The following is a 72,089-nucleotide window of genomic DNA, read 5'->3' on the forward strand; positions in this document are numbered from 1 at the left end:
TTAGCCAGGACTGCCTCTCAGCAGGGTTGGATGGTCCCACCAGAGAATCTTCTGGTGTGCCCTGGCTTCTACATCAGGAGAGTTCATGATAGCACTAACTTTGCAGCTGCAATGGGGTTCTTGAGCGGGGGAGAAAGGTGAGACCTTAGAATCAAATCCTCTGGTGGGCACAATGTTTTTCAATCTGAAACAGCTTCACAGCCTATCTTTATAGGGCCTTTAGGAGGCCCTTACTATTCTTAAAAGGCCAGCAGTTGGTCCTCGCTTTTGTTAGAGAGCCATCAGCCGGCTATGCCAAAAATTCGGACGCAACCCAATACCCCTTTGAAGTGACATAGAGGAGGGTCTCAGTAAAAAAAATGTTCCCATTATAAAGGAGCGGGTCTCCTATAGTGGTAATGCCCATGCTGTGACTGCAAGGGCTGGAAAATTTGGGGAAAACTCCACTAACAATTTAAAGACACACAGAGCAGGGCCACAGTAACAAGTACAACATGTTCCTATTAGAAAGGAGAGGGTCTGCTATACAGTTATAGGGTATGCAGTGAGTCCAACGGCTGACCAACTTTAGGAAAAACCCCACTAACAATTTAAAGACACATAGAGCAGGGCCACAGTAACGACAAATTTCCATTAGAAAGGAGAGGGTCTCCGACAGTGTTGGCCTATGCAGTGAATTCAAGGGCTGCCAAAAATTGGGAGGCACTTCAATGCCCCTTGGAAGAGACTTAGAGGGCCTCATAAAAAATGTTCCCATTAGAAAGGAGCGGGTCTCCTATACTTGGAATGCCCATGCACTAAGTGTATGGGCTGACAAACATTTACCCCTGGAGGGTATACATGAAAATACTGTATAATTTTTTTTTTACGGGCATCATAAACACCCTGTAAAAAAATTATGTGGGCGTTGCATCACGGACCACGGTCACCCTGGTGATGTGGTGGTGGTGGATGAGCAGAAGGAGGAGGATAAAAGCAAATCAGGAAGCGTATACCCATGTGTGGGTGTGAAGAGGTGCATGGGAATACACCTCCCAAAAAAAGACACTGGATTTGAGTTTATGTTATGCTGCTATCATTCGGTGGTGTTGCGAAGTCTGGCCCAATCCAGCCCTTGTTCATTTTTATAAGAGTCAGCCTGTCAGCATTTTCAGTTGACAGGCGGATGAACTTATCAGTTATAATTCCACCAGCGGCAATACAAAGCCGCTCTGAAAAAACTCTAGCGGCAGGGCAGCCCAGGACCTCCAAGGCATAGAGAGCCAGTTCATTCCACGTATCCAGCTTGGATACCCAATAATTATAAGGCACAGAGGACTCAGGGAGGACATTGGTACGGTCGGCAAGGTACTCCCTCAGCATCTTCCCAATCTTTGCACTCCTTGTGAGAGTACCCCACACTTCAGGGCCTGTGCGATGGGAGGGGCTGAGAAAATTCTCCCAGAACTTTGACAGTGTTCCCCTGCTGCACTGAAGTTGTGTCTCTCTCGCCTGTACTCCTTGGTTGTCCAACGAACTGTGATCTCTACCGCCAGCGTTTTCAGATGGGAATTTTTTTAATAGTTCTGCAACAAGGGCCTTCTGGTACTGCCCCATTTTTGTAGACCTGTCCGTCTCAGTAATAAGAGATATAAAGTTCTCCTTGTAGCGTGGGTCTAGTAGTGTCACCAACCTGTAATGACTGTCACCCAAAATTTTGAGAATGCGAGGGTCATGGGAAAGGCAGCGTAACATAAACTCAGCCATGTGTGCCAGACTGCTAACAGGCAATACTTCCATGTCCTCACCAAGAGGATGACTGAACATGCTCTCCTCCTCCTCCTCTCTGTCCTCAGGCCATCCACGCTGAACAGACGGTATGACAGTTGTGCACGTGGTACCGTCTATAGCACATGAAACTAACTCCTGTTCTTCCTCCTCCTCCTCATTTTCACCCAATCCATTGTTGGGATGAGATGATGCTGGGCTGTGTGTAATCACCCTGTGTGGTTCCTTGCTCCATCTCATCGTGCTCCGCCTGCAATGCATCCTCTTTGATTGTGAGCAGAGAGCGTTTCAGAAGACAGAGAAGCGGGATGGTGATGCTAATTTTGGCGTCATCGCCGCTCACCATATAGGTGGAGTCCTCAAAGTTTTGGAGGATGGTACATATGTCTGACATCCATGTCCAGTCCTGAGGTTTTATGTGTGGAGTCTGAACTGAAAACCGACGGCCTGGTTGATGCTGGTACTCAACAACTGCTCTCTTCTGCTCACAAATCCTTCCCAACATCTGCAGTGTAGAGTTCCAACGCGTGGGGACATCACATACCAGAGTGTAAGCCGGAAGCTGCAAACGCTGCTGAAACACGGCAAGGGCGGCAGAAGCTGTAGGTGATTTTCTAAAATGGGCACACAGGCGGCGTACTTTAACAAGTAGATCCGGCAGCTCCGGGTAGGATTTGAGAAACCACTGAACCACGAGGTTAAGCACATGGGCCAGGCATGATACGTGAGCTCGCCTCGCCTCAGAGCCGCCACCAGGTTCCGGCCATTGTCACACACGACCATGCCTGGCTGTAGATTCAGCAGTGTGAGCCACAGATCAGCCTGCTCTTTCAGAGCTGTCCACAACTCTTCAGCATTGTGCAGTTTGTCACTTAAGCATATTAGCTTCAGCACAGCCTGTTGCCGCTTGGCCGAGGCAGTGCTGCAGTGCTTCCAGCTTGTGACTGATGTGGTCATTTCGGAGATGGAGGCTGAAGAGGAGGAGGCTGAGGTGCAGGAGCTGTAGACTCTGGGGGCAGCCCTGATTGACCTAGGGCCCGCAATCCTTGGCATCGGGAGGACGTGTTCCGTCCCAAGGTCCGACTGGGTCCCGGCTTCACTATGTTAACCCAGTGTGCCATCAGTGAGATGTACCGTCCCTGCCCACAAGCACATGTCCATGTGTCTGTGGTTAGGTGGACTTTCCCGGTAACTGCGTTGTTAAGAGCAAGGATAATGTTTTGGGACACGTGCTTGTGTAATGCGGGGACGGCACACCGGGAGAAATAGTGGCAGCTGGGGACCGAGTACCGAGGAACGGCCACCATCAGGTTGTGGAATGCTTCCGTCTTCATGAGCATAAAAGGCAACATTTCTAGCGCAAGCAGTCGCGAAATGTGGGAATTTAGTAGTGTGGCCTGTGGGGCTTTGGCTGCGTATTTGCGCTCGCGTTCCAAGGTTTGGGGTATGGACAACTGAACGCTGTGCTGGACAAGGACGTGCTTCCTGATGCTGCTACGTGAGAGTGTGCAATGACAGGTGCAAGGCAGGAGGCATCTTCACATGCACCATGGACAGGGGATTCGCTTGCATGCACAACAGCGGAAGAAGCAGTGGTGCCACCCGCAGACACTGTTCTTGGACCCTGGGGTTAGGCCCACAAAGTCGGGTGCTTTGCTGACATGTGCCTGATCATGCTGGTGGTGGTCAGGCTGGTCGTTTTGCCACCCCTGCTGATGCTGGCCTGGCAGGTGGTGCAAATGGCCTTTTTGGGGTTATCGGCAGAGTCTTTAAAAAACAACCAGACTCGGGAAGACCTAACAATTGTACTGGCAACTTCCTTCGTGTTGGTGTTACGGGTGTTCCTTCGTGTTGGTGTTTCTGCGGCCACCACACTGCTTCTTCCTGCCTGTTGGAGTGCTCTGCCTCCCCCAACCTGTGTGCTGCTGTCCTAGCTCTGCATGTCCTCCTGCCATGTTAGGTCAGTTACTATATCATCCACCACCTTGTTTTCCACTTCCGCACTCTTGTCCTCCTCCTGACTTTTTGACAATTGTGTCTTATCATCGTCCACTTCTTGTTACACCTTCCCACCATCGCCTTCGTGTGACCATGGCTGCTCAAATATTTGGGCATCGCTATATGCGATCTCCTCTTGCCCCGCTTCAAGTGGATCGGGCGAGAGGCCCCAATCTATAAATGGAAAAGTGAACAGCTCTTTGAAATGTCCAAGTGAGGGATCAGTTGTCTTTGGGCACTCGGCATGGTGGGAGGAAGGAGGTTCAGGGTGAGGAATATGCGGTCCAGACACACAGCTACTGAGACCGTGTGGAAGACAAGGCGGTGGTGGTGGTGGTGGCGGTGGCTAAGTGACTGGAAGCATTATCTGCTATCCAACCAATGAAATTTTGACACTGCTCTGAGTTCAATAGTGGTGTTCTGCGGTCCCCTATTACACTGTGTTCCAAATTATTATTCAAAAAGTGTTTAGGAGTGATAAGGTAAGAATTTTTTTGTTTGTCAGTTAAACTCATTGATCGTGATGTGTGTCAGGGCTCTTTATATCACTGTAAGCAATTGCAGACACCTGTGCTAATTAGTTTGGCAGGTGTGTCCAATGAAAGGCAAGACTACTTAAGAAGGCTGTCCCACATTATTAAGCAGCCTACATTTTCTGCCAAAATGGGAAAGAAAAAGGATGTGTCGACTGCTGAGAAGCAACAAATTGTGGAGTGTTTAGGTCACGGAATGACTACAATCAACATTGCCAAGACACTTCATCGTGATCATCGCACAATCAAGAAGTATGTAGCTGATTCACAGTACACACGTGTGCGTGCTGATAAGGGAAAATTGAGGACTCTTTCCTACAGGCAATTACGTCAGGTTAAAAGAGCAGCTGCAAAAAAGCCATGTCATAGCAGCAGACAAGTTTTTGAAGCTTCTGGTGCCTTCAACGTCCCCCGAACAACAAGATGCAGGGTCCTTCAGAGGTTTGCAGCTGTGCGGAAGCCATCCTGTCGACCTCCTCTATCCACTGCACACAAGCAGAAACGGCTCCAGTGGGCCAAACAATATATGAAGACTGACTTCAAAACTGTTTTGTTCACCGATGAGTGCCGTGCAACGTTCGATAGTCCAGATGGATGGAGTGGAGGATGGCTGGTTGATGGACACAAAAGAATGGTCTATTCTCATCAGATCTATATCCACAGGTGTGCACCACCAAAATAGTCATGTAAGATAGGGAAAGGGGAAAGTAGGAAAAGTGTGGATATAAAGAAATATAAAATGCATAAACTTTATTGATTAATTAAAATCCTATAGATGTAAAATTGCTCATGCATCTATAGATGCATATAAGGTAACCACCTACTGATAGAAAAAGTGGTACCAACTAATAGATCTGGCTGGATGTAGTGTAGGGCAAATTATGGGACACCTCAGTCAAGTCCCTCTAATGTAGGACCGAGGTTGTATATATATATGTGATATCCCCATATATTGGAATAGCCTAAATATGAATGTCAGGTGGAACAATTAAAGTTGAAAATATATATTGCTATGTAGCAAAATGTACATGTATAAGTCTGCCTTAGGGCATTACTATTCAGCACCTGAGGGACATATATATATATAGGCTTGCAAAAATCCAGTTGTTTTAAGTATTGTAACAGTGGGAGATATCAGACATCAGCACTCACTCTCTGCTCAATCACACAATTGCACAGTATATGTATTTAGACTGCTTATTAATGAGCCGGCACTGTTCAAAATCATTAGCAGGAGGAGATCACACTGTCAAGCGATCGTCTCCTCTGTTACACTGAGGAGCCGTCCGCTGCCCCGAGCGACTCCTCACATGTCAGAGGTTAATGATCACACTGTAATTCAGCCTGTCTAAGACATATATGTCCGTCAGGTGCTGAATAGTAATGCCCTAAGGCAGACTTATACATGTACATTTTGCTACATAGCAATATATATTTTCAACTTTAATTGTTCCACCTGACATTCATATTTAGGCTATTCCAATATATGGGGATATCACATATATATATATACAACCTCGGTCCTACATTAGAGGGACTTGACTGAGGTGTCCCATAATTTGCCCTACACTACATCCAGCCAGATCTATTAGTGGGTACCACTTTTTCTATCAGTAGGTGGTTACCTTATATGCATCTATAGATGCATGAGCAATTTTACATCTATAGGATTTTAATTAATCAATAAAGTTTATGCATTTTATATTTCTTTATATCCACACTTTTCCTACTTTCCCCTTTCCCTATCTTACATGGTTGATGGACACCCAATGCAAACACGGCTACAGCGCCAACAAGGAGGAGGTGGAGTAATGTTTTGGGCTGGAATCATGGGGAGAGAGATTGTCGGCCCCTTTAGGATCCCTGAAGGGGTAAAGATGAACTCCATAATGTATGTTGAGTTTCTCAAACAGCACTTCCTGCCATGGTTCAAGAAGAAGAACCGTGCATTCCGCAGCAAGATCATTTTCATGCATGATAATGCACCGTCTCATGCTGCACATAACACATCTGCATCTCTGGCTGCTATGGGCATAAAAGGGGACAAATTTATGGTGTGGCCCCCATGCTCCCCTGACCTCAACCCCATTGAGAACCTCTGGAGCATCATCAAAAGGAGTGTCTATGATGGCGGGAGGCAGTTCACATCTAAGCAACAGCTCTGGGAGGGTATTCTGTCCTCATTCAAAACAATTGAAGCAGAAACCATCCAAAACCTGCAAATTCAATGGACGAGAGAGTTCAGAAGCTCCTTTCGAACAAGGGGTCCTATGTGCAAATGTAACATCACCTAGAATAAAGTTTTGAGTTGAAAACTGTTTGATTTCAGTTTGTAATAACCTGCTAATGCTTATAACTTCAAAAATGACCATTTTTTGGATCTTTGTTAAAATGAAAAGGTTGAAAACTCTGCTGTGCATAATAATTTGGAACATGCATTTTGAGTGCAGTTTGAGTGTTTTATTTTTAAAAAAATATACTGTTATCATAGGCAGCTTGTACAAAAACCTTTCAATTGTACTCTAATAGTTATTTGACTGGAAAATTACAATGACAGCAATTCATATAGGTAATTTGGGAAAATCTGAGAAAATATTATTTGCATAATAATTTGGAACACAGTGTAATTGGGACAGGAAGGTAGAGCGAGAAGATGTGGGTGTTTGTTGTGGCACAATTTCAGCTTGCCCATGGACTCGGCCTCTGCATGCACCATCATGTCCAGTTCCCCGTCCCTTGCCACGTGCCTTGCCCATTTTAAATGGAGGACAATATCTTCCACGCTCACTACAAATGACTGAATTTGGAGCGAACTTATATGTGATCCGTGTGACGGACAAACCACAGTTTTAAATACCTGGCCTGTAGGTAACTATTTTGAACAGCAAACTGGTGTCAATTGCTTCACTGACACACTGAAACAAATTTTTAATGGAGGCCAGAAATGGCAGTATTTTCTGAAAACGTATATGTGATCCGTGTGACGGAGAAAACACGGATTTAAATACCTGGCCTGTAGGTAACTATTTTGAACAGCAAACTGGTGTCAATTGCTTCACTGACACACTGAAAAAATTTTTAATGGAGGCCAGAAATGGCAGTATTTTCAGCACAATTATATGTGATCCGTGTGACAGACAAGTTTTAAATAGCTGGATTTTTAGCGCTGTAATATGGAAAAGACCTGGCTGTATTCAGCAGTGCCAACAAGCAAATGACGCAGAAAAACTGTGTTCTCTGGATGGCTTTTTAAGCAAATAATGACGATGTTGTCCTTGGTGGGATTTGAACCCAGGACCCTAGCGCTGCAATGCTAATCACTGAGTGTGTACAAACCTATTCACACTTGGTTGCTGACCAATACTATATCTATTAGGCCACTGCCTAAAACCGTGATCATCAGACATGATCCTATATTACTGCAGTAATAATCCTGCATTTTTTGGAACGTGACAAACATTATACTCCATTTAAAGGGAATCTGTCATGTCCTGTCTACTATGTAAACCGCCCCCATTGCGTTGTTAGTGATGCAATGTCATGCTTTTTTCATTAAAATTGGCGCTAATATCATGAGTATGTAGCACTTTATACACTTATATCCTACCTGCTTGTTTAGTCATAAGGGTGTGATCCTCACATTCAGTCAGGGCTGGCACCGCCCACGCATTTGCATTCTGCTCCCGGTTTGCGCTGAAATAAATATGGGGCGCTTGCGCAGTATCACATAGCCAGCCAGCAAAGCTTGCAGCGCTGCGAGCCATGCATGCGCTGTGACAAGCGGCTCCGGCTGCACATAGTGAAGCTGGGAACTACACAGTTTCACTGCGCACACGCTGGGAACCGCTGATCACAGCGCATGCGCGGCTCCCAGGACTGAAAGCTTTGCTGGCTGGCTATGTCATACTGCACAAGCGCCCCATACTTCAGCGTGAACCAGGAGCAGAATGCAAAAGCGTGGGCAGTGCCAGCCCTGACTGAATGAGAGGATCGCACCCCTGTGACTAAACAAGCAGGACAGTGGCCGCAAGGGAAACATCCCACCACGGGTCCACGGGACCGAAACGGGTTTGATGGGGACGACGACATAATTATTGGATAATTATCATCGCCAAATATCTCCCTCTCCCAAGCGCCAAAGAAGAGGTTGGAGTACGAGGGTGCGCAGGCCGCCCCCATAGCCGTGCCACACTGCTGCAGATAGACTGTATCTTTAAATAAAAAATAATACTCATGATATTAGTGCCAATTTTAATGAAAAAAGCGTGTTAGTGATGCACATTGCATCACTAACAATGCAATGGGGGCAGTTTACATAGTAGACAGGACATGACAGGTTCCCTTTAAAGTCTCCCAGTTGTGTGTTCAAACCTATTCACACTTGGTCGCTGACCAATACCACATCTATTAGGCCACTGCCTAAAACCGTGGGCATCAGACATCATCCTATATTACTGTGGTAATAATCCTGACATTTTTGGGAACATGACAATTATTATATTCCATTTAAAATGGGCAAGGCAAGTGGCAAGGGACGAGGAACTGAACATGATGGTGATGGTGCACGCAGAGGCTGAGGCAGTGGTCAAGCTGAAATTGTGCCTGCTGAGAGAGCACAACAAGCATCCACATCATGTCGCTCTACCTTCCTGTCCCACTTTCTAGGGGGCTGCGGAACACCACTCTTGAAGCCAGACCAGTGTGAAAAGGTTGTTGGTTGGATAGCAGATAATGCTTTCATTCAGGTTGCCACCACCACCACCCTGCCTTCCACACGGTCCAATCTCAGTAGCCGTGAGTCTGGATCACATATTCCTCACCCTGATCCTCCTTCCTCCTACCATGCCGGGTGCCCGGAGACAAGTGATCCCACACTTGGACACTCCGAAAAGCTGTTCACTTTTTCAATTACAGATTCGGGCCTCTCGCCCAGCCAGCTTGAAGCGGGCATGAAAAGATAACATATACTGATGCCCAAATATTTCAGCAGCCACGGTCACACGAAGGCGACGGTGGGAAAGTGCAATTACTGTTGCAAGAGGTGGATGATGATGAAACACAATTGCCAGCAAGTCAGGAGTAGGCCCAGAGTGCATACACGGAAGACAAGGTGGTGGATGATGAAGTCACTGACCCAACCTGGGATGGTGACATGCATAGCGAGGACAGCAGTGCAGAGGGGTAGGGAGGAGTAGCACCACAACAGACAGGAACAAGCAGTGGGTGGCCACAGACACAAGGAGGGCAACTGTTCCCCCAACACCAACACGAGGGAAGTTGACAGTTTAACTGCTTGGTCTTCCCGTGTCTGGCTCTTTTTAAAAGACTGTCCAGTTCACCCCAAAAAGGCCATTTGCAACATCTGCCATGCCAGCATCATCAGGGGTAGCAAAACTGCCAGCCTGACCACCACCAGCATGCACATGCTCATGACAGCAAAGCACCCAACTAGTTGGGCATAACGCCAGAGTCCAGAAACAGTGTCTGTGGGTGACACCACTGCCTGCTCCACTGTTGTGCGTGCACGCCAGTCCCTTGTCCATGGCGCAGGTGAAGATGCCTCCCACCCTGCACCTGTCATTGCATACTTGCAACCACCACCATCAGCAACTACATCCACGTCCAAGAGCAGAGTTCAGTTGTCCCTACAACAGTCCTTTGAACGCAAGCGCAAATATGCAGCCAACCACCCACAGACCACAATACTAAACTGCCATATTTCTCGACTGCTTGCACTGGAAATCTTGCCTTTTAGGGTCGTGGAAACGGAAGCTTTTCGCAACCTCATGGTGGCGGCTGTCCCTCGGTCCTCAGCCACCACTATTTCACCCAGTGTGCAGTCCCCGCCTTACACAAGCACGTGTCCCAGAACATTACCCGTGCACTCACCAACACAGTTACTGGGAAGGTCCCCCAAACCACGTACACGTGGACAAGTGCTTGTGGCCAGGGAGGGTACATCTCACTGATGGCACACTGGGTTAATATTGTGGAAGCCGGGACCCAGTCAGCCCTGGGATGGAACACGTCCTCCTGACGCTGAGGATTACTGGCCCTGGGTCAATCAGGGTTGCCCTCACATTTTACAGCTCCTGCACCTCGTCCTCTTCAGCCTCCATCTCTGAAATGACCACATCGGTTGGAATCTTGAAGCACTGCCTTGGCCAAGCGGCAACAGGCTGTGCTGAAGCTAATATGCTTAGGTGACAAACTACACACCGTTACAGAGTTGTTGAAAGCTGTAACAGAGCAGGCAGATCTTTGGCTCTCACCGCTGAACCTACAGCCAGGCATGGTTGTATGTGACAATGGCCAGAACCTGGTGGCGGCTCTGAGGCTTGGCAACCTCGCACACGTACCATGCCTGGCCCATGTGCTCAACTTAGTGGTTCAGCGGTTTCTCAAAACCTACCCAGATCTCCCTGAGCTGCTTGTGAAAGTACGCCGCCTGTGTGCCTATTTCAGAAAATCACCTACAGCTTCCGCAACCCTTGCTGTGCTTCAGCAGCGTTCCAGCTTCCAGCTCACCGACTGGTGTGCGTTCACCACACGTTGGAACTCAATGTTACTTATGTTGGGAAGGATTTGTGAGCAGCAGAGGACAGTTGTTGAGTACCAACTTCAACACGCCCGTTGGAATTCAGGTCAGCCTCCGCACATAAAAGCTGATGAGTGGGCATGGATGTCTGACATCTGTCTCGTCCTCCAAAACTTTGAGGATTTGACCAAGATGGTGAGCGGTAATGACACCATAATTAGCATCACCATCCAGCTTCTCTGCCTACTGAAATGCTTGCTGCTCACAATTAAAGAGGAGGCTTTGCAGGTGGAGCATGATGAGATGGAGAAAGGAACTATTCAGGGTGATGCTACACAGCCAAGCCTCATATCTCTACATGGATTGGGTGATAATGAGGAGGAACAGGAGCTGGTTTCCTGCGCTACAGACAGTACTACCGACACAACATTCATACCGTCTGTTCAGCATGGATGGCCTGAGAGGGTGATGAGAGCATGGACAGTCGTCCTCTTGGTCAGGACAGGGAAGTCTTGGCTGTTAGCAGTCTGCCACACATGGCTGGCTTTATGTTCCGCTGCCTTTCCTGTGACCCTCGCGTTGTACGCATTTTTAGCGACAGTAATTACTGGTTAGTCACACTTCTACACCCAAGCTACAAGGAGAACTTTCTCTCTCTCCTTCCCATGACAGATAGGTCTAATAAAATGTTGCAGTCTCAGAAGGAGCTTGTTGAAGAATTATTAAAAAAAATTGCCATCTGAAAACGCTGGTGGCAGAGGTCACAGTTTGTTGGATAACCAAGGAGTACAGGTGAGGGAGACACAAATAAGATGCAGCAAAGGCAGGGGAACACTGTCAAAGGTCTGGGACAGTTTTCTCAGACTCTCCAGCGCCCAGGTCCTGATGCACGGGGTACTCTGACAGGGAGGGAAAAGTTTTGGAAGATGCTGAAGAAGGAGTACCTTGCCGACTGTACCAGCATCCTCCGTGATTCCTCTGTGCCTTACAACTATTGGAAATCCAAGCTGGACATGTGGCATGAACTGTCTCTCTAAGCCTTGGAGGTCCTGGCCTGCGCTGCCGCTAGCTTTTTATCAGAGCGGGCTTTTAGTGCCGCCGGCGGTATTCTAACTGATTGGCGCATCCGCCTGTCAAATGACTTATCAAAATGAACAAGAGCTGGATTAGGCCAGACTTCTCAACACCACCGGATGATAGCAGTGGAACATAAATTCAAATTCAGTGGTTTTTTTGGGGGGGGTCTATTCTCATGCAACCTTTCACACCCAGATATGGGTATACGCTCCATGATTTTGTCTATTTTACGTCACTCTCCTCCTTCTCCTCTACCACTGTATCAACAGGGTGACCATCATGCAACACCCACATAATTTTTTTAACGGTGCTTATGATGCCCGTTGGAAATTTTTTTAGAGGCCTACCTCTAACATTCTGTATGTTACACAGTATGTTCATGTATATTCCCCAGGGGTAACTGTTTTTCAGCCCATGCACTTAGTGCATGGGCATTACCAGTATAGGAGACACACTCCTTAATAATGGGAACAATTTTCTTAATGAGGCCCTCCTCTACATCTCTTCAAAGGGGTATTGGAGTGCTTACAAATTTTTGGCAGCCCTACCACTCACTGCATACGCAATAACAGTATAGGAGACCCACTCCTTTATAATGGAAACATTTTTTTTAATGTTGCCTTGCTCTGCATCTCTTTAAAGGGGTATTGGAGTGTGTCATAATTTTTGGCAGCCCTGCCACTCACTGCATATGCAATAACAGTATAGGAGACCCACTCCTTAATAATGTGAAGGCTAATTCAAATCTATTCTATATTCTACAATATTAACGCTTATCTGAAATTTGTGTATGGGTGAGATATTGCACTATGGACAGATTATTACACACAGCCAGACAGGGATTATTGCCTTATACTGCTTGATGCTGCAACCAAACAAAAAAAAAAAACTATTCTATTCCCTATTGATATCGCTGTTATAAGCATTTAGAATAGGAACAGGTTCTACGTATCATCAGCTGGAAAATGAGTGTTCATTCTGGTCATATACATATCTTCCGCATTGCATAACTTGTTATATTTTTTCCATGCAATTACTGACCGATTCATAATTTTTACAGTGATCTGTACTCTGAAATTTATCTTAATTGACAGAAATTTATCATAGCTGACAGAACTTCATTGAAGTTTGCTGAAATATTTCAAATTTGACAGAAATTAATCAAAGTTTCTCATCTGTCCCTCTAAAAGTAGTGGAGACTTCCTGCTGGCAATCTATAAATTGTGAGGGCCGCCTGCTGGACATCTAAATTTCAAACTTTATAGAATATATACAAAAAATAAAATTTGACATCCTGAGATGGATATATTATACTGCAGTAGCAATATACGCTTATGCAAAGCATAGCCGGCTGACAGCCCTCTAACAATAGTAAGGGCTGCCTGATGTCCTTGTAAAAATAGGCTTTGTGATTTTCAGATTCCCTCTTTCATAAATGAAACAGGATGTGTCTGATCATGTCTCACACACCACATGGCCAGATAAGGTAGTAAAATGTTAAAATTACATTTACTGGTGAATGTATTTTTCACCGTTGAAAGCAATGCAAAAGTGCAAAAATGCATAAAAAACGCTGCGTATGAACATATCCCAAGGTGTGGAGGAGCATTTTTATTTTTGGTTATTTATTTTGCCTTATATACAAGTCATTACCCTGGAAAGAATATTCCTTAAAGAGGTTGTCCACTACTATTAACATTGCCCCCATTGATTTAAATTGTGGCAACAAGTATTTTTGTAAATACGTTCTGAGTTCTTTATTGCCTGTGAGTGGCGCTATCGCTGGCCGCTCACCAGGCATCACGTGACCTAGCTGCAGCCGGCTCTGACATTCGCTGATGTCCCATCAAGTTCCGGCTGCAGCCGGGCGTGACCCAGTGATGCGTTCCCCGATTGATGAGCTGTGGGCGGGCTTTCACTACACATCACAGCCCAGCATCCACTGCACGCTTTCCCAACGAAAGAAGAGGAGAGGGAAACTGCGCGGTGGATGCTGGGCTGTGACAAGCAGTGAAACCCCACCCACAGCCCATCAATCAGGGGGGGCGCATCACTGAGTCACACACGGCTGCAGCCGGAACTTGATGTGACATCAGCAGATGTCAGAGCCGGCTGCAGCTAGGTCACGTGATGCCTGTGAGCGGCCAGTGATAGCGCCACTCACAGGCAATAAAGAACTCAGAACGTATTTACAAAAATACTTGTTGCCACAATTTAAATCCATGGGGGCAATGTTAATAGTAGTGGACAACCTCTTTTACATTTTTCCAAGGAAAATCCATTTTGGTTTCATTTTTGTATGTTTTATTGTGAGTCTGTAAAAGTGGTGTAATACTCTGATCACGTTGTTGACAGCAGTGATCTGGGGGTCAGAAATGCTTCCAGGGGTCTTCCCTATGCTGTTCCCATGTCATTTGAGCAATGTTCCCATCGATTTGGGCAATTTTTAGGCCCTCTGCAGACCGCCGGGTGGAGCCGCCTGATAAATGCTCGAGTTTCCCATAGACTTACACCACCAGAGTATTTCAATTTCTTCATCCCGGGTAACGTTTACCCGAGCATTTTAGTGCTCGCTCATCACTAATCACAGTGTTTTTTGGACATGCATTACATAATTTTGTGTTGGGGTCTGCATGGGTGAAATATTAAAGATACTATTGTGACATATCGGGTGAAAACCTGTACTGCTCTGTGTCATGAGGGTCTTATCCTGATTCTCTATCTTTGTTCTGACCCGAGTTATGAGGAGACATGTAAAGGCATGCAACACAGAAATTCCGTTTTTTAAAACTGAAAATTATTTAAAAAACCCCTAAAGTATCTAGAATGGTTTTCTTCACATTTTGCATTCTCTAACACACTAATACCAGAGAACACAATCTCAAAAAGAATTAAAAATCTAGAGGAAAATCGCGTAGGCTCGCTTGACATGAAATGAATATATCGATAGCACACAGAAAGAGATCTCCATCACTAGTCTCTAACGCTAATAAAAGCGCCATTGTGGGCGGCCGCATAAGGCAGGTACATGGCGGACCTTATGTATAATCAGTAATCCTCCAGCACGGGCAGACAACTATAGAAAGCCCCTCATAGTGCACCGTGCCCGCCCGTGTAGTGACGGGTCCCCCTCAATTCTGTCACATCCTGCTTTACAAAACCTAGTTACACAAGTAATGCACAGCCGCCGTCCGCCCTCACCCAATATGGCGGATAATCCACTTCCGGTAAATAACAGGCAGACTTCTCTACATATCTCCATGGAGACCGCGGTAAAACTAAGTAGCTGAACCGGAAATGTTCCTCCGCGCTCTGACGCCGCCCACATCCCAGGCTGCATTGCGTTTCGGTGATTTTCCTGCTGAATGTGCTACTAGCGGCTCAGTCATCGGTGGCTGCACAGGTAGGCGGCTGCTGAGTGCCGGCAGGGGGCAGACGCCGGGGGCCCTGGTCGTCCTATCATAGGCTTCCGTGTTATCAGCAGCACGTACTGTCCGCGCCATAGCCCGGGCACAGGGCTGTGCAGTGACATGTGTACCCCATGTGCGGGAGCAGTGCCCACACTGTGTGTTATTAGTATAGAGCATCTTTATTCCAGGGTGAAGTATCTATGACTAGTCTGCAACTTCCCCACTGTAATCACAATTCTACCTACACATAGGTGTACGGCAGGACCGGCCCCCCCTGTTACGTACGGTTGTACGGCAGGACCACTGCCCCCCCTACGTACGGGTGTACGGCAGGACCGCCCCCCCATTACGTACGGGTGTACGGCAGGACCGCTCTCCCCTCCCCGTTACTTACGGCAGGACCGGCCCCCCCTGTTACGTACGGTTGTACGGCAGGACCACTGCCCCCCCCCCCCCCGCTACGTACGGGTGTACGGCAGGACCGCTCCCCCCTCCCCATTACGTACAGCAGGACCGCCCCCCCGTTACGTACGGCGCAGGACCGGCCCCTCCACTTGTCTCCATTGTACATATGAGAAGAGTCAGTGCTGCAGAGCCGTGGAGTCGGTATAAAATGTACCGACTCTACAATATATAATAGATTGAGTACAGTAGTACAATGCAGGATGTGCTGTAAATGTTTTCATAAGAATTTGGAAAAGTTATGAAATGTCCTATAAATGTCTGTTCTGTTCCTGATCTAAGGATCTGGGCTTTTAGTTGAGATGAATCTGTGCTGCACTTTATGTACACGCTCAGTAGTGAGGGCCGGGCTGTGGAGTTGGGTGTCAGAGAAATTGAGGAGTCTGAGTCTTAGGTTTGGCTTACCGACTCCACAGCCCTGCTGTGCTGGTGTCTTAGGTTTTGTCAAATCTCATTTTACTCTACATCAGAGGTCTAGTTTTGTAATTAGCCCCAGTGTATACCTCCGATGTGTCCATATTCCCCATTCACCTAACATATGCAAAAATTGTTTCCTTTCAGCATACAATGTGCCGGTTTGTGTCAGCACAGATGTTTATTTCCACTGTATAGGAAATCTCTCCTGCCCATGGGTGACCCATGTCTATACAGTGGATGTATGACAGCCTTCCTTCTGAAGTATAAGGGTTTAGATCCTCCTGGCAGATACCTCCAGTTTAGGCCCGAAGTGCGATGTGAGCACACACACGTCAGTCACATTTGTGTTGCGGATGGGCAGAAGCTGATAACGTCATTTACCAGTTTTTCTGCATCGCACTGTTCACACTGCAGCTCTGGGTTTCAGGACTAATTTTAGCACTAAAATATTTTTATTGTTTTTATCATAAAATGAATAAGTTGTTGCCAAAGATTTTTTAAAACTTCACTTACTTTTTGAATGCAGTTTTCCTGCGCTGCTGCTCACATGGTCTCCGCTCTTTTGGGTTTAGTTTTTTGCAACGATGAAGTGCCATCTATGTACATGACCGCTGCAGCCAGTCACTTGACTCAGCGGTGGTGGTGTCTGCATGTATGGCGAGATTGGATGCTGCCGTGTTGTGCATAGATAGTATGTCACCATTGCAGGACACAGGGTAGTGTAGATCACAGGAGGGGCAGTGCCAAGGCTATAGGGATTTAATATCTGATTTATGTTAGGAAAAGGTTAAAAAAGTTCATAGCTCTTTGATTATAATTAAGAATATTGTCATTTATAAAAGCATTTTAGAGTTGGCTCCTTTTTTTCCCAAAGTTTGTGTCTTATTTTAGCTAAGACCAATTCACTTAAAGAAACACTACTAATATTTTTCTTCTTATAATTGCACCTCCACCTGATCTAATTGTCACAATCTACATTTCTGCTATACATGGTGTACTTACTTCTATATAATTGTCCTATTTTCTCCCCAGCATTTTTAGCTCCTATGCTGCATTTTATTTCTCAATTTGTGCTAAAATCCCATGATTCATCAGTACCGCATTGCATGACCAGCTAGAGCCAGTACCATCTCTGCCTGCTGGTATGTCTCTGATTATCCTTCCTTCTACATTCTCCTAAATAAGCAAAAATTCTATAAGTATACAGTAAGGGAGACTGAACTGTGATCTGCTACATCATAAAAATGTGACGGGGCTGTGCAGTCATCATTATTACCTATGATAGGAGCTTCTGTTCAGTACTCCTGTGGTACAGTCTGGGCAATTTCATCACATGAGAACTTCTGTTAACCAAGATTGTGTCCTCTTAAAGGGAACAAAATTACATGTAATTCCTGTGTAGGGGAAGGGGTGGAGTGTGTCAGCAAAAGATCATGACCTACAGTAATTGAAAAGAAGGGATCCATGAATTTGCAGATCGGAAGGAAGAACAAAATAGGGCAATACTAGCTGAGCTATGCGTATAGGGGTACTCGTATAGGATGAACAGAACACCCAAACAAACCTGTAGCGCTACTTTAAATGGACCTGAGCTGCAAATGCAGACACAACCTATGGACATGTGTAGTGCTGAATAAAACAATCATTGCTTTCCAGTCATAGAGCGACCTATGTAAGTGTGTTTTTGTAGCGACACTGAATGGATGTTTGGTTTGCTAGGATAACTAGCTTTATATGTGAATTTATTTCTTTTGCAGGACTGTCTATACTATGGCTGCTGCCACCATAGTGCATGATACATCTGAAGCTGTGGAACTATGTCATATGCATGGCCTTTACTTAAAGCCTATCTCAAAAATGATCATCAGCGTAGCGCTCCCTCAACTGAAGCAACCAGGAAAATCCATCTCAAACTGGGAAGTAATGGAACGTCTAAAGGGCATGGTGAATAACCATCAGTTCTCCACTCTGCGAATCTCCAAGAGCACCATGGACTTCATACGGTTCGAGGGAGAAGTAGAGAACAAGAGCTTGGTTAAAGCTTTTATAGCCGCATTGGAAGGGAAGAGCATAAAGCTAAGCGGCTTCTCTGATATTCTGAAAGTCCGAGCTGCCGAATATAAAATAGATTTTCCCACAAGACACGATTGGGACTCTTTCTTTCGAGATGCAGAAGACATGAATGAAAATTTACCGGGAGAGAGACCGGACACCATTCACTTAGAAGGTCTTCCTTGCAAGTGGTTTGCTTCAAAAGATTCTGGGACTGAAAAACCGAGTGAAGAAGTACTTGTAAAGGTGTTCAGTGTGTTTGGCGAGATTAGGAATGTGGATATCCCCATGCTTGACCCATATAGAGAAGAAATGACGGGCAGGAACTTCCATACTTTTAGTTTTGGTGGCCACTTGAACTTTGAAGCCTATGTACAATACAAGGAGTATGTCGGCTTTGTCAAGGCAATGAATGCTCTGCGTGGTATGAAGCTTATGCATAAGGGGGAAGATGGAAAAGCTGTGGCCTGTAATATAAAGGTTTGTAATTGTAGTGTTAAGAAGATCACTTCTTTTCTCCTATTACATTTCCCCAGAAACTGGAACAGAGCTAAAAACAAGGGTCTCAAGTGGTGCAATTAGCGTATTCCTTATCTGAAAATAATTGTAGCATTTCTCAAGGGACTGTTCAGACATAAGAAGAAGAAATAGTGATCTCAACCCTCACTGCCACTCTTTATAATAACACACAACAAAAAAGGAAAACTGCTGGGTGGATAGTAACAGAAAAAGAGTCAGTCAGAGGAATGTTAAGATCATTCATATCTTTAGCCTTTTTCAACTTATTAGAACGCACTAAATGTATCTGGTATATAAGAAACCTTACATGTCCTTCCAAAACATGATAATCCGGCCAGATAAATTACAGTACAATCCTAGTCCATATGCCTACCATAAAATCCCCATAGCCTCAAGTTTTTGGATATTTTCTGCAACCTTGTCAAAATGTCACCCAATGCTTTACATTCATGGGCGACTTTATGCAATTTAACATACCATTTAACTTTTTTGAGGCTAAAAGTCCTGATCCAAGCAGAGTCCATTAAAGGGGTTTTTCCACGAACGAAAGTTGATTTTAATCAATTGATCTTGGAATAATAAGTTCCACAATTGGATGTGTTTAAATATAATGTTCCTGTGCTGAGATAATCTTATAAATGTGCCCCTGCTGTGTACTGTGTAATGGCTGTCTGACCGTACAGGGACATGGTCTGATCATACCACATCTCCTGGGCAGGGGAGAAAGCAAAAAGAGGATACAGACATTACAGCATGGGAATCACAGCTGATTCTTTCTTTGAAGTAAAACATTGTTTAAAAACAGGCAGGGAAATGCTTTACCTCACAAAAAGAATCAGCTGTGATTCCCATGCTGTACTGTCTGTATACTCTTTTGCTTCCTCCCCTGCCCAGGAGATGTGGTATGATCAGACCATGTTCCTGTACGGTCAGACAAAACTATTACACAGTACACAGCAGGGGACATTTATAAGATTATCTCAGCACAGGAACATTTTATTTAAACACATCCAATTATGGAACATGCAGGAAGGTGCAGTGGGTGCGATCACCTGGATTGTCTAACTAGAATAAAAACCGTTAACTGCACACAATGCAGTCATGGAAAACTCAAAACTGCTTTGTTTCATATCATATGACACAATAAATCCTAGGAGAAGACATTACATTATAGCATTGACTATATACATAGGGAAAATGATGCATAAAGTGCAGATTGTGGTCAGGGACATTACCTAGTTATGGCCTAAACGGTACTACAGATCCAGACATAGACATTGCACTGTGTATAATGGGAATGCGGTAATCGGGTACAACCAGATTATCAATAATACTTATCCCAAAGTGTGAACGCTGCACCCTAATAGGGATATATATAATCTAGACAGAAAATACAGAGGAGTAAGAATATTACCAAATTAGAAAATTAACTTGGTAAGATCACTTCCATTGCAATAAAATATTCTATTTCATGGGCTTTATTACAATTCTTAGGTCTCATTTGACACAACCAAGCACCTGAGTGAGACCTCTATTAAGAAGCGACAACTGGAGCGTCAGAAGTTACAAGAACTAGAACAGAAGCGAGAGGATCAGAAGAGAAAAGAGAAAGAAGCTGAGGAGCGGCAAAAGGAGGAGGAACGGTAAGTCCACCTCCATCACTCATCTTGTTTTGCAGTGTGAATCGGCCACTGACATATCTTCAGTGTTCTAGGGGTTGTACCCTTTCAGACAATGTTTCGGCCTACATGCAGTTTGTTATAATATGACACACTGCGCTGTACTCCCATCCCCCACATTGGCTACCACGATGTCATGAGCTCCGAAGGGGGCGTTCCATTTCCATGAGCCGAGACACTGAGCTCACTGATTGGCTGTAGATGTGACGTCAGAGCCAATTCCAGACGCTGGAAACAGCGGCTTAGTCTCGCCGGTTGACCCAAGGAGGGGGGGCGGTTTGTTATTTTTTAACAAACTGCAAATGAGGCCAATCATTACTTGAAAGAAAATGATTCAATTTTTTTTTTTAGCATTTAAAGATAATCTACCAGCATATTTTGACGTATGGAAATATGTAATGGCTGTGTAAGTGCTTCCAATGAAAATGAGACTTTTCCAATAGAAATCAGTTATGCCCGTCATGAGAGATCTAATCTAGAAGCCATATGCAAATGAGTATGGAAGTGCAGCCTGATTTGCATATGATTTACATATCAGATTTCTCAAAAATTGCATAGCAGATCTCTCCATAAAAGGTACCATTTTCATTTTTAGGCTACATACACTTGCTATTTAGCACCATAAACGTGCTGTAACTACCAGGAAAGCTCTTGGCAGTAACATCCCTATAGGTTCCTGTTCACTCAAAAAGGTTGAAAGTGTCCATATGGCCTCCATTGATCCACGGTATGTTACCAATGCTGTGTTTTGTGGGTGTGGACTGCTTCCAGTAAAAAAAAGTTTCACAGTTACGTTTTTATACAGTAAGAGCTAGTGGAGATATACATCAGGAAATGATCCGGACATATACCTCCAATAAATTCTGTAAAACTCCGTGTGAGAAGATCTGAACCATAGGGGAACATAAGTGATTTTACTAACGTGAACTGGTTGTCTTTAAGGAAACAGAAGGAACTAGAAGAGTTGGAGAAGGAGAAAAAACGGAAGGATAAGATAAAACGGAAGGAGGAGAAGCAGCGAGAACGGGAAGCTCGCAAGAACAAGAAAAAATTACAAAAACTACAAGCCGAGGAACAAAAGAGATTGCAGGAGAAAATCCGATTTGAGGAGAGAAAGCTTTTACTGGCTCAGAGGAATTTACAGTCCATCAGGTTAATTGTGGAGCTTCTGAGCAGAGTGAAGGTGAGAGCTGGCTGCATGGATGAGCGTCCAGCGTGGTATCACGTAACTTCTTTCTGCTGATTACACAGAGAATTAGTAAGTGTAGATGATTTTTTTGTGTTGATTACAACAATTCTGTGCACTTTTTTTTCACCCTATTTTTTGTCATGTAATTTTTAGTCTTTCTGCACAGAACATGCCTCGCACAACTACATCTTATATACAGCCTAAGATAAAAGGGGACGTATGGGCAATGCTTGTTAGCGCTATCAGCTTGCATCGTGTCTGCCCCATTAGGGAAATGCCTGGGGCTGCAAAGGAAATGCAGTATTACATAGCGACCAATCAGGTGAACGCCTCTAAAATGTTTACCCTCTTAATGACATCTGCCGTACGTGTACGGTGCTGCGGGGGTTGCGTTCCCACAAACCGCTGTACATGTACGGCGTGACTATCGTGCGGGCTCATTACGAGCGCCTGCGCGATCAAAAGCAGATGTCAGTGCTATATGAGAGCCGACACCCTGCAGTAATGCCCACAATCGGTGGTAGCGCCGATCGTGGACGTTTAACCTCTCTGATGCCACTGTCAATAGCGACAGCAACATCAATCGGCAGAGGCAGCTCCCTCCTGCTTCGATAGGCACAAAGCGATTGCAATCACGTTGAGCCGATGGTCACCATGGTGACCCCGGGCTGAAATATGGCCGCGGGGTCACCCAGGTACTGTCGCCTCTAAGCTCAGACCAGGAGCTGACACTCCTCCTCACTGCGAACGATGCACTGAGCTCATGCCCTGCAATGCAAAAGCATTGCAAACTATTAGATCAGAGCAGGGAAAGTTGATGACCCATCCTGAGACATGGTAAAAAAAAAAAAAAAGTTTTTAAAAACTGAAAAAAATATATCACAATAAAGAACAAAAAAAAAATGAAAAAATATGAATCCAATAAATACATATATTTAAGTAAAAATAAAGTACACATTTGGCCCACCAGTTAACTCCTTCAGTGAACACTTTAAAAAATGTGACAAAAAACAATGCTTTTTTCTTCATATTGCTGAACGAAAAGTGGAATAAAACGCAATCAAAAAGTCCAATGTAAATAAAAATAGTATCGCTGAAAACATCATCTTTTCCTGTCGTACAGCTCCATCAGCGGAAAAATAAAAAAAGTTCTAGCTTTAAGAATAGAGCGATGCAAAAACAATTCTTTTTTTCTATAAAATAGTGTCTCGAAGCATGAGCTGGGCACTACAATAGCAGATTTGCAATTTTCACTCAGCAACATCCATTGTAATTTCGAAAATAAGGTCACGTGAGGGGGAAATCTGCAATTCTGGCACTTGGGGGCTCTGTATATGGAGTCCGCAAACTATTCTATGATAATTATGTTCTCCAAAAGTCAAATAGCGCTCCGTCCCTCCGGAGCCTCGCCGTGTGGCTAAGCGGTACTGAATAGCCACACATGGGGTATTGCCACGTTCATCTGAAACTGTGTAACAATATTTGATGCCATTTTTACCCATTTCCCCATGTGACCATGTAAAATTTGGGGCTAAAACAACATTTTGGTGGTGAAAATGTAATTCTTTTTTCTTCGCTGTCCAATGGTATAAATTTCTGTGACACCTGTGCTGTCAATATGATCACTGCATCCCTAGATGAATTCATTGAGAGGTGTAGTTTGTAAAATGTGGTCACAAGGTGTGCCCCCGTGCTCTGTTGTCTGTATATATCAGGGGTGGGGAACCTTAGGCCCGCGGGCAGTTTACACCTCTCGATGACCTTTTATTCACCATCCCGGGCAGATTCCCGGTGACTGCGGTGCTTGGGCCAGCAGCTGTATTTTGTCGGCCACCGGTCCATTAATTTCTTCTTGCTCTGTGAGAACAAGCACACGCGGTGTTCACTACTGAACGCTGAGGCACGTGCAATGAAATATTACATCCTGATACCAGCACCAGGACGTACTTTGAGGGTGCAGTTAGCGCGCAATTTGTACGGCCCCAGAAGGATGGTAGAAATATCCAAATGGCGCTTGGCAGTAAAAAGGTTCCCCACCCCTGGTATAGATCAGTAGTAGTAAGTCGGCAGGAGAGCGGTGTCACTACCCAGCGGTGCAGGAGACTAGTGGGACAGCACCGCCCATGACACGAGCGTCACTGATGGCTCTTTCTTTCAGGGAGTGGGTAGGGGCTGTGACAATGATCGCGTCGTCTGCCCCCTGATGATGCTTTGCTTGAGAATCCCAGCATGCACTGGTGATAAAACGAATTGTCATCAGACAGGAAATAGGGAAAAAAAAATACAAAAGCAGTTAGGGAATTCTTAAAGCAAGTATATTAGAAAATAGTTTAGAATTATGGGACTAAATAGATGGGGATTTAGGAGAAAAATACCTTGCCTTCGGACCACCCCTTTAATGGAGCATTGATAAAGACAGTGGCCTTCACATAATTTGCAGAGAGACAAGACAGATAAATGGAAACTTTCATCAGATAATGTCTAATTATTTAAATCTAGTTTTTGGGTTGCATGTATTTAAAAAAAAAAGTTTTCAATTATTTAGTTTTCCTATTATGATTTGTATTTGAAAAAAGTGACTTAGTAATTAGTGTTGAGCGAACGTGCTCAGATAATGTGCAATTTGAGCATGCTCAAGTGTTATTCGAGTATCTTCGACGTGCTTGTCTAATATGTTTGTCTCCCTACGGCATGTTTTGCGAATGTAGACAGAGGCAACACGTGTGGGGATTGCCTAATGAACAGGCAATCCCCTCATGTGTTGCGTCTGTCTACCTCCACAAAGCATGCAGCTGCAGGGAGAGAAATATTATCAGAGCACGCCGAAGATACTCGAATAAAACTCGATTTCACGTTATCCGAGCACGTTCGCTCAACACTATTAGTAATCTTGCATTTCACAGGGGCCACTGGGACTTTCTTAGACTTGTGCTTAATATTCTTTCAGGAAGAGTTTACATAATAATCTTTATTGTCAGAGGCAGGATTCCGGTGACAGGTAACAGCTCTATACACAGCTGATAACACAGAATCCACCAATCACGATATAATGTCTTAACTGACCCTCCTCTCCCTCCCTTCACAATAACCTTTGCACACGCTTATTAAATGTTTCCATACAAAATATAGGGTTGGGCTGTGACATTGTGGCTAATGTACATGTGTAGTTTTCTGAAACAATAGGAAGTTAGAATTTAAAAAAGCCCCAGTGGCCAGTGTGAAAATTGCAAGATTTCCATTTTCGATTTTTAATACAACTTGTAAAATGTGAAAAAAAAAATTGCCAACATTTTTTAAAAAAAATACACGCAACACAAAAACCTGATTTAAACAATGTAATTTGTCCAGTATAAAATGACACACAGAGTGACTACAGACTTGTGAATCCTCATAGAGCTCGCACTGTGCGTTGTGAGGATTCTCCAATGTCAGTGAGGGGAACGGCAGCGACTTGATCGCAAGTATGCGATATGCATACTCTACGCCGGAATCAGACTAGACTGTTTCTGGCTCATTTAATGCAAGTGTATTGTGCGAGGGAGAAACAGTCTAGTCAGATTCTGACCGGTAGTATGCATATCGGTGACCGCCGTTCCCAGCACTAACAGAGAATCCTCACGGCACGCAGTGCATTCATGGTGAGGATTCAGAACCACAAAACACCTTTAAGAGGTCTCTAGTTCTGATGAGGACTTTATTAAAACTATATTGAATCCCGAATGTTGTGTACATTTGGCATCTATTGAAGTTAGTAAAGTCTCAGTAGTTTAGGCCAAGGTGCGTTCACACTGCCGATTTAATGTTTGCATTGCACAATTGGCAGTTGTCCCGGGGAAGGTCCCAGGATATATGTCAAATGCATCCTTAGGCCCTCATTAATCCCACAGTTGACAAAGGACGAAGACCTCAGTGTTAGAGCTCATAATATCTTTTTTGGAATTACATGTGTATTATCAGATTTTTTGAATGGACTTTGGCCTTGTTTTACAGGCTACAAAGATTCGTGAGCAGGAGGAGAAGGAAGCAGAGAGAATTTGTCTTTTGCAGCTGGAAGAGCGGAGAAGACAACAGGAGGCAGAACTGAAGCGAGTAGAAGAAGAGAAGCAGCGTACTCTGAGTTTACACCGGAAGGAGAGGGAGTTGAGAGAAAAGTTGGTGAACAGTCTTCTCAACAGGAACCTGTGCTCTGACTCTCAAATGAAAGAAGACGTTACTCCTCAGCAGATTTATCCTCTCAAACCCAGCGAAAACCTCCCTCGTGACCCACCTGTGAACTACGTCACATCTACCTCAACACAAACGCCACCAGACTACGAGCCGCTCAGACCTTACATCAACTATGCAAATTCATCTCTTCATGCTGTAAATGGAGTCTGCGCAGAAGACCCCCATGTCCAGGATTATAACCAGATGACAGTCCAGAACCCAGGGCGACCTCTGTACTCGCTCACCAGCATTCTAGGCAATAAGATGATGCATCATGAAAACTCCTCAAGTAGAGATCCAGATTTACAGGAGGGGAGCGGAACACTTCACAGTGAAGCCGATATAGACGACGCACACAGACACTCGAAAGCTGCTAAGTACAGTCACACTCAGGACACAGAGCGCAGGCAGAAGACCAAAAACAAACGGGACTTGAGTAGAGAGGATGATGACCACAGAAAGGTGAAGAAATCACATAAAAAGCATTCCTCTAAGAATCACAGCCCACGGAGAAGAAGTGTCAGCTCCGAACGTAGCAAAAACAAGGGTAGAGAGAAGGTTAGGTACAGTCATAAGGAGAAGAAGCATCACCGCAGATCTTACAGCAAGGACAGGAGATCCTGGAGTAGTTGAATGTCGTCTGTCTCCAGCATGGCACCTGGGTGAAAAGCTTCTTCTCTTCAGTGTCTTTGTTAAAAAACTGAATAATATGACAGTAAGAGATTAGTAGCAAAGCTTCAGTGCTGCCAGCATGGTATCAGCGGTATCAGCTGTACGTCAGAGATATCTGAGACCGATAAGGAGGCTCCTAGGCAAAGGCTAAGTAATGTACAGCTAACAACCAGGCCAGCCCTATTATGCAGCTCCCAGCTGATTAACCGCGTCACACATTGTCCATATTGGTCAGATAATTATAAAAATGTATCTATCTGTAGAACCACTTTAAACTTGAAGGTGCTGTGGCTGGTCTCCGTAAAGAACTGTACATATTAATGAGTTTTTCGTCCCTTCAGGTCCATTTCAGTTTATTTACATACATTTCAAGCGCAGTTTTACTAAAAATGACACATACATTTTTTTTATGGAAGATCTGTCACCAGAATTAGAGTACAAACTGCATAAAATATTGAATAGCTTAGTCCTGACGAGGCTAGTGTACTTTCTCTGAAAATCCATGTCACAGCTGTATAATGTATACTAGTATTACTATACTGACATGGATTTTCAAAGTAAATACACCATTTCCTTTCAGTCTCACGTTGCTCTGAGAGAAGGATGTTATAGAGTCTGATGAAGATCTCAAGCTGAGGTAGAAACACGTTGCTCTTGTTTCAATAAAAGTCCATTTGCTAGGTTGCTATGCCATTTAGTTCAGCATAAGTGCAGCTCTCACTAGTGCCTCCCAGAGCTTCCATTGTGCGCCTCTACCGTTCCTCCTGGAACTGTTTCTCCCACTTTCTCATTGTTGCTTCCCTGGAGGGAGTTCGGGTCCTGGTAATTGGCAGCAGTAGTGCGGCAGTTTCCCTTTGTGGAATCCTGACATGTGCTTCTGGCACGACACTAAAACATAACTACCTGAGGTGAGCAGTAAACTGTACCTCTACTTTATTTCTGTGGTACCACAACACAAAGTGCTGTTTTGTTTTTCTAGTAAATCACATTCAGAAATGCGAGATCTGTCTAATGTCTGGAGTTGATATTATGGAAGCTGGTGACAGATCCTCTAACTCCTAGTGGCTTTGGTTTTAGGGACCACATAGGATTGCAGAGCTAGATTCCAGATCTGGGTAATAAAATATTTATTTTTCTTTTACGTAAAACCATGAGTGCTCTGGTCTGTTTTATTTCCATTGGGGTTTATACTTTATGCAGATTTCTTTCTATGATATAACATCAGTAGATCTTGGATATATTTTAATAGTAGGGCTTCGGAGTCGTGGAGTCGGTATAAAATGGACCGACTCCTAAAATATGTAATAAATTGGGTACAGTAGTTCAATGAAGTTTGTGGGGAATATTTTTTCATAAGAATTTGGGAAAGTTATGAAGTGTCCTATAAATGTCTGTCCTATTCCTGATCTAAGGGTCCAGACTTTTAGCTGAGATGAATCTGTGCTACAGTAAATTTATCACTTACACATGAGCCATGTATGAGGGAGTCGGAGTCATGGAAATTGAGGAGTTGGAGGTTTGGCTTACTGACTCCACAACCCTATTTAATAGGAAACTCCATAAAGTTTTGTGAACTCACATTCTTTGTATATGGGCTATGCTCTCCAGTAGGTTACACTATGGCAATACTTAGATTCTACATCTCCCATTTTATCTATGTAAATACTTTTATGACAAAAGTATTTTAGAAGTGATATCTTTACTGGCTAATCAGAAAAATTATATTTGCAAGCTTTCAGAGAACAGAGGCTCATTCATAAGGCAGGTTTACAAAAATGTCTTATCTGAAATGCAGCTGTCATTATGTACATTTTTTCTATGTTATATATGTCGATCGGTGTGGGTCTTTGTCCGGAGACCCCCTCAAATAGCACAAAAACAGAACTTTGAGCTGTGCAGCTCTTGTATGCCGAGTGCACACAGGGCAGTGTACAGGCTTCATAGTAAGTCTATGGGCCCATCCGCTCCATCTCACAGAGCAGTGAGCAGACCCATGACTTACTATTAAGCCCTTCAAGAGCTGTACTCTTCAGAGCAGTGTTTTCTGCAGTCGGTGGGAGTCTCGAGACCTGGACTCCCATTGAGTGGCAGCTATGTTCGTATCTATAATGTATATAAAAAATAGTTTGAACAGTTACACTTTACGGGGTTGTCTGGTTTTGTTAAAAGCTTTAAAATAAGCAGCATTTACCTACTGATCACCTACCATTCAGCCCTGTTTCCTGCTGTTTTTTGGTGACAGGTGTACAGTAGTGATGCTACATGTGCAATGCTTTGTTGCAGTGGTCACACGTTTTAAATCTGACACATGCATAATCAGCTTTGGCCCCATTTTCTAATTAAAGCGGAAAACACCTTTACAAGAATTGTCCCATGAATAAATTACTTTTTTAATTAAGAGATCTTTTAAAATAAGGTTCCACAATTATATGTGTTACAAAATGTTCTGGTGCTAAGATAAACTTATAAATGTGCCCCTGCCATTTACTGCGTAATGGCTATTGAAACAAAAAAGGCCAAACGCATCATACAAAGAAAACGCAGGCTGCCCGGTCAAAGTGTATGTCGGGGCCAGCGTAAAAAACACCGACTCAAACTATGATGTTAGAAAAGGAGAGTAAGAATTTAACTGGCATATAAAATGTAATTTTATTGAAATATAAAATATAGTAATACACAATAGTCAAAGGTAACAATATATAAACAGACAAAAGTGCAATGTGCCAGAAAACTGCAGAGCAACATAAAAAATCTGCCATTGTATTACTGCCAATAACGTGCAGGGCAGACAGGACTACATGACCAGGGACCACAATTTAATAAAAAGTAGGCAAAAGGGCACTGTATAATATGACCAGAAGTAAATTTGGGCCGCCAGAACCTTACCGAAGATCAGGTATCAACCATGAAGCACTGCAGGTGGGGGTGGTGGGAAGGAATGCCCTTCCCATAACCCTGGTGGTGCCGTTTTGCCTACTTTTTACTAAATTGTGGTTCCTGGTCATGTAGTCCTGCCTGCCCTGCACTTCAGTGGCAGTAATACAATGGTTGATTTTTCTGTTGCTCTTCAGTTTTCTGGCACATTGCACTTTTGTTGTCTGTTTATATATTGTTACCTTTGACTATTGTGTATTACAATATTTCATATTTCAATAAAATTAGATTTTATACGCCAGTTAAACTCGTACTCTCCTTTTCTAACTGTGTAATGGCTGTGTCAGACTATGCATGGCTGCTCCAGTTCATGGTCAGCATATACCACAGCTCCTGGCCAGCAGGGTAGCATGTCACTTATGATAAGTGATTATACAGATGAAACAGGGGCTTACAGCTGCTCCTTTCTGATTTAATACATTTCCCTGTTAGTTTTTTCACAGGTGCAAGTGTTTCCAGCCCTCTGAGCTCATCATAAATCAAGTCAGTTAGGTAGGACCTCCAGTGTCTGCTGACCTTATGTATCACAGACTTGATTTAGGATGAGCTCAGAGGACTGAAGACACATCAGAAACACTTGCTCCTGTGATAGACCAGGCAGGGAAATGTGTTACCTTAGAAAAAAAGCTACTGTGAGCCCTTGCTGTTTCATCTGTACACTCACTTATCATAAGTGACTTGCTTCCTCCCCTGCCCAGCAGGGTCACTTTTATAAGATTATCGCTAGTGATGAGCGAGCTCTAAAATGCTCGGGTCAAGCAAATTGGAATACTCGGGTCTTTGACCCGAGCAACGAGCCCAATGTAAGTCTATAGGAAACTCGATCATTTTTCAGGCGGCTCCCCCCGGCAGTCTGCAGAGGGCCTAAAAATTGCCCAAATCGAACAGTGCTCAAATGACATGGGAACAGTATGGGGAAGACCCCTGGAAGCATTTCTGACTTCCAGCTCACTGCTGTTAACAATGTCAGAGGTATTACGCCACTTTTACGGACTCACAAACATACAAAAGCAAATCCAAAATGGATTTTCCTGGGAAATATGTTAAGGAACATACTTTCAAGGGTAATGACTTGTATATAAGGCAAAATAAATAACCAAAACCAAAAAACTCTTCCACACCTTGGGCTATGTTCACACGTAGCGTTTTTGATGCATTTTTGCACTTTTGTATTGCTTTCAACCAAGACAAATGCATTCACTGGGAAATGTTATTTTAACATTTTATAACCTTATCTGGCCATGTGGGGTGTGACACATCATCAGACACATGCATACAGTGCTGAAAAGACATGGGAACAGCATGGGGAAGACCCCTGGAAGCATTTCTGACTTCCAGCTCACTGCCTAAAAGTGTGCTCATCATAAGTGATCCTTGGCACATGCGAAGATGCCTCCCGCCATGCACCTGTCGTTGCAGTCATGCAACAATCACCGTCCACGTCCTTGTCCCACTGCAGCATTCAGTTGTCCCTACCCCATTCCTTGGAATGCAAGCGCAAGTATGCAGCCATCCACCCACCCACAGGTTGCAATACTATACTGCCACATTTTTGACAGCTGCTTGCACTTGAAATGTGGCCTTTTAGGCTCGTGGAGGCGGAAGCTGTCCACAATCTTATGGCGGCGGCAACCGGGCATCCATACTCGGTCCCCAGCCACCACTATTTGTCCCGCTGTCGTCTCCGCCTTCCACAAGCAAGAGTCCCACAACATTACCCGTGCCCTCCCCAGTGAACTTACTGGCAAGGACCGCCTAACCACAAACACGTGGTCAAGTGAATGTGGCCAGGAATGGTACGGAGCCAGTCCACAGCTTTTTTTTGCTGAGCGTTGTATTTCACCACAGCCATAATCTTTAGCTCGGTGAAAGGACTGGCATATAGGGAAACCCTATCTACTCTGGGTGTCATTTCTCCCAGGAAGTCCTCTAATGCAGCTTATTGCAGAAGCAATGGCAGCCCATCCAATATCAGCTCACACTTGTCGGTGGTGCTTTCACACACAAACATCTTTCTTTGCGCATTTAATTTCATGACTACAGAGTTGGGCAATGGCCTGATCTGCAATGCGGTTTGAGAAATAACATGCATAAGCACGTCCGATCCACATTAAAAAAGCAGCCATAGAGTGTCCGGGAACCTTCCCCCACACTTCTTAGCCAGGGCTGCTTCTCGGCAGGGTTGGACGGGCCCACCAGAGATCCGCAGACGCCTCCGGTGGGCCCTGGCTTCTCCTTCAGGAGGTTTCATAGTGCCGAGTGAGGCCATGATGATAGAGGCCACCATCTGCTTAGTTTTCTGTTACTTGGAATGCAAGCGCAAGTATGCAGCCACCCACCCACAGGCCGCAATACTAAACTGCCAGATTTCTGGGCAGCTGCTTGCACTTGAAATGTGGCCTTTAAGGCTCGTGGAGGCGGAAGCTTTTCACAACCTCATGCCTCATGTCCATACTCTGTCCCCAGCCGCCACTATTTCTCCCAGTGTTGTCTCCTTCTAAAAGCACGGGTCCCTGAACATTACTGCTGGTACTTTTCTATGGGAATCTGCTTGCCTCCTACCAGCCTGCAATATTTCCAGCAAACCATGGTACGACGCCATGATATTAGCACTGCCCCCAGTAACGAAGCCATCCCCAATTTCCTTCTCAGGAATTTTATTTGGTAGACTGAGTGGCTGCCCAAATACATTAGTTTCTCACAAAGGAGCTGAAGATAAAGTTGCAGTAGGTGCAAGTTTCTCCAGCCTGTTAGATATTAGAGGGTGAACGGCAGCACATTGGATCAGTGGTTAGCACTGAAGCCTTGCAGCACTGGGATCCTGGGTTCAAATCCCAGCAAGGACAACATCTGTAAGGATTTTGTATGTTCTCCCCGTGTTTGCGTGGGTTTCCACGTCAGTAAAAAAGCAGCCATAGTGTCCGGGAACCTTCCCACACACTTTTCTTAGCCAGGACTGCTTCTCGGCAGGATTGGACTGTCCCACCAGATAATCCTCTGGTGTGCCCTGGCTTCTACATCAGGAGAGTTCATGATAGCACTAACCTTGCAGCTGCTATGGGGCTCTTGAGCGGGGGAGAAAGGTTAGCCCTCAGAATCAAATCCTCTGGTGGGCCCAATGTTATTCAATCTGAAACATCTCAGTGGGAGTTGTATTTCACCACAGCCATATTCTTTAGCTCGGGTGACTGGCATAGAGGGAAACCGTATCTACTCCGGCTGTCATTTCTCCGTCACCAGGTTCCGCCCATTGTCACACACTACCATGCCTGGCTGTATGTTCAGCGGTGAGTGCCACAGATCAGGCTGCTGTGTTACAGCTTTCAACAACTCTGCAGCGCTGGGCGGTTTGTCACCTAAGCATTAAGCATGTTATCTTCAGCACAGCCTGTAGCCGCTTGGCCAAGGCAGTGTTGCAGTGCTTTCAGCTTGTGACTGATGTGGTCATTTCGGAGATGGCGAAGGAGGTGCAGGAGCTGAACAATATGATTACATTGAGGTTACATTGGCGACTCTGTTTTCTCTTTCCCCATGACGGCACCACGGAGAGAGGGGATCCGCCCTTCAAGGACAGGAAACCTACAGATAAAAAGGGCGGCACCTCTCTCCCGCATCAGTTGGTTTCCTGCCCTTGACAGGGACCTACGGATGGAAGTTCCTGAAAAGGAATGAAGAAAATGAGAACTTACCAGGCCCGGCCAGACCGGCTCAGGCAGCGGGGGTTCCCTGCCACGGCTGGTGCGGTGTCCTGTAGCGCCACCGCTAGGGTCAGCGGGCCTCTAGGGTGGCAGGGAGACGCGACACAGCAAAGAACTGGATCGCCGCGGTCTCCGGTGGCGTTGAGGCCCAGGTGGAGAGTATGGCGGGGCTTCCGGGGCTCGGGTTAGTGAGTAGGCCTGAGCCCGGGTTGGAGGCTTGCCTGGGCTTCGCGAAGGTCGGAGCGTCTGGGCGGAAGTGACGCGGGGCGCGCGCCGGTAGTGACGCGGCCGCAGGTCCCTCTGGGAGCGGCGCGTTCAAACGCGCATGGGAAACTGCCCGCACGGGGCGGGCGCTCCCCTCGTTGATGGTACACAGCGGTGGCCTAGCGGGGGGGGGCACACCTGATAGCCGCAGATGCCAGGCCAGAAGGGAGGGTGGACCCCTATAGAGTTTAAATGGTCAGGGAAGCACAGGGGAAGTGCTTCCTGGCATTCTCTGGCACTCTGCAGCAATGAGCGAGCAGGAGCCCCAGGAGGTGCAGTCCCTGCACCCCCACTCACCATCGCCTCAGAGGAAGCGTATGAAAGAATCCTCCAGCGGCCCTTCACGGCAAGGTGACGGAGGTAGCGGGCGTTCTGGCAGGTCTTCACAACGTGGCAAGGACTCCAGCACGGCGTCAGCCTCGATGAAGGACCCAGCTACTGGAACGGATTCCTCTTCAAATCCGGTATTCCCTCTTACTACGGGTCGGTAAGTGATCTTCGTGAAAGCTCACTTGTATCTTGAGACCCCCCTCTCTTTTCTTCTGAGGGAAGGAAGAGTACGGGCAAGTCCAAGCACAGGGCCTGCGCGCTTTGCGCAGCGGATCTGCCCACTGCATGGCAAAAGAGACTGTGCAACTCATGCATCGAGCAAACTATCCAGGACATAATGTTTAGTGGCCTAGGACAGAAGAAAAAGAGATCCTTCCCTCTTAATGATCAAGTACAATCTCTGATTAAGAGGGAATGGAGAAAACCAGAGAGGAAAGGGTTGTCACCAAAAAGGAAATACACCTTTGAAAACCCTGTGTGCTCCTTCTGTGGGAAGGCGCCTAAAATTGACATTGCGATAGCCAAAGCCTCTAGAAAGTTTTCCCTGCCATTTGAGGACATGGGGTGCTTAAAGACCCTATGGATAAGAAAGCTGACTCCTTTTTGAAAGGAGCTTGGGAGGCGGCAGGGGGGGTTAAAACCCCCGGTGGCAGCCACATGCACGGCCAGATCTTTGATGGTCTGGCTAGACCAACTAGAAGCGCAGTTGAAGGATAAAACCTCAAGGGATGATATAATACACTCCATCCCAGTGATGAAGGGCGCAGCGGCTTTTCTGGCTGACGCCTCAGCCGACTGTCAGGCTGGCAGCTAGGGCTGGGAGTTTTTCAAACACAGCTAGGCGGGCCCTCTGGCTCAAATGCTGGCCAGGCAACCTCCAAACGAAGTCTAGGCTGTGCTCCATCCCGTGTGAGGGGGAATTCTTATTCGGGTCTACTCTGGATGATATCCTGGACAAGGCCGGGGATAACAAAAAATGCTTCCCGGTCCTCTCCGGTACTTCTTTTAGGAAATCTTTTCGGAGTAGGAAATTCATGCGAAGGAGACACCCCAAAGACCAGGACAGGAGGCAGAGAAAAGCCAAGGGGTTTATGTTTAACAGGCCCCCTAGTGACAATAGGAAACCCGCCCAATGAAAGGCAGCCCTAGGTGGGGGGGGGGGCTTCTCCATTTCCTCCCGGCCTGGGAAAAAATATCAAACGTGCGCTGGATTTTAGACCTGATAAAATCGGGGCTAAGATTCCAGTTGCTCTCCACTCCCCGTCCAAATTTCATAGTAACCCCCCGTGAGGTCTTCAGGGGTAGAGCAGTTGGCTTTAGAACAAGAGGTTCTAGGCCTAGTGGACAAGGCAGTCCTTCGGGAAGTCCCAGCTCAGGAGGTAGGCGATGGGTTCTACTCCCCTCTATTCCTCAGGAAGAAACCAGATGGAACATTCAGGACTATTGTAAATCTAAAGAAATTTAACAGGGTTCTGAAAGTTCATTCGTTCAAGATGGAGTCAATAAAAACATCTGTGAAATTGTTGTTCCTAGGCTGATTTATGGCTGTCCTGGATCTGAAGGACGCATATTATCATGTCCCCATACACAGAGACTACCAAAAATTCCTAAGGGTAGCGATACCGATAAGGGGCGCAATAAGGCACTACCAATATATGGCTCTCCCCTTCGGGTTAGCAATAGCCCCAAGAGTCTTCACAAAGGTGGTGGCAGAGGTTATGGCCCATCTGAGGGAGAGGAACATCCTAATAGTCCTGTACCTGGACGATTTACTTATTATAGGCAACTCGTTCAGCCATTGCAAGGACCATCTAGCAAATGGCATGGGTTCCTTGACGAGTTTAGGCTGGCTTCTGAATCTGAAAAAATCCAGGCTGGAACCAGATCAATTGCAAGAGTACTTGGGTATCCTGTTAGATTCAAGGAGTCAGGAATGCCGTCTCCCGGCAGAGAAAATCCAAAGCATGATGGCCCGAGTGTCCTACGTGAAGAACCATCCCGATAATGACACTGAGGGGAGCAATGTCCCTCCTAGGCTCCATGACTGCCTGCATCCCGGGGGTCCGCTGGGCTCAGTTGCACACCAGGGGCTTACAATGGGAGATCTTGGGGGTGGAAAGGTCACTAAGAGGGCACTTAGAAGGTCGGCTGACCTTATCATCAAAAACTTTGCTTTCCCTGACATGGTGGACAGAGGGGGACAATCTAGGCAGAGGCGTCCCATGGACAATACCAGTATCTCAGATACTAACGACGGATGCAAGCCCCAGGGGGGGGCTCATCTAAGTGACCAAGTGGCTCAGGGGGTCTGGTCGCAGGATTTGGAAGGGGTATCCTCCAACATGAAGGAACTTCTGGCGGTGAAGTATGGCCTCTTAGAATTTCTAGACACGCTAAGAGGGCACCACGTGAGTGTTTTCGGACAACAGGGTAGTGGTGGCATACCTAAGTCACCAGGGGGGTACCCGGTCCCATTCTCTACTACGGGTGTCCAGTTCTATCCTCCGGATAGCAGAGAACAATCTAGAGTCTCTATCGGCACTCCACATAAAAGGGACAGAGAATGTCACGGCGGACTTTCTGAGCAGGACCCAGTTGAGACAGGGCGAGTGGGAGCTGAACCAGCGAGTGTTCGACAAAATCACAAGGGTTTGGGGGCACCCCCTCCATAGACCTATTCGCCAACTGGCAAAACAAAAAAGTGGACACGTTCTGCTCGATCGACCCCAGGGGGAACCCAGCGGCGCTAGATGCCTTCTCGATCCCATGGAACCACCAGCTAGCGTATGCCTTTCCTCCGATTACTTTCATTCCGGCAGTTCTGAGGAAGATCAGGGAAGACGAGGCAAACATGATCCGGATTGCCCCCTTCTGGCCAAGGAGGCCTTGGTTTTCCTGGCTAAGAATAATGTCCACCTCCGACCCCTGGGTCCTTCCGGAAGTTCCGGATCTGCTGTCCCAGGGACCAGTCCTTCACCCACCGGTAGCAAACCTGCACCTGACAGCTTGGAGTTTGAGAGGGCGCTCTTGAGGGATAGAGGGTTCTCCCCCAATTTAATCTCCACCTTACTGTGGAGTAGGAAACCCGTAACTACCAAACTCTACGGTAAAACCTGGAGAAGATTTCTTTCTTTCACGGGGTCGGACGTAGTGGGGGAGGCCCCCATTACTGCTATCTTGGAGTTTCTTCAAAAGGGGTTGGAGCAGGGGTTGGCCACAAGCACTCTGAAGGTTCAGGTGGCGGCGCTGGGAGCCCTATATAACTGCAACCTGGCTAGGGATAGATGGGTCTCCAGGTTCATGAGGGCATCCCATAGGTCCAGGCCCATCCCCTCCCGGAATGCTCCTCCTTGGGACTTAAATCCTGTGCTTTCGGCTCTGACCAGGTGTCCCTTTGAACCTCTAGCGGACGCATCTGTTAAAATCCTGTCCCTTAAGACGTCCCTTCTAGTAGCCCTCACATCGGCACGTCGGATTAGTGACATACAAGCCTTATCAGCAGGGCTCCCCTTTACGCAAATCCTAGAAGATAGGGTGACACATAGGACTGACCCAGCGTACCTTCCTAAGGTGGGATCCCTCTTCCACAGGTCACAGGAGGTCACCCTCCCTTCCTTTTGTTAAGACCTAAAAAACAAGGGGGAAGAGGCCCTTCACACCTTAGACGTCAGGAGGTGCATTATACAATACTTAGAGGCCACATGAGAGTGTAGGAAGGATAGGTCTGTCTTTGTGTGCTTCCAGGGATCTCGGAAGGGACGGAAGGCTTCCAAGAGCACCCTGGCAAGGTGGATAAGGGACGCCATCTCCCTGGCTTACTCCTCGAGTGGGTAAACCGCGCCTGCGGGCCTAAAGGCTCACTCGACTAGGGCAGTGGCAGCCTCCTGGGCGGAGAAGGCTGGGGCTTCTATCGAACAGATATGTAGAGCGGCGACCTGGTCTTCTTCCACATTCTTTAAACACTACCGGCTAAATCTAACCTCGTCTTCAGACCTTACCTTTGGCAGAAGGGTTCTGGAAGCGGTGGTCCCTCCCTAATCTACACTTCGCTGCAAATCTCTCCGTGGTGCTGTCATGGGGAAAGAGAAAGACGTAGTTACTTACCGGTAGCGGGATTTCTCGGAACCCATGACAGCACCCGTACATTCCCTCCCTTCACACATGGGTGCGCACATTTGTTTGTTGCCTTTGTATAGTCACAGGGTGTGTCTGGCAAGATCCTTTTTCAAAAAAAAAAATATATATATATAGAAATGTAAAAATTTGTGTTACTAACCTGGCGGTCCTCTCTGTGCTCTGTAAACCAACTTAAGCGGGAGAGAGGTGCCGCCTTTTTATCTGTAGGTTTCCTGTCCTTGAAGGGCGGATCCCCCCCTCTCCGTGGTGCCGTCATGGGTTCCGAGAAATCCCGTTACCGGTAAGTAACTACGTCTTTTTATACTAAAGTAAGATCCTACTGTTTTTGTTTTTTTTACGATGAATGCATTCACCGGGAAATGTCATTTTAACATTTTACAACCTTATCTGGCAATGTGGTGTGTGACACATCATCAGACGTATCCTGTTTCATTAATGATGGAGGGACTCTGAAAGTCACACAGCCTATTTTTATAGAGTCATCAGGCCGCCCTTACTATTGTTAGAGAGCCACCAGCCGGCTATGCTTAGTTGTTCCCATTATTAACGAGTGGGTCTCCTCTACTGTTATTGCATATGCAGTGACTGCAAGGGCTGCCAAAAATTCGGACGCAGCCCAATACCCCTTTGAAGTGACATAGAGGAAGGTCTCGGTAAAAAAAAATGTTCCCATTATAAAGGAGCAGGTCTCCTATAGTGGTAATGCCCATGCTGTGACTGCAAGGGCTGCCAAAATTTGGGAAAAACCGCACTAAGAATTTAAAGACACATAGAGCAGGGCCACAGTAACGAGTATGACGTGTTCCCATTAGAAAGGAGAGGGTCTGCTATACAGTTATAGGGTATGCAGTGAATCCAGCAGCTGACCAAATTTTGGAAAAACCCCACTAACAGTTTAAAGACACATAGAGCAGGGCCACAGTAACAACTAATTCCCATTGGAAAGGAGAGGTCTCCCATAGTGTTGGCCTATGCAGTGAAGGCAAAGGCTGCCAAAAATTGGGAGGCACTCCAATGCCCCTTGGAAGAGACATGGAGGGGCCTCATAAAAAAAGTTCCCATTAGAAAGGAGCGGGTCTCCTATACTTGTAATGCCCATGCACTAAGTGTATGGGCTGACAAACATTTACCCCTGGGGGGTATACATGAACATACTGTATAAAAAAAAATTTTTTACAGGCATCATAAACACCCTTTAAAAAATTATTTGGGTGTTGCATCACGGACCACGGTCACCCTGGTGATATGGTGGTGGAGAAGGAGGAGGACAAGAACAAATAACCAAAATCAGGAAGCGTATACCCATGTCTCGGTGTGAAAAGGTGCATGGGAATGCACCTCCCAAAAAAAGACACTGGATTTCAGTTTGTTAAGCTGCTATCATTCGGTGGTGTTGCGAATTCTGGCCCAATCCAGCCCTTGTTAATTTTTATAAGAGTCAGCCTGTCAGCATTTTCAGTTGACAGGCGGATGCGCTTATCAGTTATAATTCCACCAGCGGTACTAAAAACCCGCTCTGATAAAACGCTGGCGGCAGGGCAGGCCAGGACCTCCACGGCGTAGAGAGCCAGTTCCTTCCACGTATCCACCTTGGATACCCAATAATTATAAGGCACAGAGGAATCACAGAGAATGTTAGTACGGTCGGCAAGGTACTCCCTCAGCATCTTCCCAATCTTTGCACTCCTTGTGAGAGTACCCCACACCTCAGGGCCTATGCAATGGGAGGGGCTGAGAAAATTCTTCCAGAACTTTGACAGTGTTCCCCTGCCTCTGCTGGATTGGAGTTGTCTCTCTCGCCTGTAGTCCTTGGTTGTCCAACGAACTATGACCTCTGCCGCCAGCGTTTTCAGATGGGAATTTTTTTAATAGTTCCGCAACAAGGGCCTTCTGGTACTTCCCCATTTTTGTAGACCTGTCTGCATCAGGAATAAGAGATATAAAGTTCTCCTTGTAGCATGGGTCTAGAAGTGTCACCAACCAGTAATGACTGTAACCTAAAACTTTGAGAATTCGAGGGTCATGGGGAAAGCAGCGTAACATTAACTCAGCCATGCGTGTCAGACTGCTAACAGGCAAGACTTCTGTGTCCTCACCAAGAGGATGAGTGACCATGCTCTCCTCCTCCTCTCTGTCCTCAGGCCATCTACGCTGAACAGACGGTATGACAGTTGCACAGATAGTACCGGCTATAGCGCATAAAACTAGCTCCTGTTCTTCCTCCTCTTTCCCATTGTCACCCAATGCACGTTGGGATGAGATGAGGCTGGGCTGTTTGTAATCACCCTGTATGGTACCTTGCTCCATCTCATCGTGCTCCGCCTGCAATGCATCCTCTTTGATTGTGAGCAGAGAGCGTTTCAGAAGACAGAGAAACGGGATGGTGACGCTAATTTTGGCTTCATCGCCGCTCACCATCTTGGAGTCCTCAAAGTTTTGGAGTATGGTACATATGTCTGACATCCATGTCCACTCCTGAGCTCTTATGTGTGGAGTCTGAACTGAATACTGATGGCCTTGTTGATGCTGGTACTCAACAACTGCTCTCTTCTGTTCACAAATCCTTCCCATCATCTGTGGTGTGGAGTTTCAAAGCGTAGGGACATCACACACCAGTCTGTGAGCCGGAAGCTGCAAACGCTGCTGAAGCACGGCAAGGGCGGCGGAAGCTGTAGCTGACTTTCTAAAATGGGCACACAGGCGGCATACTTTGACAAGCAGATCCGGCAGTTCCGGGTAGGATTTGAGAAATCGCTGAACCACGAGGTTAAGCACATGGGCCAGGCATGGTACGTGTGTGAGCTCGCCTCGCCTCAGAGCCACCACCAGGTTCCGGCCATTGTCACGCACGACCATGTCTGGCTGTAGGTTCAGCGGTGTGAGCCACAGATCTGCCTGCTCTTTCAGAGCTGTCCACAACTCCAGCATTGTGCAGTTTGTCACCTAAGCATATTAGCTTCAACACAGCCTGTTGCCGCTTGGCCGAGGCAGTGCTTCAAGCTTGTGACTGATGTGGTCATTTTGGAGATGGAGGAGGATGAGGTGCAGGAGCTGTAGACTGGGGGCAACCCTGATTGACCTAGGGCCTGCGATTCTTTGCTTCAGGAGGACGTGTTCCGTCCCAAGGTCCGAGTGGGTACCAGCTTCCACTATGTTAACCCAGTGTGCCGTCACAAGATGTACTGTCCTTGCCCACAAGCACTTGTCCACGTGTCTGTGGTTAGGTGAACTTTCCCAGTAACTGCGTTGTTGAGAACATGGCTAAAGTTTTGGGACACGTGCTTGTCTAATGCGGGGATGGCACAGCGGGAGAAATAATGGCAGCTGGGGACCGAGAACCGAAGAACGGCTACCGCCATCAGGTTGCGGAATGCTTCCGTCTCCACGAGCCTAAAAGTCAACATTTTTAGCGCAAGCAGTCGCGAAATGTGGGAATTTAGTAGTGTGGCCCCTGCGGCATTGGCTGCATATTTGCGCTTGCATTCCAAGGACTGGGGTAGCGAAAACTGAACGCTGTGCTGGGACAAGGTACAGGTGCAGGGCAGGAGGCATCTTCGCATGCACCATGGACAGGAGATTGGCTTGCATGCACAACAGCAGAAGAAGCAGTGATGCCACCCGCAGACACTGTTCCTGGACCCTGGGGTTCGGCCCACAAAGTCAGGTGCTTTGCTACCATGTGCCTGATCATGCTGGTGGTGGTCAGGCTGGTCTTTTTTCCACCCCTGCTGATGCTGGCCTGGCAGGTGGTGCAAATGGCCTTTTTGGAGTTATCGGCAGAGTCTTTAAAAAACAACCAGACTCGGGAAGACCTAACAATTGTACTGGCAACTTCCTTCGTGTTGGTGTTACGGGTGTTCCTTCGTGTTGGTGTTACGGGGACTAGTTGCCTGCTTTCTTTCTGCGGCCACCACACTGCTTCCTCCTGCCTGTTGGGGTGCTCGGCCTCCCTCCTCCTGTGTGCTGCTCTCCTCGCTCTGCAAGTCCTCCTGCCAAGTTGGGTCAGTTACTATATCATCCACCACCTCGTCTTCAACTTCCGCACTCTGGTCCTCCTCCTGACTTTCTGGCAATTGTCTCATCATCGTCCACCTCTTGTGACACTTTCCCACCGTCGTGTTTGTGTGACCGTGGCTGCTCAAATATTTGGGCATTGCTACATGCGATCTCCTCTTGCCCCGCTTCAAGTGGACCGGGCGAGAGGCCCGAATCTATAAATGGAATTGTGAACAGCTCTTCGGAGTTTCCAAGTGTGGGATCAGATGTCTCTGGGCACTCGGCATGGTGGGAGGAAGGAGGTTCAGGGTGAGGAATATGCGGTCCAGACTCACAGCTACTGAGACTTGACTGTTTGGAAGACAAGGTGATGGTGGGGGCTAAGTGACTGGAAGCATTATCTACTATCCAACCAATAACCTTTTGACAGTGCTCCGTGTTCAATAGTGGTGTTCTGCGGTCCCCTATTAATTGGGCCAGGAAGGTCGAGCGAGAAGATGTGGGTGTTTGTTGTGGCACAATTTCAGCTTGCCCATGGCCTCGGCCTCTGCATGCACCATCACGTCCAGTTTCCCGTCCTTTGCCACCTGCCTTGCCCATTTTAAATGGAGGACAATATCTTCCACGCTCACTACAAATGGCTGAATTTGGAGCAAACTTTTATATTTGATCCATGCGATGGAGAAAACAGTTTTAAATACCTGGCCTGTAGGTAACTATTTTGAACAGCAAACTGGTTTCAATTGCTTCACTGACATACTGAAACAAATTGTTAATGGATGCCAGAAATGGCAGTATTTTCAGTGCAATTATATGTGATCCGTGTGGCGGACAAACCACAGTTTTAAATAGTTGGATTTTTAGCGCTGTAATATGGAAAGGACCTGGCTGTATTCTGCAGTGCCATCAAGCAAATGGCTCAGAACAACGATGTTCTCTGGATTGCTTTTTATGCAAATAATGAAAATTAAGATCCAAAAAAAAATTATTCCTGGCCCCTGAGATCTGGGCCTATTTCTATAAATATCTAACAGCAGCAGGCAAAACTGGAATGGAGCCTCTTCTGCTATGTTCACTTCAGTCTGCTATATACCCTGCCTGCCTATATACACTGCCTGCCTGATATTTCTGAAGATGGATTAGTCCTCAGAAGGACTGTTTGTTGAGATGGATATGTGTCTCTAATATAGTTTGGTACACCTACACTAACTAGAAACAAGCAAATCTCTCCCTAGCTCAGCAGCACCTCTCCCTACACTGTCTGATTCCGGAGTGACTGTGACGAGCATGGCGGCGCCAGGTCTGATTTAGACCTGATGACCCTCTGCGAACAGCCAATCACTGTAATGCCACAACCAACATGGCTACGGCATTACAGTGAGTAGCAGGTAATCCCTGCATGTTCATTGGCTCTGTAAAGAGCGGCAAACATGCAGGGAGGAGACCCGAACTTCTGGCGAGCGCCGAGCATCTCGAGTAGTGAGATGCTCGAGCGAGCACCGAGCAGTAGCGAGCATGCTCGCTCATCACTAATTATCGCCACACAGGAGCATTTTTTTAACATATCAATTTTGGAACTTATTATTATTCAAAAATCTATTAAGTAACATGTAATTTTTTCACAGGACAATCCCTTTAAATCTGGATTATTATTTTTTTCATTTTTATGTCTGAAACCATATCTCATACCACTACCCAACTGCTTTTGTGAACAGTACAAATAATGACTAGTGATTAGGGATGAAGGAACCTAAACTGTAAAGTTTAGTGTACGTCCCGGGCACTTAGTGTCTAGTGACTTTTTCCTGGAAGTTCGTTTTACTGTTCAGGTTTGGTGCCAATGTTTGTTGAAAGGCTGCAGTGCAGCCAACGAACAAGCTTTTAGGCCATCCACGTGGCCCTGCCCAACAAGTGGAAGAGATTGAGTACACTGATGCCCAACCACTTGTTAGGTTGGAGGATGAGTATGTGGGAGGATTAGTGCGCACAGTCAGCAGACCACCGCAGCATATCTCTGATGATGACGAAACATGCAGACCGGCAAGGGGGCAGGGGTGAGGAGTGGGTGGAAGATGATGTTGGTAAGGATAAGATCCCTGACCCCACATGGAATGAAGGCCATCTGTGTGACATGCACAGTTCGGAGGAACAGGAGGTGGCCACGCTGCACAGCAAGCGAGGAAGCAAAGTGCAAAAGCACAGCGTCCGGCCCCTAGGTAGTACGTCACCTGCTACTGCCCACTGCTCTGACTTACTGAGCACACCAAACCCAGCCCAAAGGAGCTCCCTGGTGTGGCATTTCTTCAGGCAATGTGCTGACGACAAGAGATGGGTGGTTTGCACGCCGTGCAGTTAGAGCCTTAAGCAAGGCATAAATATATTCTGGACCTGAGCACCACCTGCATGAGAAGGCATGAGCTGCAGTGGAGTACACCTGAAAAACCAGGGAAGATCAGAGCTTCCTCCTCCCCTGTCTTCTGTTGCAGTGTTGACCTCTTTCTTACGCTCCCAATCAACAGGGCCACCTGGCTCACCACAAAAAAAAGATGTGACAGCACCACCAGCAGTGTCACCGAGCATCTCCACACCGTCCCATGTAAGCTTTCAGCCCCCAAACACGAGAAAAAAAGGATGTACCCACCCACAAGCCCTGATCCTGAATGACAGCATTTCAAAGTTACTGGCTGCATTCGGCTGATCGAGACGGACATTTTTAAAAAACTGATGGCTTGTCTGTCCCATAGTACATGCTTCCCAGCCACAACTTTTCCAGGCCGCCCATCCTGCCCTAGACACGCATATTGTGGACAGAATCAAGTGGGCACTGCACAACTCCATCTGTGGAAGGTCAACATAACCACCGATACGTGGACCAGTAATCTTGGCCAGGGACGTATCTCCCTAACTGCCCAGCGGGTAAATGTAATGGTGGCTGGGCCTGAGGCAGAAGGCGTTCTGGCTCATATCCTACCATCACCGAGGATTGCTGGACATTTTTCGGTCCATGTTGCCTCCAACTCCGCTTCCTCCACTTCCTACTCATCCGGTCAGCATAACACCTGCACCACCAACTTCAGGACAGCCAGGGGGAAATGACAGCTGGCTGTTCTGAAACTCATCCGTTTGGGGGTAGGGGGGGGGGGGGAATCCCACACTGCGCAGGAGCTGTGGATGTGGATCAAATAGACCAATGAGTAATTGGTGCCGCTGAACCTCAAGCCTGTCTGGTGGTGTGCGATAACGGGCGAAATCTCTCAGCAGCTCTGGGCCTAGCCGCTTTGATGCACATCGCTTGCCTGGCTCAAGTGTTAGTTTGGAGGTGCAGAGCTTCCTTAAAAATTACCTCGATATGTTAGCTGAAAGTGCGGGCTGTATGTGCACGCTTTTGGCGTTTTCACCCTGCTCGCCTGTCTGTGCTGTAGCGTCACTTCTGCCTTCCCAATCGCCGCCTCATACAGTGGTGGCCAAAAGTATTTGCTCCCCTGCAATTCTTTCAGATAATACTCAGTTTCTTCCTGAAAATGATTGCAATCACAATTTCTTTGGTATTAATATCTTCATTTAATTTGCTTGCAAGGAAAAAACACAAAAGAGAATGAAGCAAAAATCAAATCATTGATCATTTCACACAAAACTCCAAAAATGGGCCAGACAAAAGTATTGGCACCCTCAGCCTAATACTTGGCTGCACAACCTTTAGCCAAAATAACTGCAAACAACCGCTTCCGGTAACCATCAATGAGTTTCTTACAATGCTCTGCTGGAATTGTAGACCATTCTTCTGTGGCAAACTGCTCCAGGTCCCTGATATTTGAAGGGTGCCTTCTCCAAACTGCCATTTTGAGATCTCTCCACAGGTGTTCTATGGGATTTCAGGTCTGGACTCATTGCTGGCCACCTTAGAAGTCTCCAGTGCTTTCTCTCAAACCATTTTATAGTGCTTTTGGAAGTGTGTTTTGGGTCATTGTCCTGCTGGAAGACCCATGACCTCTGAGGGAGACCCAGCTTTCTCACACTGGGCCCTACATTATGCTGCAAAATTTGTTGGTAGTCTTCAGACTTCATAATGCCATGCACACGGTCAAGCAGTCCAGTGCCAGAGGTAGCAAAGCAACCCCAAAACATCAGGGAACCTCCGCCATGTTTGACTGTAGGGACCGTGTTCTTTTCTTTGAATGCCTCTTTTTTTTTCCTGTACACTCTATGTTGATGTTTTTTCCCAAAAAGCTCTACTTTTGTCTCATCTGACCAGAGAACATTCTTCCAAAACATTTTAGGCTTTCTCAGGTAAGTTTTGGCAAACTCCAGCCTGGCTTTTTTATGTCTCGGGGTAAGAAGTGGGGTCTTCCTGGGTATCCTACCATACAGTCCCTTTTCATTCAGACGCCGACGGATAGTACGGGTTGACACTGTTGTACCCTCGGACTGCAGGGCAGCTTGAACTTGTTTGGATTTTAGTCGAGGTTCTTTATCCACCATCCGCACAATCTTGCGTTGAAATCTCTCATCAATTTTTCTTTTCCGTCCACATCTAGGGAGGTTAGCCACAGTGCCATGGGCTTTAAACTTCTTGATGACACTGCGCACGGAAGACACAGGAATGTTCAGGTCTTTGGAGATGGACTTGTAGCCTTGAGATTGCTCATGCGTCCTCACAATTTGGTTTCTCAAGTCCTCAGACAGTTCTTTGGTCTTCTTTCTTTTCTCCATGCTCAATGTGGTACACACAAGGACACAGAACAGAGGTTGAGTCAACTTTAATCCATGTTAACTGGCTGCACATGTGATTTAGTTATTGCCAACACCTGTTAGGTGCCACAGGTAAGTTACAGGTGCTGTTAATTACACGAATTAGAGAAGCATTACATGATTTTTCAAACAGTGCCAATACTTTTGTCCACCCCCTTTTTTAGGTTTGCTGTGGAATTATATCCAATTTGGCTTTAGGACAATTCTTTATTTTTTTTTTTCATTGAAGACAAATTAAATGAAGATAATAATACCAAAGAATTTGTGATTGCAATCATTTTCTCATGAAGAAACTGAGTATTATCTGACAGAATTGCAGGGGTGCCAATACTTTTGGCCACCACTGTATGTGACTTACTCACAAGGTTGAACTCCACCTTGCATATGCTGCAGAGACTGCAAGCAGCCGGCAATAGTGGAGTTTCAGCTCCAGCACGCATGGGTGAGTCGTTCTGCGGAACACCACTTCACAACTAAGTGGGCCTCTACGTGGGACGTGTGTGCAGTGTTGCGCTGCTTTGAGTATTCCACCAACATGGCCAGCGCTGATGATGCCATCATCAGCGTTACTATCCCCTTTCTATGCCTACTTGAAAAAATGTTTCGAGCGATGATGCATGTGGTGGTGGCACAGGAGGAAGAGGAGAAGGAACGGACCAATCACACCATTATCAGGCCAGTAGTCCAGACATGGTTCGGAGGATGGGTTCCAGTACCAACAGCGGCCAGGTACACAACTGTCCAGCTAGGGGACAGTTTTGCTGAGGAGGAGGAACCGTGTTCACAGCAGGGTGGCACTTAAAGCAGCTCACGGGCATCAATAGAGCATGGATGGGGAGATACAGAGGACCCAGATGATACACTGCTCACCGAGGACAGCTGGTCATTGCCACTGGGCAGCCTGGCACACATGAGCCAATAGATGCCGCTTTGCCTGCTCAACGACCGACGACATGCCCGGATTGTTACTAGTGCTGATTACTTGGTGGCCATCCTGCTGGATCCCCGCTACAAGGACAACGTACCATCCTTCTTTTACTGGTCAGGATCGTAAAATGCTAAAATACAAGTGCATTGCTAACAGCATTCCCACCTGACAGCGTGGGCTCAGTGGAAAAACAAGGCAGAGGAGGAAGTCACCAACACAGCTGGGGTACCAGCACCATCTCGGATGGGAAGGTTAGCCTGGCTGAAATGTTATTAAAATTCCTCGGCATGCTACACCATCTGGCACCACCATCTGATACAGTGCATATTAGCAGGAGGCAGCATTTCAACAACGTGGTGGAACTGGACATCTCCAAGCGTCTCAGTGTACTGAGTGATGGGTCTGCCTCATTTAATTTCTGGGTCTCCAAATTGGACACATGGCCTGAGCTTGCCCTTTACGCCTGGCATTGAGGTGCTGGCATGCCCTGCAGCAAGTATACTGTTGGAATATTTATCTCGGCAGGGGGTGTGATCACATATAGGCACATCTGTGGGCAAGCTCACATTCATTAAATAAACCAGGCTTGGATCCCACAGGACTTTTCCGTACCTTTTGACTGACTAGAGAAGTAGACCAGCCGCACCCGCCCATTGTTATACTCCACTGCAGTTTGTTCATTCTATTTTTCATTCCCAATGTTTTGGGGCGTCCCCAAATTAAAAAATAAAAGCAATAAATTAAAAAAACTGATGGGTACCTGATCCTCCGCCTCTTCCACCTACACCTCCACGTCTACCTCCTCTTCCACTTGGACCGCAGCATCCTGGTTCAAGATTATTTTTTTATTATTTATTTATATAGCACCATTGATTCAATGACACTGTGCATAAGAATGGGTAACATACCAAATATAGATATCACTTACAGTAAACAAACTAACAATGATAGACTGGTACAGAGGGAAGAGGACCCTGCCCTTACGGGCTTACGTTCTACAGGATGGTGGGGAAGGAGACAGTATGTTATTTTAAGTCATTTCGCTGAAAAAAATACAATAAACCCCCACAAAAACAATGTTGGCTACCTCCTCCTCCGCCTCTTCCACCTACAACGCCACGTCCATCCCCACCTTCTTCTCCACTTGGACCTCCACCTCCTGGTTCAAGATTTTTTTTTTTGTTAAGATATTTTAAGCAATTTTCCTATCCACAGGTGTTTGTAAGGCAATTGTCCTGCTCTTACCCCCATTTTCGCTTCTATTGGGTTTGGGTTCGAGGTCAAGTTCTGGTGCCCAAACCAAACTTTGGATTACAGTTCACCCGAATTTGATGAACCCGAACATCAACAGATCTGCTCATCCCTACTAGTGAGCAATAAGTGCTTCTAAATACCACTGACATACATCATAAAGGGCATTATATGAATACAATCAATAATATCGCTAAGTTCTCATTCACCTATCAGACTTTTTTTCTATTTTTTGTGGCTATAACACATATCCATTCTAACCTATGGCTCCATTCATGTTTTCTACTTTATATTGGCGTAAAGTGCAGTCAGGCCTCCATTTTAGACATATGCTAGAAAAATAAAAGTTGTAAAATACATACAAAATTTTGCTAGAGAAACATTTAAAAATGTTGGAATTTGGTGTGCTTAGCGCAGTTCATATAGTCTGCCTCTAGGGTGTGCTGCTGCTTTTTCAAGTGAAATTGATGTTAAGTGCTAGAGAAACATTAAATTGCCACATTCCATGGTCATATATAATGTTTGTGTATATATATATATGTGTGTGTGTGTGTGTGTGTGTGTGTATGTATGTATGTGTATATATATATATATATATATATATATATATATATATATATATATATAATATATATATATACTGTTGAAACCAGAAGTTTACGTACGCTATATATAAAGACACATGTTTTTCTCAATATCTGACTTGAAATCAGAATAAACCTTTCCTGTTTTAAGTCAATTAGGATTACCATAATCTCTTTATTTATATAGCTCCAACATATTCCACAGCGCTTTACAATTCAGACACATTATCGGCACTGTCCCCATTGGGGCTCACAATTTAAATTCCCTATCAGTATGTCTTTAATATGTTTTTAATATTCTCCAAATGCCAGAGTAATGAGAGAGAATGTTTTAAGGGATTTTTATTGCTTACTGCAAAGTCAAAAGTTTACATACAATTCATTAGTATTTGGTACCATTGCCCTTAAACTGAATGACTTGGGTCAAACGTTTGGGATATCCTTCCACAAGCTTCTCACAATAGTTGGTCGGAATTTGGGCCCATTCCTCCTGACAAAACTGGTGTAACTGATCCAGGTTTGTAGGTCACCTTACTCAGACCTGCCTTTTCAACTTTGCCCATAAATTTTCAATAGGATTGAGATCAGGGCTTTGTGATGGCCACTCCAAAACATTGACTTTGTTATCCTTAAGCCACTTTGTTACCATTTTGGCAGTATGCTTCGGGTCATTGTCCATTTGGAAGACCCATTTTCGCCCAAGCTTCATCTTCCTGTCTGATGTCTTAAGATGTTGCTTCAATATTGCCACATATTCTTCTTTTCTCATGAAGCCATCTATTTTGTAAAATACACCAGTCCCTTCTGCAGCAAAACAACCCCATGACATGATGCTGCCACCCCCGTGTTTCACAGTTGGGATGGTGTTTTTAGGCTTCCAAGCTTCTCCCTATTTCCTCCAAATGTAGCAATGGTCATTATGCCCAAAAAGTTCAATTTTGGTTTCATCAGACCACAGGACATGTCTCCAAAAATTAAGGTCTTTGTTCCTGTGTGCATTTGCAAACATTCATCTGGCTTTTTTATGTTTCTTTTGGAGTAATGGCTTCTTCCTGGCAGAGTGGCCTTTCAGCCCATTTTGATACAGTACTCGTTTCACTGTGGATATTGACACAATCTTACAAGCTTCCACCATCATCTTCACAAGGTCTTTTGCTTTTGTCCTTGGGTTGATATGCACATGTCGGACCACAGCACGTTCATCTCTGGGAAACAAAACCCATCTCCTTCCTGAACGGTATAATAGCTGGACATTCCCATCTTGTTTGTACTTGCGTATAATTGTTTGTACAGATGAATGAGGCACCTTCAGGTATCTTGAAATTGAACCCAAGGATGAGCCAGACTTGTGCAAGTCCACAATTCTCTTCCTGATATCTTGGCTGATTTCTTTAGACTTTCCCATGATGCTACACAAAGAAGCAGTTTGTTTCAGGTATGCATTAAATTACATCCACAGCTGTGTCTCTAATTAACTCAGATGTTGCAAAAAAAACCTATCAGAAGCTTCCAAACACATGACATCATCATATGGGCAGTCCAGAATTGTTTAACCCCTTAACAACATTAGACGTACTAATACGCGTCTGTGCCCTGGGACTTAAAAGCCAGACCCGTATTAGTACGTCATCGCGCGCGCAAACAGGCTGTGCGGGCGCGATCTCCGCCGGGTGTCAGCTGATTGTCACAGCTGACACCCAGGGCTATGTGCAGGGATTGGTCCCGCACCGCTCCCAGCACATTAACCCCCGCAATGCTGCGATCGAAGTCGATCGCAGCATTGCGGTGGCAAGGGGAGGTGATCGCAGATACTCACCTCCTCTTCCGGCCTCCAGCGCTGTCTGCCGTGGCTTCCAGGATGTTGCCATGACGACCCGATGTCGTCATGACAACATCCGGGTCACCAGACAGCAGGAAGATTTTTTGGACATGCGCAGTGCATCTCCAAACTATCTTCTCCCTGTCCAGCGCTGACAGCCTGCATGGCACAGGGATGGTGCTCCATTCCTATGCCATGCAGGCGATCAGAATAAAAAAAGTGAAAGTCCCATAGTGGGACAAAGTAAAAAAGTATAAAAACTGTCAGAAAGTGAATAAAAAAATTGTAAAAATATTAAAAAAAAATAAAAAAAAGAATCCACCAAAAATAAAAATATAATGTACCCATCAATAAATATTATTATAAAAAAAAACAAAAAAAACAATAAAAGTACACATACTTGGTATCGCCGCGTCCGGAACGACCTGACCTATAAAACGGTCCCACTAGTTAACCCCTTCAGTGAACACGGTAAAAAAAAAAAAAAAAACAAAGCAAAAAACAATGCTTTATCACCATACCGCCAAACAAAAAATGGAATAACACGCGATCAAAAAGATGAATATAAATAAAAATGGTACCGCTGAAAACGTCATCTCGTCCCGCAAAAAACAAGCCGCCATACAGCTCCATCAGCCGAAAAATAAAAAAGTTATAGCTCTCAGAATAAAGCTATGCTAAAAAATTTTTTTTTCTATAAAATTGCTTCTATTATGTAAAAGTGCAAAACATAGAAAAACTATATAAATGTGGTACCGCTGTAAACGTACTGACCCGAAGAATAAAGCTGCCTTATCAATTTTACCACACGCGGAACAGAATAAAAAAAAACAAAAAAAACAATTCCTGAATTGTTGGTTTTTGTTTATTCTGCCTTCCAAAAGTCGGAATAGAAAGCGATCAAAAAATGTCACGTGCCTGAAAATGGCACCAATAACAACGTCAACTCATCCCCCAAAAACAAGCCGTCACATGACTGTCTGCCAAAATCTGGAAAAATTATAGCTCTCAAAATATGGCGATGCAAAAACGAGATTTTACAAAAAATGTGTCTTTTAGTGTGTGACAGCTGTCAGTCATAAAAACCCCATATGATTCTGGTATCGCTGTAGTCTCACCGACCCGAAGAATAAGGTCGTCTAATCACTTATACCGCACGAGGAACGGCGTAAAAAATAAACGCTAGGGTTAGGGTTGGGCTAGGGTTAGGGCTAGGGTTAGGGCTAGGGTTAGGGCTGGGTTTGGGGTTAGGGTTGTGATGGGGTTGTGATTTTTTTCAAAAGTAAGAAAAAAAGATGACGATATGGCGACTAGTGTTGAGCGCAAGTGCTCGCTACTTGAGTTTGCATCGGGTGCTCTGGTATGCATTGAGTATCGTGGGTATTTGAGCGACATGCTCGATTCTCCGCCCCATATGCTTCGTGGCCAAAAAAACTTTGCGGGGATTGCCTGCCATGCACGAGCGATCCCCGCATGTTTTTTTTTTTTGGGATGTCTAATAACCGTGAAACATGCGGGGCAGGGACTCGAGCATGTCACTCGAGCACACGTAGTACATGGTGCATACCTGAGTACCCGATGCAAACTCAAGTAGCGAGCACTTGCGCTCAAGACTAATGACAACTTATTCAATATGATGACCTAATGTTATCAAATTCTGTGTCGTACCTCTGGGTTCAAAATGTTCACTATACCCCTTAATAAAATCCTTGAGGGGTATAGTTTCCAAAATGGGGTCACTTGTGGGGGAGCTCCACTGTTTAGGCACATCAGGGGCTCTCCAAACGCGACATGGTGTCCGCTAACAAATTGAATGGAAAATCGGCTCAAATTGTTAGCGGACGCCATTTTGCGTTTGTAGAGCCCCTGCGTGCCTAAACATTGGAGCTCCCCCACAAGTGACCCCATTTTGGAAACTAGACCACTCAAGGCACCTTTATAGATGCATAGTGAGCACTTGGAACCCCCAGGTGCTTCACAAATTGATTCGTAAAAATGAAAAAGTGGAAAAAAAAAACACTTTTTCATTTTTACGAATCAATTTGTGAAGCACCTCGGGGTTCCAAGTGCTCACTAAGCATCTAGATAGGTGCCTTGGGGGGTCTAGTTTCCAAAATGGGGTCACTTGTGGGGGAGCTCCAATGTTTAGGCACACAGGGGCTCTCCAAACGCAACATGGCGTCCGCTAATTATTCAAGCAAATTTTACAATCAAAAAGTCAAATGGCGCTCCTTCCGTTCCGAGCCCTGCTGTGTGTCCAAACAGTGGTTTTTCCCCACATATGGGGTCCATTTTTTCTTGTTACCCCTGTGAAAATAAAAAAAATTGGGCTAAAGTAACATTTTTGTGAAAAAAGTTAAATGTTCATTTTTTTCTTCCACATTCAAAAAATTCCTGTGAAGCACCTGAAGGGTTAATAAAGTTCTTGAAGGTGGTTTTGAGCACCTTGAGGGGTGCAGATTTTAGAATGGTGTCACTTTTGGGTATTTTCTGTCATAAAGACCTCTCAAAGTGACTTCAAATGTGATGTGGTCCCTAAAAAAATGGTTTTGTAAATTTTGTTGGAAAAATGAGAAATCGCTGGTCAACTTTTAACCCTTATAGATCCCTAACAGAAAAAAATTTTGGTTACAAAATTGTGCTGATGTAAAGTAGACATGTGGGAAATGTTATTTATTAAGTATTTTGTGTGACATATCTCTCTGATTTAAGGGCATAAAGATTCAAATTTTGAAAATTGCTAAATTTTCTAAATTTTCACCAAATTTCCATTTTTTTCACAAATAAACGCAAGTGATATCGAAGAAATTTTACCAAAATCATGAAGTACAATATGTCACGAAAAAACAGTCTCAGAAATAGGGGGATCCGTTGAAGCGTTCCAGAGTAATTACCTCATAAAGTGACAGTGGTCAGAATTGTAAAAATTGGCCTGGTCATTAATGTGCAAACCACCCTCGGGGGTTAAGGGGTTAAAGGCATAGTAATCTTAGTGTATGTAAACTTTTGACTTTGCAGTAAGTAATAAAAATGCTTTAAAACATTCTCTTTCATAATTCTGGCATTTGGCAAATATGAAACATTCCTAATTGACCTAAAATGGGAAAGGTTTATTCTGATTTCATGTCAGCTATTGAGAAAAACATGCATATTTGTCTTTTTATATAGTGTAAGTAAACTTCTGGTTTCAACTGTAGACACACACACACACACACACACACACGCACACGCACGCACACGCACGCACGCACGCACGCACACACGCACACACACACACACACACACACACACACACACACACACACACACACACACACACACACACACACACACACACACACACACACTACGGTGCAAATATTTTAGGCTGGTGTGGGGAAAAAATGACTCAAAGTACAAATGCTTTCAAAATAGAAGTATTAATAGTTTTTTTTTTATCAATTAACAAAATGGAAAGTGAATCAAAAAAGGAGAAATATAAATCACATCAATATTTACTTTAAAATATTATTAATTCTAGGTACACTTTCACAAAGTCAGGGATTTTGTAGGATTATAGTCAGATGTATGAGTAACCAATCATAACAAACAGATGATAATGTTAATTATTTTCATATTAAGGTTGTAACACAGTCATTAAAAGGTGTATGAGGCATAAAAGTGGATGAGGAACAGCCAAACTCTGCTACCAAGCTGAAGGCAGTTTCATGTCATAAGCCTTACACCATGGTGAGAATAAGCACAACAAAACACCAGATAGTTACACTGCATCAGCAAGGTCTTGCCCAAGAAAAAATTTCATAGCAGACTGAGGATTCATGATGCACTTTTCAAGCTCTTTTGAAGAAAGAAATGGGCAACATTGAGGATGGTAATGGTCAGCAAAAGAAACAGTGCATCACATGAAAAATCTTGTTTACTTCCCTTTGAAATCGGAAGATGTTCAGCAGTTCCATCAGCTCAAACTTTGCAGCAACCATTTACTGTTCGGAGAAGTCTGGCCAGAAGTGTTCTTCATGGAAGAATTGCAGCTAAAAGTCATAACTTTGAGATGGAAATGAGGCCAGGATGCAGAAAAATGTCAATAGGTGCTCTGGACTGAGGAGTCAACATGTGAATCTTTTGGCAGTAACAAAAGGCTGCTTATTTGCCGAAGGGCTGGAGAGCAATACTATGAGTGCAGGTAACAGTGAAGCATGAAGGCGGTTCCCTGCAAGTTTGAGGCTGCATTTCAGCAAATGGAGTTGGGGGTTTGACCAAGATTAATGATTAAGAATTAAATGCTGAGTAGTTCAGGCAGATACAGTAGTGTTCAGAAGAATAGCAGTCCAATATGACTAACCAGATTAATCACTGCTTTTGGTATAAATTATATTACCACATGTCAAACAATTTATCAGTTGGTGCAGTAGATTCTAAGAAAACAAACAGACTCAGCATTCATGATCTGCATGTTTTTGAGTTTGTGTATTTGAATAATTTCAAAATAATAGCAGTGTGGAGTTCAATTAGAGATGTCAATCATTCTGTGAAGAAACAGGTGTGAATCAGGTGGCCCTTACTTAAAGATGAAGCCAGCACATGTTGTACTTGCATTTCTACTTGAAAGCCTGAGAAATATAGGTCGTTCAAGACATTGTTCAGAAGAACAGCATACTTTGATTAAAAAGTTGATTGCAGAGGGTAAAACTTATAAAGAAGTGCAGACAATGAAAGGCTATTCAGCTAAAACGATCACCAATGCTTTAAAATGGAAAGCAAAACCATAGATACATGGAAGAAAACAGAAGACTACCATTTGAATGGATCAAAGAATAGCCAGAATGGCAAAGGCTCAGCCAATGGTCAGCTCCAGGATGATCAAAGACAGTCTCAAGTTACCTGTGAGTACTGTGACAGCTAGAAGATGCCTGTGTGAAGCTAATCTCTTAGAAAGAAGTCCCCACATAGTCCCACTGTTAAAAAAAAGACATGTACTGAAGCAGATACAATTTGCCAAAGAACACATCCACTGGCCTAATGAGAAATGAAAAAACATTTTGTGGACTGATGAAAGTAAAATTGTTCCTTTTGGGTCCAAGGGCCGCAGACAGTTCATCAGACGACCCCCAAACTCTGCATTCAAGCCACAGTACACTCTGAAGACAGTGAAGCATGGTGATGCAAACATCATGATATGGGCATGTTTCTCTTACTATGGTGCCGGACCTATTTACCGCATACCAGGGATCATGGACCAGTTTGCATACATTCCCTTGAAATGGGTGTTTCAACAGGACAATGACCCTAAAAACACCAGTAAACGAGCAAAATCTTGATTCCAGTCCAACAAAATTGAGGTTATGGAGTGGCCAGCCCAATCCTGGACCTTAATCCAATAGAACACTTGTGGGGTGACATAAAAAATGCAGTTTCTGAGGCAAAGCGAACAAATGCCAAAAATTATGGAATGTAGTCAAAGCATCCTTGGCTGGAATAATAGTTGACAGGTGCCAGAAGTTGGTTGACTCTAGATGTGAAGCAGTTCTAAAAAACTGTGGGTATACAACTAAATATTAGGTTAGTGATTCACAGGAATGCCAAATCCTCAATAAAAAGACTACACATTGTGAGTTTGTAAAGACAAATGCAGACACTGCTATTTTTTAGAACAGCCCATTGTTAATTTTTATTTTCTGTAAAGTAGTTAAAAAATTCTATACATCTTTATGTTTTGAATTAGAAAGCAGTGTGCAATGTTCCCAATGCATGGAAATAAAAACTAGTATAACGATTTTCTGCTTAACTCACACTGCTATTATTTTGAACACTACTGTTTTCATACACTGGGGAACAAAATTTTCATTGAGTTAGATCTGACACTTGTTTTTGACTAACTTATGGCTTCTGAATCCAAAAGTGACCTCAGTTTTTCTCTTATCAAAACAACTTTATAAACTACAGGATACCCTCCCTTTGTCTCCAAAACCATAGCTGGACTCTAAATCAGGTGGGCTAACTAGCACTATTGTATGGGCTTGTTGCTTTGTGTTTTATTTTATGTCGGACAAGGGTTGTATTTGAGTTTCCTGTGATGTGGTTTATGAAGACTGAAATAAACCAGCTGGACTTTAAATAGAAACATTTCCTGTCATACCTCAGATCACTCCCTAGTGAGTAGCATTGTTACATTTGGTGTTAGAAGTGCGAGCAGCATTCCAAGGGAACACGTCTGACTGGTACAGAAGTTCTGCATGTCGTGGGTGAAGACCGCTGTGAGCCAGAAAGCCACATCAGACAGCATGGAGGTCCTGATTAAACACCCAGTGCAAGCCCAACAGTCACAGCAGCACCAGCTGCAGCAACAGCAACAGCTGTAGTAGCACTAGCAACAGCTGGCACAACAGGAGACAAGTAAGCTGTTGATGCAACAGCTACAACAGCAGCAGCAGATTGAATTACTCACAAAAGCAGTTTGTGGCACGGCGTCAGCTCTGACTCCAAGGTCAGCTGATGATTTTCCTATCCGGGAGTTGGTGAGGAGATCCTTTTAGAAAATGATCCCTGGGGACAATATAGAGGCATTTTTAACCGTTTTTGAAAGGTCGCCGATAGGGAGAAACTCCCACCAGAGCAGTGGGCGGAAATCCTGGTGCAATATTTAATAGGGGAGCCACAAAAGACCTTCCATGATCAAGCCTTAAAGGACCCCAAAGGATATGCAAAATTGAAAACGGAAATTTTGCTATGCGCTTGGGGGAGACCACGTCAGTCAGAGCACAACGATCCACTGCTGAGCATATCACCGTGACAAACCCCCTCACTCCCAAATGTTTGATCTGCACCTCATCCAAAAATGGTTACTGCCGGAGAACTCTACCCAAGCGCAGATGGTAGAGCAGGTGGTAATAGACCAGTTCGTGCACTCCCTTCCAAGCTCAATGCAGACTTGGGTTGCCCAGGGAGACCTCCGGAATGCTGATGACTTGGTTGGACTGGTCGAAAGGTATTAGGGGGATTAAGGTTTCTTTGGGGGAGGCAACCCACTCCATAATGGGGGGGCGGAGATTAAAAAGGGAGTGGGGCATCCAAAGTCCAAGGTGGTGAATGCCATGCCAAGGGCATCATCAGGGGATGTAATTTGCTGGAGATGTCATAGCCCAGGCCAAAGCTGCCCATTGTCCCCTGACCACCAATCAAATGGACTATAACACGAGACGCTGGGGTTCATACTAAGCATATCCGGTTTGCAGTGTGGACTGTCCACCTGGAGAGGGGCCCCAAGATTGTCCTGTAAAAGTGAATGGTCTTCAAATTACTGGAATACTAAACTCAGGGAATTTTTGACCGTCGTGAGGGCCACACTCCCTCTCCAATTGATCCCTGGGAAGAAGATGGCCGTCTGCTGCATTCACAGGGATGCTAAAGACTATCCCGTGGCCAGAGTGGTCATTGAGACGGCCCGAGGTACTGAGTCTCATGAGGTCGGCGTGGTCAAGGATTTATTGCATCCAATTATCATAGGCCGGGTCTTTTTGTTGTTTTGGGATTGTGCTGGAGGGGCTGAGACCTTGATTGCTCCGGTAAGAGACAGGTTGGCCCTAAAGAAATCTCATCAATTCCAGAGCCTGTCAGAATTCCCTTCTGTGTAATGGTGGGAGATGACGAGATAATATCCCTGGAGGCTGACATTCCTGAGATAGGAGTGGCCAGAGAAAATTTTGTGTCTGCCAAACATTAAAACAAGCGTTCAATAATGAAACTGTTAGAAATGGCATAACACAGGAGCTGGGGGCCGACACCAGATTTCCTTATTTTATGATGAGTGGGGGCTTATTTTACCGGGTAACTAAGATCAAAGAGGAAATAGTGGAGCAATTGTTGGTACGAGGACCTTATAGACAGAGGGTGTTGGATAGGGCACATTCACATGTCTTGGGTGGCCATCTGGTTGTCGAGAAAACCCAAGAACAGGTCAGACGGAGGTTCTATTGGCCCTTCTGTCATGGGAAATCCTAAAGTATTGCAAGTTCTGTCCCGCCAGCCAGTTAACCGCTCCCCCTTCTCACTTCTGTAATCCATTTGTGCCACTACCCATCAATACATGGCAAGAAAGGGACCCCGTTGAAACTCCATTTTTGCTGGTCAAGCCAGAAGGAGACATTGAAGATGTCTCAATACCTGAGATGCTGTCAAAGGCCTAAAAACAGCAATGTTGGGAATTGCTGCAGTAAAACCGAGACCTGTTTTCACATTTGCCAGGGTGTACAGATGTCATGGAACACGAGGTTCTGATGGAACCCCATGTGCAGGTGAATTTGAAGCCCTAATGAATTCCAGAGGCCAGCCGAGAACTGATCTCCATGGAAGTGAAGCGTATGCTGAATCTCGGAGTCATAGAGGAATCTAAGAGTGGGTGGTCCAACCCGATTGTCCTTGATTCAAAACTAGATGGAAAATGGAGATTCTGTATTGATTTTCGGAAGCTGAATAAAGTCTCCAAGTTTGACACATCCGTTGCCACGTGTCACTGAGCTTATCTAGAGACTTGGCTGGCAAGGTACATGACCACCTTGGGTCTAACAAAGAGATATTGGCAAATCACCATGTCACAAGAAGCCAAGGAAAAGATGGCTTTCTCTACGCCTGACAATTGCTTCCGATATCTCTGGATGCTATTCGGACTGCAGGGAGCTCCAGCCACCTTCCAAAAGGCCATGGACTGGATCCTCGCACACCATAAGAATTACTCTGCGGCATACCTGGACAATATCGTAATCTTCAGCCCAGATTGGGGAAGTCATCTGGGAAAGGTCCAGGGGTTGTTTAATGCTCTCAGGAAGGCGGGGTTCTCTATAAATAAAAGATAAATGTGCCATGGGGAAAGAGGAGGCCAGATACTTTGGATATGTAGTATGTAGAGGTGAAATCAAACCCCAGATCAGTAAAGTGGACGCAATCCAGAACTGGCCAAAACCGATCTCAAAAAATCAAGTTAGGGCCTTTCTGAGAATCATGGGGTACTACAGGAGGTTCATTCCAAACTTTGTCATGGTGGTCGTACCCCTGACTGACCTCCTTAAGGGGACAATATCAGTCATGGCCAAATGGACATCGGAGGCAGAGTTGGCCTTTCAAGAACTGAAAGTGGCTCTGTGTAAGCAGCCAGTCTTGATTAACCCCAATTTTAAGAAGGAATTTTTACTCTAAACGGGCCCCTCAGAAGTCGGATTAGCAGCAGACCTCTGTTGATGCTCATGTTGAAACCAAGCATTTTGTAGCTCTCCAAGAGTTTCTGGACAGTTTCGGTGTAATTGTTTCTTGTGTATTTCCAAGAAAGTCATTGACAAGGTCTTTGAATGATAAACAAGAATTATTTTGGCATTCTTATTTTGTCAAATGAAATGTTCATCTTTGATGAACTGCCAAATCTGTGGCCATCAAACACACCGGCCTTTATTTTCTCAAATGGCAGGCTAGGAAATGTCAAAATGAGTTACTTGAAACAGTCTCCTTCAGTTGGCAAAGCTTTAGCAAATTGCTTCATGAGACCCAGTTTCATGTGCAGAGGTGGGAATATAATATTCTTTCTGTCAACAAGTGGCTCATGTAGAATGTTTGTATCACCAGGTTTGAGGTCAGATGTTGGAGGCCAATTCCCCTCCACCCAATGCTTGTCACAGGCTCTGCTGTCCCAAGAAAAACTGGCACTGAGATTTCAGGTGAAGGTACGTTCCGATCCTCTATTTTATATTTATTTTTCTTGTTTTATCCTGAAGTTTTCATGTTAAAAAAGTAATAGTCACTGCAATGATCTCCTAGCACTCGCCAAACCATAGGTATAGAAATGGCATCTTATCACGTGTTCCGTTTGTCCACATCTGTAAACTCTCAGCACACTGCTTGCACAGCTTGTGAGGGGCCCAAGACTTATCTTGATCACCAACTTTTACTTTGAAATATGCAAAATAGGCTTGCTTGACAACTGTGCTGATGTTCATCCTTTGTCTGGGAAACTGCCACAGATATAATAAAAGGAATCAGGTCTTCAACACCTTGTATAAAAATTCAGAATATACTTCACTATATAGAGTGGCACACAACCTCTCGCCACTGTCTCATATATAACTGAATAGCCTAGATAAATAACAATCTGTTGCTGGTTGCCAAGGTCATCCTCCACCCCTTCTCACTCGGGGGGGGAAGTTCGCTCTCAGCTAGTGCTACCCTCGATCCAGTCTAGAGTAATTGCTTTAAGATAAGCTGTAGAAAAAAAATCTGACATGATAGAAGAAAACTAGTTTTGAAAACAGTATGCCTATTTTAGTCTAAATCAACAGAAAACTTGAACTCAACAAAAAATGATGTTCAAACTTGTTCCTCAGTGTGTCCATCATACAGTACAATCTGTGTCTGATTGAATACGTGTTACACCATAGATTCCTTAAAGTACCTCCATTTTACTCTGATGCCAACCTTACACCCCCTTGTCATTCTCTCAAGCAGCTTCATCAGGTAGTCCCCTGGAATGGCTTTCTGATAGCCTACTACCTTGGATGAAAAGTAACCCCACACATGAATGGTGGTATCAGGATACTTTAGTGCTGGCATGACACAGGATTTACGGAAGTTCTCACCTTTTCTTCTCTGGACAATCATTCTTCCAGATGTCCCAAATAGTCTAAAGAGGGCTTCGTCAGAGAAAATAACAGGGATTGGACTACAGAGGACTAATGTAGAATAAAAGAAAATGTTGTGAAAAAAAAACTTATGTTTCTTTATTGCTAGAGCCATAATTTTTTGTTTCCCTCAATGCAATCATATGAGGACCTTTTGTTTGTAGTGCAAGTAAAAAAAATGTAATAGAAAAATTTAAGTCTACATGAAAATTATTGATTTTATGTATTTGGAGGAAATGGAAAAAAATAGCAATTCCTATTAAGCATACGGCCAAGGCAGACCTGGGGGACTTAGTTTAGACCTCAGTATCCCAACCCATAGGTGTTCTGTGATTGCGTTGCTGGGCAACGATTGATAACAGAGGGTAACCTCTCCGACTCTAACCAACAAGGTGCAATTTGCAATAAACCACTGCTATAATATTTTAAATTTAGACACATCTTATGGAAAGTGTAAAATGACATTTCTAAAGTTATGTTGAAAACTTGATCAAAAGAGTAAACCTGTAAAAACATTGCTTAAATCATTTTATTGGCCTAAATATTAAAAAGAATGAGTTTATACTTGTCATGCAATATTCTAACACCCCCTCCATCCTGTCCTGCTACATTGTCTGTACAGAGAAAAGTGCAAGAACTATATATACTACATAAAATGCTGAGCAGAGTAACATTGCTAGGATATTTATTATTTGTACATACTACACTCTTCAACTTCCCATTTCCCATGATATAAATAATGGTGCAACTTATTTCACTGTGGATTTGTGTAGAGTATTAGTTGCGTCATATTATGATGTGAACAGGCATGCTTGTAAAAGGTACTTGGGTGGTGGTGCGCTTCTTAATAAATGTATATATTATTTATAGGATAAAATGGCAGATTGGTGTCTGGTGTCCCCACTCAGGGATGGCAGAAGAAATGCTGGCACACACTGAAAATAGTTTAAGAAAACCCATAGAAAGGCAACAGGCTTGATGCTTGCAGAGTTTCTTATAGGGCAATGTGCTTGGTGGTTACTAACATTAAAGGCGACAGCAACTTGAACTGAGGGAGTTGATCAGCGTGAACATGAGCAGTAGGCATGCACTTGTGACACATTACACAACCTGGTGTCTGACTCTGCAGCAGTTCCTCAGTCTCTGGGTCACTTCTGGAACAACAGAACTTCACACTTATAGTGCTGGGAACAGCCCATCCTCTTCCTGGTCACCTCTCTTTACAGCAATTCACTGCAATAATATGTCTTTTGCACATCTGTGGCTGCTTACTAGGTAGAAGATATCAGTTACTTACATTTAGCAGGCAACCCATGGCAGGATGATATCCTCTGAATAGACCATCAGACATGATGGGTGGCAAGGGTGCTAGTTGACTTAGCAACTATGTGCTGCTTTGCAGTCAGAGCAGCAAACCACGGGCCCACGGCAAAAGACAGACCTAAAGCAGGATGAAAAGAAGCCTAGTAACCTTATGCGGCTGTCATTTAGACATGACACTGGAAGTGGGCAATTTTTGCAAAGTAGAGTTTGCCTTCATCGACCATGAAGCTGTTTATGGTCACAAGTAGACTTTTCAACATGACAATGATCTAAGACATGAAGACAGGTTGACTGTTCATGGTAGGTCAAAAATATCAGATTGTCGGCACAACACTTCCACTGATCAGGTGACTGAACAGGTTGTGGTGCTCCAAATATATGGGGCTGTTTCTGGTAAACAAGAAAGGGGCTTCTTTCGTCCACTGACTGGTAGTGGTCTTGCGACTTGGACCCTGGCAGATCTGAACTATAGTTCAATCAATTCTTGGAAAACCTTTTAAAGGAATTGTCACTTATTGGTCATGTCTTAGCAGCCAGGATATCTGGTCAATCCTGGTTGAATATTTCATGCACAATTTTTTTGTGTAGATAGCGATGTCCACACAAAAACTTACAAAGCGCAATCAGCAGAATTAAAGGGGTTGTACACTACTTTTACATTACCCCCGCAATGTATCCCCCCGGGGCCCCTAAGACGTTTTGTAAATACCTTATGTTACGCTATCACTGGCCACTCACAGGGATCACGTGACCCCCGGCTGCAGCCGGCTCTGACATCCGCTGATGTCTTGACAAGTGCTGGCAGCAGCCGGGGGTCTTTGTCTTTCGCGTTCCAGGTGGATGCCAGGCTATGGGCGGGGTTACCCCCCCACGTCACACCCGGCATCCACTGCGCGCTCTGCCTCTCCCATTCATTGGGAAAGCGCACGGTGGATGCTGGGTGTGACGTGGGGGGTAACCCCACCCACAACCCAGCAGCCACCACTTGTCTGACGTTAGCGCGGGTCACGTGATGCCTGTGAGCGGCCACCGATAGCGCCGCTCACAGGCATTATCAGCAACGTAAGGTAATTACAAAAAGTCTTAAGGGCCCCGGGGGGATACATTGGGAGGGGGGGGTAATATAAAGTAGTGTACAACTTCTTTAAGAATACTGCTCCAGAATATAATACATGCTTTATTTCAGTGAAAGGTGAATATTACAATTTCACTTCTTATGCAGATTTATAATAAGATATGATATAACTATATGTATATGATGTGTTTACAAAGCATAACATGCTGCTCAAAGATAGGCTTACCATTTAGGTAACAATATAGTAATTTATGTTCTAAATGTGTAACTGAACCTTTTAACTAAATAAGAAAATTGTTATAAAATTACATCACGATTATTGTGTCCCAGATTTAATAACAATTCTTATACTAATGCTGCTACTCTTTATAAGTACTTCGACTTGTCTCCAATTTCCTCCATAAAACAATTCACAGCTTTAATTTACTGTGCGGCGCCTCATCCTTGCTCCTCTTCCTGCTCCTGTATATAAAACTTCTCTCATGTGTCACCTATACCCTGAAAGCGATATATTCCTAAAGGCTCGTTCAGGACCAATATGGTAATTCACATGATGGTCTGTGGGTAAAAAATCGCTGCGTGCACTACTCGTATTCTGGATTAGACTCATTCATTATAAGTCAAAAAACGGGTCACCTACGCCTTACCATCTAAATGTGATGCATTTTTCATGGATCCATTATAATTTTTAACAAAGGAAACTGTATTTGGCCTTTTATTATTTATTAAAGGGGTTTTCCCACGAACAAAAGTTCATTTTAAAAATTGTCTGTGTCTGACCGTGTACGGAACATACCACTTCTCCTGGGCAGGGGAGGAAGCAAAAGAGTATACAGACATTACAGCAGGGGATCACACAAAAGAGTATACAGACATTACAGCAGGGGATCACAGGGGATCCATTTTGTGAGATAAAATATTTCACTGCCTGTTTTTAAATGATATTTTTTACCTCACAAAATGAATCCTCTGTGATCCCCTACTGTAATGTCTGTATTTTCTTTTGCTTCCTCCCTGCCCAGGAGATGTGGTACGATCAGACCATGTTCCCTACACGGTCAGACACAGACAATTTTTAAAATGAACTTTTGTTCGTGGGAAAACCCCTTTAAATTGTTGATGTAAAAAACGGGTGATTTTGCATACGCTCATCTGAGCCGGCCAAATCGTGATAAATCTCCCTTATCTCTGTTCCGAAATCTATTTTATTTCTGTGGTTAGTTTCTATTGTGTATTGCAAAAAAAATAACCATAAATGTTTGGTTGATTGCACTTATTTACCTAAAAATCATTAATGCTCTGCACAATTGTGGTAACTTCCCCAACCCTGTTCCTTAATGCATTTTACGCCTGTGGGTTTCAGTTCATATGTCAAATTGCATCATTTAAAGGGTTTGTCCCCTTTAAGTAAATCTTCATCCCCGGGAACATTATATATATATATGTATATATATATATATATATATATATATATATATATATATACAGTACAGACCAAAAGTTTGGACACACCTTCTCATTTAAAGATTTTTCTGTATTTTCTTGACTATGAAAATTGTACATTCACACTGAAGGCATCAAAACTATGAATTAACACATGTGGAATTATATACTTAACAAAAAAGTGTGAAACAACTGAAAATATGTCTTATATTCCAGGTTCTTCAAAGTAGCCACCTTTTGCTTTGATGACTGCTTTCACACTCTTGGCATTCTCTTGATGAGCTTCAAGAGGTAGTCACTGGAAATGGTCTTCCAACAATCTTGAAGGAGTTCCCAGAGATGCTTAGCACTTGTTGGCCCTTTTGATCTTCACTCTGCGGTACAGCTCACCCCAAACCATCTCGATTGGGTTCAGGTCTGGTGACTGTGGAGGCCAGGTCATCTGGCGTAGCACCCCATCACTCTCCTTCTTGGTCAAATAGCCCTTACACAGCCTGGAGGTGTGTTTGGGGTCATTGTCCTGTTGAAAAATAAATGATGGTCCAACTTAACGCAAACCGGATGGCATAGCTTGCCGCTGCAAGATGCTGTGGTAGCCATGCTGGTTCAGTATGCCTTCAGTTTTGAATAAATCCCCAACATTGTCACCAGCAAAGCGCCCCCACACCATCACACCTCCTCCTCCATGCTTCACGGTGGGAACCAGGCATGTAGAGTCCATCCGTTCACCTTTTCTGCGTCGCACAAAGACACGGTGGTTGGAACCAAAGATCTCAAATTTGGACTCATGAGACCAAAGCACAGATTTCCACTGGTCTAATGTCCATTCCTTGTGTTCTTTAGCCCAAACAAGTCTCTTCTGCTTGTTGCCTGTCCTTAGCAGTGGTTTCCTAGCAGCTATTTTATTATGAAGGCCTGCTGCACAAAGTCTCCTCTTAACAGTTGTTGTAGAGATGTGTCTGCTGCTAGAACTCTGTGTGGCATTGACCTGGTCTCTAATCTGAGCTGCTGTTAACCTGCGATTTCTGAGGCTGGTGACTCGGATAAACTTATCCTCAGAAGCAGAGGTGACTCTTGGTCTTCCTTTCCTGGGGCGGTCCTCATGTGAGCCAGTTTCTTTGTAGCGCTTGATGGTTTTTGCAACTGCACATTTCTTAAAGTAATGATGGCCACTCATTTTTCTTTACTTAGCTGCTTTTTTCTGGCCATAATACAAATTCTAACAGTCTATTCAGTAGGACTATCAGCTGTGTATCCACCAGACTTCTGCACAACACAACTGATGGTCCCAACCCCATTTATAAGGCAAGAAATCCCACTTATTAAACCTGACAGGGCACGCCTGTGAAGTGAAAACCATTTCCGGTGACTACCTCTTGAAGCTCATCAAGAGAATGCCAAGAGTGTGCAAAGCAGTCATCAAAGCAAAAGGTGGCTACTTTGAAGAACCTAGAATATAAGACATATTTTCAGTTGTTTCACACTTTTTTGTTAAGTATATAATTCCACATGTGTTAATTCATAGTTTTGATGGCTTCAGTGTGAATGTACAAATTTCATAGTCATGAAAATACAGAAAAATCTTTAAATGAGAAGGTGTGTCCAAACTTTTGCTCTGTACTGTATACAGTATATATATATATATATATATATATATATATATATATATATATATATATATAAAGGGGTTGTACTTGCCGTCCTCCGGTCCACACGTGAGTCACTACCACTGCTCCTGGTGTCTGGTATTGGTTGTGTAGCACCCTGAGGATTCGGCTGCTACAGGGGTATTGCACCTCAACCCAGAGGTGTGATATTCCACTCCCGGGTAAGGATGGAGTGTGGAACTGAGCTCAGTTAGCTGCATGCACTACACACATCCCATTTCCGAGGGACAGACCGATGGTACTCCCACTAGAGAAATGTGCAGGTACGACAGTGTCTGTTCCTGGCTGGAGTGGGAGGGGGGTGGAACATCCCAGTAGTGTAGGGGCAGATAGGGGGAGCAGCCTGGGTAAAGCTAGGAGCTCATTGGGTGCTGGTCACCTGAGCTCACACATAGAGGGAGTATATAAGGTGGGAACCATCTTAGATCAGGGTCAGTCTGTCAGAGTTGAGTCAGAGAAGCAGAGCAGCTCAGCCAGCTCCAAGGCCAAGAGAGAGAGAGAGGAGAAAGAAGGACCCAGAGGGGGAGAAGAGGGAACTCCAAGAACCCAAAATTAGATCAGAGGGTGAAGAGTTGGCACAAGGGTACCGGATCCCAAGCTGGTGGAGGGCCCTAATCCTTAGCCAGAGACCGGAGGTCGTGGGCAGGATCTGCCACGACCACCCACTAAATCCACCCGGAAGGCAAACCAAGAATAGGGTCAGGGAACCCAGAGACAAGGGTTTACCAACAAGAGGCCCAAGGGAGCCGGACTTAGGTGGATCCCTGGTGGGGAAGGCCGGAGAGGAGGACAAGTCAGAAAGGGAGCTCAGGACCACACTCCGGAGTTGCCTGGGAGTTGACCGAGTCCAGGACCTGGTGGACGCAGCACGGCTTGGGTGGTCACTGCTGTACACAGTGACCCGAGCAACACCAGTAAGTAAAACCCTGGAACTGCATTTTATGCCTCTGAGTCTCCTTGCTGCACCTTCACAACCACCATCCTCCACGGCTGACCCCCTGAGGCTATACCCCTCCCGTTGGGGGTTATACTACCGCAGCTGCACACACACCACCAGCCTCAGCGGACCATCTTGCAGCGGCGGCCTTTTGACCGCAAATCAACGGGTGGCGTAGTCGACACTAATAACATCTATAAGGACTGCCGCACACTGAGTTTGACACCCTGGGCACGGACCGGGTCACAGCCACTCGGAGACTACAACCCCCATCTGATCCGGCTCCGGGTATCCCTAACAACATGGCCCAGGGGGCGCGTCAACTTTGGCGTAGTCGGCAGGATCACGTGCCCGCAACAACCGGGTACTGCGTGCCTGAAGAAAAGATCGCATTTACCTCAAAAAGAAGTCTCCCGCCAATTCCAGAGGGTCCCTGCCATCGGACGCCATCTCGGATCAGTTCCCGCCATTTGCCCGTCATCTGCAGTCTTTTCCCGCCATCCACAGAGTTTCCCGCCACTGGGAAGCGGTTCCCGCCATCTGAGAAGGTTTCCCGCCTTGGCAGAGCGGACGCCATTATGGGCGTGCCAAAGGATGGCAAGAGGCCACCTCCCATCGTGGGCCAGGACCGAAAATGGCGCCAAAAGTGGAAACCGCCCCCACCAGCAGAGACTGTGATGATTGATATGTCCATCAGCGTGAGAGAACTGCCCCTGGAACTGGCAATCACAAAGTTGCCCCAGGACCGCCCTCGGGATGGGCGTAGACAGAACAAAAGAAAGAAGATGGGAGCAGCTTGGAGGAGTCTGGAGGAGAGTCCAGAGAGAACACACCCGGAGATGGAGGGAGAGTCAGGCAGCACCGACCCAGTGGTCAGGAGCCTGTTGCAGGTCGCCACTCCAGAAGGCCTGCTGGAGATCCTGACGCAGCTCCCCGGAGATCGGGAGCGTGCACAGACCGCGCTGGAGGGCCTCGCACGGAGGATGGCCCGGGTGCAGCAGGAAACACTGGCGGAGTGGACTCGAGAGATGGCCCAGCAGGCTGGAGCCCGCCAGCGAAGCATGCCACCCGCAGCGAGGAGCAAGTCCACCTCTGAGGATGGCGAAGGAGGGACGACGGCCGGAGACGACGCCGCGGAGGGAGCCGAAGAGATAAAGGCAGGTAATGGGGACGACAGCATCCCGTGCCCAGAAGCCGTAAACCTGCCCCAGCTCCCCGTCGCAGAGCCTGAAGCCCCACTCACCGTTCCCGTAGCCGCTGCGTCATCGCTCCAAGCTAGGCCTCAAGCGGCCGGAGCCGCGGCCACGCCCCCTGCTACGTCACGCGCCTCAATCCAGAGCGCGGCCAAGCAGGAGACGCCACCGGCCTGGTCGCAAGGCCGAGTGCCCCCGGGCGCCGCAGTACCAACAGCGCCCCCTACCTCTGCCGAACCACCGGCCTGGTCGCAAGGCCAGGAACACCCGGGCGCCGCCGTCTTTACGGTGCCCTTCACCTTCAGGGTGCCCCAAGCCTGGTCGCAAGGCCTGGTAAACCTGGGCGCCGCTACCACCTCCGCGCCCTCAACATCTAGAGTGCCGCACCTGGGTGAAGACCTGTTCGCCCAGCATACGTGCCCGGATGGGCAGCCCTTTATATGGCCACCGGAGTATTACCAACTTGAGCTCCAAAAAGAAAGACCCCTAGATGAGCCCCTGATTTCGGTTCCGAAGCCCGTTAAGATCACCCCACTCTCGTTGGAGGAAGCGCAGTTTGCGTGGGACCCCACCGGAGGAGACCTCATGGGATTCACCCAAGAAACGCGGGCGGCCGCAGCTGAACGTGCGGAGTGCTGCCGGCAGCAGTTAGAGGTCTTCGACCGGGAGAGGAGAGAGAGGCGGGTCCGAGAGCAGCGGCTGCAAATCCAGAGCGCAGAGCAGAAGAGCCGGACCCGGAGGAACCCCCGTGCAGCCCACGGTCCCCGTGCCACCGGGACTGTAATTAAATTCCAACTGCAGCACGGTTGGGGTTTCATCAGGGATCATCACACCCCCGGCGACGTCTTTGTCACCCGCAGAGACGTAGAAAGCCATCTGCCGGAGGGACACCAGAGGTCGTGACCTGTATGTAGGGGACGAGGTCACCTTCACCCGGCACAAGTGTGCCAAAGGACCCTACGCCCTCCATGTGCATCGCCTGACGGAGGAGGAGCTGCGGTGTGAGGAGGAGCAAGAGGACCCGGACGGGTCTGAAGAATCTAAAGAAGGAGCAGGAGGACGCCGTCGTTGAAGTACGGTAGAGAGAAACTGTACATAGTTACCCGTCAGGGTATAAGAACTGTTCTAGTTAAAATATAGTCCCCGTTGGGACCTGCAGATTGAACTGAAACCCGTGTGTCCCTATTCCCACTGACCGAGGACTGAGAGCGGTCAATCCTCCCTAATACCTGGCCGAGGACTGAGAGCGGCCATAATTCCCTTGTATATAGTTGCGCTTCCTAAAGCGCCCCCTACCGGTTTTATAGGAAACTGTTTTCTTCCAAGAGAGACTGTCGCACTTTACCCGGTCACAAGTTGCACCGTGGCCGGAGGAACAAGAATGTTTCTAATGAGGAGTTTTATATGAAAAGTTTTATGATATATATATATTGTTTTATATGTTTATGATGTTTATGAAAAAAAAAAATTGTATGTTTTTGGATATTTTGTTATTTTACAGCCCGAGGACGTGCTGTGATTTACCAGGGGGGAATGTAGCACCCTGAGGATTCGGCTGCTACAGGGGTATTGCACCTCAACCCAGAGGTGTGATATTCCACTCCCGGGTAAGGATGGAGTGTGGAACTGAGCTCAGTTAGCTGCATGCACTACACACATCCCATTTCCGAGGGACAGACCGATGGTACTCCCACTAGAGAAATGTGCAGGTACGACAGTGTCTGTTCCTGGCTGGAGTGGGAGGGGGGTGGAACATCCCAGTAGTGTAGGGGCAGATAGGGGGAGCAGCCTGGGTAAAGCTAGGAGCTCATTGGGTGCTGGTCACCTGAGCTCACACATAGAGGGAGTATATAAGGTGGGAACCATCTTAGATCAGGGTCAGTCTGTCAGAGTTGAGTCAGAGAAGCAGAGCAGCTCAGCCAGCTCCAAGGCCAAGAGAGAGAGAGAGAGAGGAGAAAGAAGGACCCAGAGGGGGAGAAGAGGGAACTCCAAGAACCCAAAATTAGATCAGAGGGTGAAGAGTTGGCACAAGGGTACCGGATCCCAAGCTGGTGGAGGGCCCTAATCCTTAGCCAGAGACCGGAGGTCGTGGGCAGGATCTGCCACGACCACCCACTAAATCCACCCGGAAGGCAAACCAAGAATAGGGTCAGGGAACCCAGAGACAAGGGTTTACCAACAAGAGGCCCAAGGGAGCCAGACTTAGGTGGATCCCTGGTGGGGAAGGCCGGAGAGGAGGACAAGTCAGAAAGGGAGCTCAGGACCACACTCCGGAGTTGCCTGGGAGTTGACCGAGTCCAGGACCTGGTGGACGCAGCACGGCTTGGGTGGTCACTGCTGTACACAGTGACCCGAGCAACACCAGTAAGTAAAACCCTGGAACTGCATTTTATGCCTCTGAGTCTCCTTGCTGCACCTTCACAACCACCATCCTCCACGGCTGACCCCCTGAGGCTATACCCCTCCCGTTGGGGGTTATACTACCGCAGCTGCACACACACCACCAGCCTCAGCGGACCATCTTGCAGCGGCGGCCTTTTGACCGCAAATCAACAGGTGGCGTAGTCGACACTAATAACATCTA

General features: G+C 45.7%; 1 protein-coding gene across 1 annotated transcript; it reads left to right on the plus strand.

Moving 5' to 3' along the window:
* Positions 1-15,197: 15,197 nt before the first annotated feature.
* AKAP17A (A-kinase anchoring protein 17A) lies at positions 15,198-27,667 on the plus strand. Its single transcript, XM_073667360.1, has 5 exons — positions 15,198-15,316; positions 17,960-18,734; positions 20,268-20,416; positions 21,395-21,635; positions 25,632-27,667. Exons 2-5 carry the CDS (start codon positions 17,973-17,975, stop codon positions 26,478-26,480), a joined length of 2,001 nt encoding a protein of 666 aa, XP_073523461.1. The 5' UTR covers positions 15,198-15,316; positions 17,960-17,972; the 3' UTR covers positions 26,481-27,667.
* The last annotated feature ends 44,422 nt before the right edge of the window (positions 27,668-72,089 follow it).

This window comes from Phyllobates terribilis, unplaced genomic scaffold, assembly GCF_046119375.1.
Source record: "Phyllobates terribilis strain yellow unplaced genomic scaffold, ASM4611937v1 Scaffold_2__4_contigs__length_985480577, whole genome shotgun sequence".
Classification (NCBI taxonomy): domain Eukaryota; kingdom Metazoa; phylum Chordata; class Amphibia; order Anura; family Dendrobatidae; genus Phyllobates; species Phyllobates terribilis.

Bases quoted from the DNA above. Each gene is read 5' to 3' on its own strand.
- AKAP17A (XM_073667360.1), top strand. From the start codon at position 17,973: ATGGCTGCTGCCACCATAGTGCATGATACATCTGAAGCTGTGGAACTA. The intron at 20,417-21,394 runs GTAAGTCCACCT...GTTGTCTTTAAG, and splicing joins CGGCAAAAGGAGGAGGAACG to GAAACAGAAGGAACTAGAAG. The intron at 21,636-25,631 runs GTGAGAGCTGGC...CTTGTTTTACAG, and splicing joins AGCTTCTGAGCAGAGTGAAG to GCTACAAAGATTCGTGAGCA.